Below are 72,089 nucleotides of genomic sequence, written 5' to 3'. Positions count from 1 at the left end.
GTTACCCCATCTATGCGACTGTATCTGAGACTTACCCCCGTTCCTCTGCCATCCATCACATACTGTTGCTGTTGTAAATTCCTCATCGCTTCTTTCTGTCTCTCCAACTGATCCATTCGATCCGATAAGATTCGCAACCAACAGCATTTATTGCAGATATAATCTGCAGTAACCCTTAAACTCTCTTTAAACTCCCACATCTGACAAGAAGCGCATATCACTCTATTAAAGGCCATTTTTGCTCCTTTACAGTCAACAGACCCAGAAAATAACACCGTCTTATTCCTCTACAAAACACTGCCCCAGGTTAAATGAATAGTTATGGCTTATATTTTAATTGTAATCAAGCGACATACCTCAAAAAACATATAATCAAGAAAGAACCCACTCTACTCACTCTTGCAAACGTTCTGTAGGTTACACTGAAAAACAATACACTTATCTGCTTCTGTGCTGTGAACTTCATCCAATCAGTTCCTCCAAGATCAGTTGGGAATTTCACTGTTTGTTAATTTTCCCAGATGCACTCCGATGTCCAGCGATACATGAATTCAAATAGCAAAGGCACAACAAGGTTTCCCATGGGAGACTGATTAGCAAGGTTAGATCTCACAGAATACAGGGAGAACTAGCCATTTGGATACAGAACTGGCTCAAAGGTAGAAGACAGAGGATGCTGGTGGAGGGTTGTTTTTCAGACTGGAGGCCTGTAACCAGTGGGATGGCACAAGGATCGGTGTTGCGTCCTCTACTTATTGTCATTTATATAAATGATTTGGGTGTCAGCATAAGAGGTATAGTTAGTAAGTTTGCAGATGACACCAAAATTGGAGGTGTAGTGGACAGCAAAGAAGGTTACCTTAGATTACAGCAGGATCTTGATCAGATGGGCCAATGGGCTGAGAAGTGGCAGATGGGGGTTTAATTCAGATAAATGCGAGGCGCTGCATTTTGGGAAAGCAAATCTTAGCAGGGCTTATACACTTAATGGTAAGGTGCTAGAGAGTGTTGCTGAACAAAGAGACCTTGGAGTGCAGGTCCATAGCTCCTTGAAAGTGGAGTCGCAGGTAGTTAGGATAATGAAGAAAGCATTTGGTATGCTTTATTTTGGTTAGAGTATTGAGTACAGGAGTTGGGAGGTCATGTTGCAGCTATGAGTACAGGACATTGGTTAGGCCACTGTTGGAATATTGTATGGAATTCTGGCCTCCTACCTATCGGAAAGATGTTGTGAAACTGGAAAGGGTTCAGAAAAGATTTACAAGGATGTTGCCAGGGTTGAAGAATTTGAGCTATGGGGAGAGGCTGAGCAGGCTGGGGCTGTTTTCCCTGGAGCATCAGAGGCTGTGGGGTGACCTTATAGAGGTTTACAAAATTATGATGGGCATCGATAGGATAAATAGATAAAGTATTTTCCCTGGGGCCGGGGAGTCCACAATTCGAGGGTAAAGGTTTAGGGTGAGAGGAGAAAGATATGAAAGAGGCCTAAGGGGCAACTTTTTCATGCAGAGGGTGGTACATGTATGGAATGAGCTGTCAGAGGAAGTGGTAGAGGCTGGTGCAATTCCAACATTTAAAAGGCATTTGGATGGGTCTATGAACAGGAAGAGTTTGGAGGGATATGGGCTGGATGCTGGCAGGTGGGACTAGATTGGGTTGGGATATCTGGTCGGCATGGACGGGTTGGACCAAAGGGTCTGTTTCCATGCTGTATATCTCTATGACTCTATGACTCAATATATATGATTATGCTGTTTGGTACAATCCTTCAAGGAATTCCTGATGAATGGCTTATGCCCAAAACGTCAATTCTCCTGCTCCTCAGATGCTGCCTGACCTGCTGTGCTTTTCCAGCACCACACTCTCGACTCTGATCTCCAGCATCTGCAGTCCTCACTTTCTCTTAGTTGATTTCCCATTGTCTCTTTGTCTTGCTTGCTGGCAGTTTTCTTTGTGGTGAATACCATTTGTTGTTTCTCCATTGTAGCAGCATGAAACAGCTTGCTTAATCTGTTTACATAAATGAGTGTGATGCTGGTGTGATGCCAAGTACGAAGCCTTAAGACTGATAGATCCTATCAAACAGCATTTCCTTTTTACTGTACACAGCGAGCAAAGTACTGACTGGATGCAGCCCATGTTTGTAAAAATCAAAATGTCAATTCTGCATTGGATAAAATTAGCTTCATAATCCTAACTGTACAAATCAAAAGTTGACTACTGATTTAGGATTGTCAGTTGGCTGATAGTGTGATGCACTTACACATACTGGACACTATTTATGTTGATGCACAAGACTTGTTATCTGTCAGAACATGCACACACGTTATACCTGTTTCAACTCAACAAAATAGGTGACAGTCATTCTCATTTATTTCTCATAGCAATACTTTCACCAGGCAGACTCAATCCACCTGGTTTAAAATTTAAGCAAAGCGATCTGTCATCATGTAATTAGTATATTCCCAATAGCAATGCTTCGACCAATCAGGGTCTATTTGCCAACCAATCAGCTCTCTCCTCGCATAGAGTAGAAATTATTTATTTCTTTTACATTGGCATTTCTTGTGAATTGTCCTGGTGAGTGGAGGTCAAAAACTTTGACAAAATGTGTCTTTTTTCCAAAATAATCAAATTCTCTATTAAATGACCATTTTAATTAAAATACTTTTGAAGCATTTTAAGAGCAGCTTTTCAAACAAGAGTGGTTTACTGAAATAAGCGCTTCACTGTATATTCCTAACCAAAATGTCTTCCCTAAATCAGATTTTTTTTTGTTAAAATCGAAGTTATTTTAAATACAGCTTCTCTACATCATATAATTTGAGTCTGAACTTTATGTGCCTTATTTCTGCTTCCATTATCAATGCGGCATAATTTCCACACTGTGAACTTCAGTAGATGAAGAGACATTTGTGATAGTCAAATTGAATTCGGATAATTGGTCTTGGCCACTGCAAATAGGAAAAATAATAAAGTTCACTCATGTGACATTCTGAGTACAATTGTCTGAGTCAAATCTGCATTAAAATTTAGGAGCATTGGAAGAAATGGACTGTAAATTCTGCAGAAAAAGATGAATACAGTACATTGAAATCACTAAATCAAAAGAGCCAACTTGAGAAGACATTTTGAAACAGAGATTAGAGAGCATCCTTGTCTCTAATTTGTCAGTTTATCCAAGGAAAACGTACTGATTATATAAAAGCTGCAATTATATTGTCCCATCTTGTGTTAATTTGAAGTAATGCGGTTTTGCATCAAAGCATAACTCAATTTCTGGCCCTAATTTGACTTCAGAATACATTAGAGACCAAGTGGTACGAATCAGCCTGAATCTCACTGCACTTAGACCTGACTGTAAGTGGAACGTAAAAGTTTGTGCTCTGTGAAGGTATGAGCTGAACTTCATACTTAGTGCATTGTCTTTTTAATGTTATAAGAGAACAAATCCTCTGTCATGTGAGAATCCACACATAGCCAGGTCTCGCTGACATTTTAACTTTAGTTTTCTAGCTATGCTTTGCAGTCCATTGTTATTAGTGTCAGACCTTCATAACAGCAGTTTAATTTTATACTCTAATTTGTTTTTTATCGAGTAAATAGTTGCTATTAATATGATAATCTAATTCACTGTAATTTGTTAGCATTTTCCAAAAAGCTCCTATAGCAAAATATCTTTTTTAAGCTTACTGGATTTTCTCTTTCTCTGCTACCCTTTCTAAGTCTCAGTCTATATCTATGACTGAGACCAAGATCTCTGTCTGGCATTTATTGTCTTCTCCAGACAACCTTTGAGATCAAGTCAGGACACTTTATGGCCAAGGGTCTTGATGTTGTAAAATGTTGTTTTACTACACGCTTGTTTGGTTTCATTGCACATTTACAATCAAAAAGTGCAATATCAACTAACCTAAAATGAGTAATATAGTATGCACTGCTTACTTTTATACTTTGAGTGCCATTTTCAAAGAGTTGGGCATCTGGAATTAGGGACGCAATCTCAGAATAAAATGTAAACCATTTCAGACTGAGAGGAGGAGGAATGTCTTCACACACTGGATGGTGGACCGTTGGAATTCTCTGCCTTAGGGGTCATTGAGATTCCTCATTGGTTATGTTCATGACAGTGATTGGTATATTTCTAGATAGTAAAGGCATCAAGAGATATGGGGGGAATGTGGGAAAATGTGTTGAAGTAGAAGATCAGATAAAATCTCATTGTGTGATTGTTATGGACCATGCCAGACACCCCTCAAAATATTATAAGAAGGTAGCCCAGACCCTGACTTTTTCAGTTGCTTCAGGCAGATGTAAGGTGGATATTCCAGGGGTGATGCAGCTGGTCCAACCACTTGGCTTGAAGCAAAACAGAATTTATTTAAATACCATGGATGGAACACGAACAAAAGAAAACAGAGTTTAGAATAACAACTTGTTTGAAAACCCAACCGACTGCATTGCAACTTAACAATACTGTTCCAATCCTTGCAACATCCCATAAACACACCCCTTGCAAAAGGTAAATTGAAACACAGGTTCTTACAGACTGGAGCGGTTTCAGAAAGAAGTCAGCCATGGATCATTTGCTGAAGAATGGAACCTCTTTTCATAATAGCTTCTTCTCTAGGTCCCCAGCTAAAACTAAACCAAATTAGAGAAAAAATTGAACTGGCCACTCCCTTGCCATTATTCAAAGTAACTATTTCCAGACAAATCAGCACCTCTGCCTTAATAACTCCTCTTGAAAAAAAAGCCAAGCACAACATAACCTTGTTAAAGGGGCAGCATTATCACAGTGGCAAAGCAGACAAGAGGGGCCAAATGGTTTACTCTTGCTCCTTTTTCCTAGCTCATTAAAGATGTTTCCTAGAGCTTGCTGCATACCTTCTGAATCTTCCTGTAATGCTGCGATCCACACGTTAATCTCTGACTGGGTTTAGTATGAGCATTTGCTTGCTGCCAATTTATGACATGGCCGACCAAGGTGATGGTTTGTTCAATCATATTTTGTAATCACGCTGGCAAGGTCAGCGTTTATTGTCCATCCTTTTGTTGTCCTTGAGAAGAGCAAGATGCAACTTCAACTGCTGCATCTTTGATATGTAGGTACCTCCAGATTACCGATAGGGAAGAAGATTTTGACGCAACAATGATGAAGGAATGGCAATACATCTTCAATCTGGGGTGGCAAATGACTTGGAGGGGAGCCTGCAAATGAAGGTTCCCCGTTCAATGGACCTGTTGCTCTTGTTCTTCTAACTGGTAGAAGTCATGGATTTAAAAGGCGCTGTCAAAGGATCCTTGGTTAGTTGAGAAAGTGCATCTTGTAGATGGTACACACTATTAATTTCTTGTCTTCCCTTGTGGTTGAGTGATGCATTTGCCATTGAGACTGTTCTTTACCATTTATGCTCAAGAAAGTATCTCAAAAGAAAATGTGGGCTAAAGTTGATTTAAGTGTCTTAAAAGCATAGTTTGGGTTTTGCAATAAATGACACATTAATGACGTTATCTATGTTTGTTGAAGGAACTTGTAAGGAACACTAATGAAAATTACAGCTACACACATGTTCATTTTGGCCCTGTGTTAAAGTCAACAAAGGATTTTTTGATTAGTACATTATCAAATAAGGAGTTACACTGTGTATGAGTATGTTTATAAACATGAGTAATACTGGAATGTCCTTAACCTAGACAACATCAAACCTAGGGATGCTAGTTTAGGAAATGTTGAGACTAAAACAGAGTAGCAGGAAGGTTTGATGAAAGCTTCTGAACTGTAGTTTGGAGCACAAGTTATAGATCAAAGCTGAAACGTCACTTCTGCGTCTGCTGGATGGAATCACAGCATTTACAGTCTGGAGTCTACTAATAGAAACATGTTTAATTGCACCAACTTTCCAATAAGGCAGTTTAAAGAGTCTTATTTTCCCATGAGTTGATTAACATTATCCTGGAATGATTGCAGGAACCACAGCTGATAGGAATGGGAAACGTGTTTGGAGGAGGAGGTTTTATTGTTGGTGAAGTGTGACAATGGAACTCCCCTAGGAACTGAATTAGATATCTTTTGAGTGCTCATTTTTTCAGTCTCTCTGAACACTGATGAAGATTCATCGAGATTCGAAACCTTAGCTTGCTCTCTCTCTCCATGGATGCTTTCTGACCAGCTGTGATCTACAGCATGTGCTGTTTTCTCTGAAGGCAAACTGAGTTAACCACTGATGAGAGGATGTTTTATTTGAATCATTAATTTGTTTGTTCCACAACATGGAACACAACAATAGCTATGATTAAGTTTGCTCTGCTTAAATGATACAACTTTTCTCTTTGTAATAAAATGAAATAATGAAGATATTATATTACTGCATTTCTAAGGTTATCTTGTTTAATGTGAATCTCAGGCAGCATTTCTAATGAATAATGTAAGTAAACTAAATCAATTTTGACATTTTGAGCCTGCCTTTTCTTGGGCCTTTCTGCCTTAGTGTGCTGTCTGCTGCCATAAGGTTTTGGTCAGCTTTATTTCTTGATTAGGTAAAAACAATGACTGTAGATGCTGGAAACGTCGATTTTACTGCTCCTCGGATGCTGCCTGAACGGCTGTGCTTTTCCAGCACCTCTAATCCAGAATTTATTTCTTGATTGTATGTCAGCTATTGAGATATGACATAGCATTGCTTATTATTTGCATTCTATGACAAAAATCTTACTCATTAGTGTCTTAAATGCAAATAGTCCCATGCACTCATTTTTAACTTCTAATTCATAACATATTTATAGATCTGTTCTATGGAAGATAGTCAAACTATCCTGAAACATGACAATATAACAAAATGGCTATAGAAATACTGGTTCTAAACAGAGTGGCACAAAGAATGGATCAATTTTATCAGCAATAGCTATCCATTTTTGACCTTTAGCCACTTAGACAACATCTCGCCCTTAAAATTACCACTGACCCCAAATTGTTGTACCTCAGTCTAGAGTTATAGAGTTATGCAGCATGGAAACAAATCCTTCGGTCCCACTCATAATTTATATAAATGATTTGGATGTTAACATAGGGGGTACAGTTAGTAAGCTTGCAGATAACACCAAAATTGGATGTCCAATGGACAGTGAATAAGGTTACATCAGAGTACAACAGGATGTTGAGCCAATGGGCCGAAGAGTGGCAGATGGAAGTTAATTAGATAAATGTGAGGTGCTGCGTTTTGGAAAGGCAAATCAGGGCAGGACTTATACACTTAATGTTAAGGTCCTGGGAAGTGAACAAAGAGACCTTGAAGTGAAGGCTCACTGTTACTTGAAAGTGGAATTGCAGGTAGATAGGAAAGTGAAGAAGGCATTTTGTATACTTGACTTTATTAGTCAGTGCATTGAATATAGGAGTTGGGGAGTCATGTTGTGGCTGTACAGGACATTGGTCAGGCCATTTTTAGAATACTGCATGCAATTCTGGTCTCCCTGTTTTTGGAAGGATGTTGTGAAACTTGAAAAGGCTCGGAAAAGATTGACAAGAATGTTACTACTGTTGGAGGATTTGAGCTATAGGAAGAGGCTGAGTGGCTGGGGCTGTTATCCCTGGAGTGTTGGAGGCTGAGGGGTGACCTTATCAAGGTCTATGAAATCATGAGGGGCATGGATAGGCTAAATAGCCAAGGACTTTTTTCCATGGGGTGGTGGCGTTCAAAACTAGAGGACATAAGTTTAGGATGTGGGGGAAAGATTTAGAAGGGACCTAAGGTGCAACTTTTTCATGCAGAGGGTGGATGCATATATGGAATGAGCTGCCAGAGGAAATGGTGGAGGCTGGTACAATTACAACATTTAAAAGGCATTTGGATGGGTATGTGAATAGGAAGGGTTTAGAGTGATACTAGTTGGCATGGATGAGTTGGACCGAGGGGTCTCTTTCCATGCTGAGCGTTTCTGACTCTAACTCATCCATGCCGACCAGCTATCCTAAATAAATCTAGTCCCATTTGCCAGAATTTAGCCCATATCCCTCTAAATCATTCTTATTCATGTGCCCATTCAGATGCATTTTAAATGTTGTAATTGTACCAGCCTACACTACTTTCTCTGGCAGTTTGTTCCATGCACACACCACCCTCTGAATGAGAAATTTGTTCCTTAGGTCCCTTTTAAAACCTTCCCCTCTCACCTTAAACCTATGCCCATCATTTTGGACTCTCCACCCTGGGAGAAAAGATCTTGGCTAGTCACCCTATCCATGCCCCTCACGATTTTATTAACCTCGATAAGATCACACCTCAGCTTTCAATGCTCCAGGAAAAAAAAGCCCCGGACCATTCAGCCTCTCCTTATAGCTTAAACCCTACAATCCCAGTAACATCCTTCTAAATCTTTTCTGAGCTGTTTCAAGCATGACAACATTTTTTTCCTATCACAGGGAGTCCAGAACCAAGTGCAGTATTCTAAAAGTGGCCTAACCAATGTCCTGTACAGCTGCAACATGACCTCCCAACTCCTATACCCAATGCACTGACCAATGAAGGCAATGCACTGACCAAATGCCTTCTTCATCACTCTGTCTGCCTGTGACTCCACTTTCAAGGCACTATGAACCTGAAGCCCTCGGTACTTTTGTTTTCTCGGGCCTGACCATTAACTGTATAAGCCCTACCCTGATTTGCCTCACCAAAAAGGAACACCTCACATTTATCTAAGCTCCATCTGACACTCCTTGGCTCATTGACCCATCTGATCAAGATCCCATTATACGCTGAGGTAAGCTTCTTCGCTGTCCAATACACCACCAAGACTTGTTGAAACCATTCTGTAATTTTGGTAACTGTGCAAGGCAAATCAATAGGCTGACCTGGACAATCAGTGCCCGGACATGTTAAGTTGGACAACATCTATCGTGGCTTGTACATTATTTGTGACCCTCACCTTTAAGTAAGTGTTGTTAGTTAAAAAGATGTTGCAAAAGCCATACTATACTGAAATTATAAACCATTACACAGTTTGTTTTCGGCAGAGAAAAAAATTGAGGAATGAAAAGTAGTGAACAAGTTGAGGTTAAAACTCCACCTCCATTGAGGTGGAACATAAAGGAAAAGTCACTTTGATAACCAGTGGTGTAACCTCATAAAAGATGCGATAATTTCTTGATCAATAAATCACTGGCTGAGGTGAAACAATTACCCACGGCAATGTGGTTGACTTGTGTTTGGGCAGTTAGGGATGGACAATAAATGCTGGCCGAGCCAGCAATTTCCACGTCCTGTGAATGAATTTTAAAAAATATTTCATAGGTAACCAGACAGGAATTTGATACTTGGTTTCTGCTGTTAGTTGATCTCAATAGAGATAATAGTTGAGCTGTGGGACAAAATAAAATCAGGCAGACAGTTCTCCATGACCTATCTGAGGACTCAATGGATGGTGAACTAGAAAATGGTGGCTAGGTCACCTACTCTGGACAAGTATGTGATGGTTGCATAATAGTTGAGAACACCATCTATTGATTGCCACTGGCAGCATTGCTGTCATGCTGCTCTCTGGCTAAAGTTCCTGTTGAAGATAGTGGCACAAATCTGACCACATCCTTATTGAATTACTCAAGCAGGATTTCTCCGAAAACTCCACTAAACTCCCTTATGGATGCAGCAAATCACCCAAACTCCTTCCAAGGACATTCCATGATAGTTTTCCGAATTTTGAAAGAGTGAAATTGAATTGAAAGCATGTCAATTGTAAGTTAGTGGTTGTCAGTTGCAATAACATCAGGGTAGAGGTTTTGGGTGGAGTGGGGAGCGGTGACTCACGCAGCTGACGTTCACTGCACTACCACCTGATGAAGGAGCATCGCTTTGAAAGCTAGTGTGCTTCCAATTAAACCTGTTGGACTATAACCTGGTGTTGTGTGATTTTTAACTTTGTACACCCCAGTCCAACACCGGCATCTCCAAGTCATGGGAATCATTATACAATTGTGTAATGTAGACCTGTGAAGTCCAAATGGGCAGAACATACATCAAATCCATATGGGAGACTGTCTGACATTATTTGCCCAATCTGCAAGACCCCAACCTATGCATGCCCATACCAGTCATCCAACAGCACAGTATGCTACGTGGGCAGCATCAAATGTCATGATGGAGAGGTGCCAGTGATGGACTGGGGTGGACAATGTTAGAAATCACATGACACCAGGTTATAGTCTAACAGATTTATTTGAAATCACAAGCTTTCACCTGACGAAGGGCAGCGCTCCGAAAGCTTGTGGTTTCAAATAAACCTGTTGGACTATAACCTGGTGTCATGTGTGTTCTGTCAGCATCAAAAGTGGCCAGGAGTGGTGTGACCACCAAATCTGGAAGGAGACAGCACAACAAACACACAAAGGAAAGAAACTAGGAGAAAGTTAGGACTACAGATGCTGGCGATCAGAAGCAAGAGTGTGGTGCTGGAAAAGTACAGCAAGTCAGGCAGCATCTGAGGATCAGGAGAATCAATGTTTCAGGCACAAGCTTCACTCCTGAAGAAGATCTTTTTCCCAAAATGTCGATTCTCCTGCTCCTCTGATGCTACCCGACCTGCTGTACTTTTCCAGCGCCACACTTTTTGACTGAGACAAAGGACAGCAATAATTAGAAAAACTTTGGTGAGAAGCCTTGGGAAGAATAGGCTGGAATATCTGATGAGGTCATAGAACATAGAACATTACAGCCTTTCAGTCCACGATGTTGCACTGACCTGTGGAACCAATCTGAAGTCTATCTATCCTACACTATTCCATTTTCATCCATATGCTTATCCAATGACCATTTAAATGCCCTTAAAGTTGGCGAGTCTACTACTGTTGCAGGCAGGGTATTCCATACCCCTACTACTCTCTGGGTAAAGAAACTACCTCTGACATCTGTCATATATCTATCACCCTTCAATTTAAAACTATGTCCCCTCCGTTCTAGCCATCACCATCTGAGGAAAAAGGCTCTCACTGTCAACCCTATCCAACCCTCTGACTATCTTTTATGTCTCAATTAAGTCACCTCTCAACCTTCTTCTCTCTAACAAAAATAGCCTCAAGTCCCTCAGTCTTTCCTCATAAGGCATTCCCTCCATACCAGGTAACATCCTAGTAAATCGCCTCTGAAATCTTTCCAAAGTTTCCATAATCTTCTTGTTATGCCATGACCAGAACTATATGCAACACTCCAAGTGCAGCCGCACCAGAGTTTTGTACAGTTGCATCATGACCTCATGGCTCCGAAACTCAATCCCTCTACCAATAAAAGCTAACACACTGTATGCCTTTTTAACATCCTATCAACTTGGGTGGCAACTTTCAGAGATCTATGTACATGGACACCAAGATTTCTCTGCTCGTTACATTACAAAGAATCTTACCATTAGCTCAGTACTCTTTATTCTTGTCGCTCCTTTCAAAGTGAATCACCTCACACTTTTCCGCATTAAACTCCATTTGCCACCGCTCAGCCCAGCTCTCCAGCTTATCCATGTCCCTTTGTAACCTGCAACATCCTTCAGCAATGTGCACAACTCTACCAACCTTAGTGTCATCTGCAAATTTACTAAACCATCCTTCTCTGCCCTCTTCCAGGCCATTTATAAAAATGACAAACAGCAATGACCCCAGAAAGATCCTTGCGGTACACCACAAGTAACAACCCCAGGATGAATGTTTCCCATCAACCACCACCTTCTGTCTTCTTTCAGTTAGCCAATTTCTGATCCAAACCGTTATATTACCCTCAATCCCATGCCTCCATATTATGTGCAATACCTCACTATTTGTTCCATTATGGTACATTTCCATATAGGTGTTAACCTAATTTTAAATTTACTTACTGACATTTAGTTTTAAGATTATTGTCAGGTAAATTATCTGATTATATGGCTTGAAACATAATAATTTTTATAAGCTTGTGTTTGAAGAATTTGTCAGCCAGATTTTTTTTTAAAAGTCTATGAAAATATATATTGGATCTTTTTGTAACAAGGTATTTCTTGAAAGCAATTGGTTCCAGATAAATGCTGCTCTTGACTGCTTGTACTCAATTCAGGGGAATAAAACTCTGTTTTAACAACTGGGTTTTATCACAGTCCTGTTTCACATACTTGGAGTTGGCCTTAGATTTTCAATTGGGCTATCTTGTTGGAAGAAAGGATTTACTCAATTTGTACCTTCTGTTTCTGAAGTACTTTAATGATGAATCCAGTTTGCAATCTGACTGTCTTAATGAATGGTACCTAGAAGACTTCTCAATTCTATGTTTCCTATGCAACTTGGAACTGCCAAGATCCCAGATACAGCTTTAGTTTGTTGATGCTCATCTACACAAGCTAGAACGTCAGACTGAAAGCTATCTGAACATCTCAAACATTATCCCTTTGGCCCTCAAGAACTGAAACCTATTGGCCAAAAGTGTTGTATTTCTAAAATAAATTTCTGCAGCCAGAAATTCATTTTTCCCCCTTGTCTATTGGGTTGGTCAGAGAGGTAAACATTAATATTTTCATATTACAAATTACGTGTGTTAATTGGTTTTACATTATCATTGAATAAGATTTATTTGATCATAAATCATTAATTCAGTGTTTGTAAAAATAACCTGGTTGATAGATTTATTAAATGTGGGTAGAGTATAGACAACACATGCACTTGGCTATATTGGAAACTGGGTAGAATACTTGCATATACGTTATAACATGTGGAATTTTGAAAATAGCAAAACATGATTCTCTAAAGGTAAACATGCAGGTTGAATCTGTGATTAAGAAAGCAAATGCAATGTTGTCATTTATCTCAAAAGGGTTGGAATATAAAAGCAGCGATGTGCTACTGAGCCTTTATAAAGCTCTGGTTAGGCCCCATTTGGAGTACTGTGTCCAGTTTTGGGCCCCACACCTCAGGAAGGACATACTGGCACTGGACCGTGTCCAGCGGAGATTCACACGGATGATCCCTGGAATGGCAGGTCTAACATACGAGGAACGGCTGAGGATCCTGGGATTGTATTCATTGGAGTTTAGAAGGTTAAGGGGAGATCTAATAGAAACTTATAAGATAATACATGGCTTGGAAAGGGTGGACGCTAAGAAATTATTTCCGTTAGGCGAGGAGACTAGGACCCGTGGGCACAGCCTTAGAATTAGAGGGGGTAAATTCAGAACAGAAATGCAGAGACATTTCTTCAGCCAGAGAGTGGTTGGCCTGTGGAATTCATTGCCGCGGAGTGCAGTGGAGGCTGGGACGCTAAATGTCTTCAAGGCAGAGATTGATAAATTCTTGATGTCACAAGAAATTAAGGGCTATGGGGAGAATGCTGGTAAGTGGAGTTGAAATGCCCATCAGCTATGATTGAATGGCGGAGTGGACTCGATGGGCCAAATGGCCTTACTTCCACTTCTATGTCTTATGGTCTTATCATGCACTCTTCCCATCTTATAATAATGTCATTTAAATTAAACATGACTCCAACCTCACTTTTATGGTTATATGTTTTGTAAAGAAATAGCATTACTCATGTAAAATTATTCAGTTTAGAACTAACATTGAACATGGAACAGCACAGTACAGCTCCTTCAGCCCACAATGTTGTGCTGACCTTTTATCCTACCCTAAGATCAAGCTAACCAACACACCCTTCATTTTACTAACATCCATGTGCCTATCCAAAAGTTGTTTAAATATCCCTAATGTATCTGACTCTTCTACCACGGCTGGCAGTGCACTCCATGCACCCACCACTCTCTGCGTAAAGAACCAACCTCGGACATCTCCCCTAAATCTTATTCCAATCACCTTTAAATTATGTCCCCTTGTGAAAAACATTTCTGCCCTGGGAAAAGGTCTCTGATTATTCACTCTATGCCTCTCATCATCTTGTACACCTTTATCAGGTCACCTCTCACCCTTCTTTGTCCAATGAGAAAAGCCCTAGCTTCCTCAATCTTTTGTCATAAGACATGCCCTCCAGTCCAGGCATCATCCTGGTAAATCTCCTCTGCACCCTCTTTAAAGCTTTCACATCTTTCCTGATCAGAACTGTGATCAGAACTGAACACGATATTCCAAGTGTGGTATAAGCAGAGCTCTATAGAGCGGTAGTATAACCTTGCAGCTCTTAAACTCAAATCCCCGTGTCAAAGCCAACACACCGTATGCTTTCTTAACAACTCTACCAATTTTGATTAGATTAGATTACTTACAGTGTGGAAACAGGCCCTTCGGCCCAACTAGTCCACACCGCCCCGCCGAAGCGCAACCCACCCATACCCCTACATTTACCCCTTACCTAACACTACGGGCAATTTAGCACGGCCAATTCACCTGACCTGCACATCTTTGGACTGTGGGAGGAAACCGGAGCACCCGGAGAAAACCCACGCAGACACGGGGAGAACGTGCAAACTCCACACAATCAGTCGCCTGAGGCGGGAATTGAACCCAGGTCTCTAGCGCTGTGAGGCAGCAGTGCTAACCACTGTGCCACCATGCCGCCCAGTTGGTGGCAACTTTGAGGGATCTATGTATGTGGACCCCAAGATCCCTCCACACTGCCAAGAATCTTGCTTTTAATCCTGTATTCTGCATTCAAATTCAACTTTCTAAAATGAATCATTTCACACTTTTCTAGGTTGACCTCCATTTGCCACTTATCAGCCCAGTTATGCATGTCCCGCTGTAACCTACAACACCCTCCATACCATCCACCACTCCACCAATCTTTGTCATCAGCAAACCTATTAACCTACCTTTCCATTTCCTTCTCCAAATCATTTATAAAAATCACAAAGATCAGAGGTCCCCAGAACAGAGCCCTGCGAAACATCACTGGTCACCGAGCTCTAGGCTGAATACTTTTCATCTACCATCACCCTCTGTCTATTATGGACCAGCTAATTCTGTATCCAGACAGTCAAACTTCCCTGTAACCCATGCCTCCTTACTTTCTGAATGAATCTACCATGGGGAACCTTATTAAACGCCTTGCTAAAATCCATGTACACCATATCCACTGCTCTATTTTCATCAATGTGTTTTGACATATCCTCAAAGAATTCAATAATACTTGTGAGGCATGACCTGCCCCTCACAAAGTGATGCTGACTATCTCCAAACAGACTATGGTTTTCCAAGTAATCATAAATCCTGTCTCTCAGAATTGTCTCCAGTAACTTGCCCACCACAGACGTAAGACTGACTGGTCTAGAATTCCCAGGGTTATCTCTATTCCCTTTCTTGAACAAGAGAATAACATTTGCCACCCTCCAATCATCTGGTACTACTCCAGTGGACAGTGAGGATGCAAAGATCATCGCCAAAGGCGCAGCAATCTTTTCCCTTGCTTCCCGTAGCAACCTTGAGTCTATGCCATCTGGCTCAGGATTGGGTTCAGCAACCTGCTTGCTTGCCATCATATTGTTTAGTCAAGGTTGCAATTGCAACATCATAAAAAGCAGTCTATTACTTAATAGGTCAGAGATTGGCAGAAATGTTTGTTCCAATAATCCCCTGTTGCAGTAGGGACAGAATGAACAAAATGAGGGGACGACTATTCTTTCTCTTAAGTATCAGCAAAGTGGGAACTTTGGGCTGGATTTTACTCACCAATTCGAGGCATGAAACAATGTTTCCAGCTTGGCGGTATTTTCATTCGGCCAGTTCGCAAGTTATGAAAGCCCGAATTGCAAAATACAGACACATCCCTTCTGAAGTTGCCCCCCCCCCCCTCCATTGAGGGGTCCAGGAGAAAATTATTCAGCACACTATTTTTATCTGCAGGTCTACGTGTTTGAAAGTTCCAGAAAGTGCATCTTCTTGGAAAATTGATGGTCACTGGGGAAAGCCTGCTGAGGAATAAAGAATATTCTGAAAGGTATGTTCAAAATGTTTTGCAACTTTGAGGGCAGATTCTTATAGGGGTCTGTGCAACATGCACTATGATAAGATTTGTGGCAGAAATGGATGCGAGGTCCAGTGAGGCTTCTCTCAACATTGACAACATCTTATGTTTTTAATTCTTTTGCCAAACAATGAGATTTCTTTCACTCTCTACAGCTGTGAGTTGCCAATTCAGGGGAATTATAGTTTGTTAAATACCTAGTTAATGGGCCAACATTCCTTAATAATATTCAGCTTTGTACCTTACCAAATGAGTATGGAAATCTATATGCATGTCAGTATATGTGAATGTATATAAATATCGCTGTGGTTCTGTTCGCCGAGCTGGAAGTTTTTGTTGCAAACGTTTCGTCCCCTGTCTAGGTGACATCCTCAGTGCTTGGGAGCCTCCTGTGAAGCGTTTCTGTGGTGTTTCCTCCGGCATTTATAGTGGCCTGTCCCTGCTGCTTCCGGTTCCAGACAACCGGAAGCGGCAAGGACAGGCCACTATAAATGCCGGAGGAAACACCACAGAAGCACTTCACAGGAGGCTCCCAAGCACTGAGGATGTCACCTAGACAGGGGACGAAACGTTTGCAACAAAAACTTCCAGCTCGGCGAACAGAACCACAGCAACGAGCACCCGAGCTACAAATCTTCTCACAAACTTTGAGTATATAAATATCTGCAGACCTTTCATTCACATCGCTGAAGTCTTAGCAACAAGTTTACTTTAGTAGTTTAGTGAATAGATCATTCAGTTTTTTTTGTCATCCCTTCAAAAAACATTGTGCCATTCTGGATGACTGCCTAATTGGCCTGGTGATGGGACCTGAAGTGAAAACAAAAAATTAAAGTGCCTGTTCAGCCTCTTTTCATACATTGTGCTGAAATACAGCCATTGCAAAAGCCCATTTGAAAAATTGATTTTGAAAGTTGAAAATAATCTCTTCACCTGCTCCTCTCTATTGATCGACAGGTACTGTATTTTGAAATGGGAAAAGCACCCTTTTCTGTGCTTTCAGTTTCAGCAATGTAGCAGAAAGCTTCTGTTAAGACAGCTGTAGCTATTATGAATGCTCAGCTGAGTTTTAAAATTTCATAATTGCTTAAGCTCAGAAGGTGTTTATTGATCAAACAATTATTGAATCTTTTAAGAGGCTGTATTAACAGAATGTACTTTTGATTTGGTTTTTTATGTGATCGTCTATTGGTGTTTCAACAAATAACCTTAAAATCATGAATCCAAAGACAGTTACATCATGAATATGCTTCTGTCTCATCAGTTTCCCTGGTGGCTTTTCATGACAAGGATTACCTCAAGTAAGCTATTATTTACTTGGATGAGGGCCTCAGTGTTGAAGATTAAAATCCCCCTCCCTTGAAACAGACAACAAATTGAATTTGGTTATTAAAGTTCAAATTATTTTGACTCACTTACTATGGTTAGACTGGTGAGGTTCACCTGAAGTAGTTTGCCCACAGAGATTTTTCAAAATAATATTTATCCTCACTTTCTCCTGCCCTGTCCAATTTTCTTCACTTTGAGGAAGTAATGGCTCAGTGGTTAGCACCGCTGTCTCACAGTGCCAGGGACCTGGGTTTGATTCCAGCCTTGGGTAACTGTCTGTCTGTGTGGAGTTTGCATGTTCTGCCCGCATCTGCATGGATTTCCTTTGGGTGCTCCAGTTTCTTCCCACAGTCTGATGATGTGCAGGTTAGGTGGATTAGCCTTAGGAAATGCAGGGTTACAGGGATATGGTAGGGGCTGGAGTGTGATGCTTTTCAGAGGGTCGGTGTTGACTTGATAAGCCGAATGGCCTGCTTCCATTCTATTATTTGATGAACAACCTCCCTACCCAAAATACCAACCTATGGCTGGCAGCGTGAAGATCCCTGTACCAGCACAGGAAACTTAGAACATAGAACATAGAACAATACAGCGCAGAACTGGTCCTTCAGCCCTCGATGTTGTGCCGACCTGTGAACTATTCTCAGCTTTTCCCCCTACACAATCCCAAAATCATCCATGTGCTTATCTAAGAATTGTTTAAATCTCCGTAATGTGGCTGAGTTGACTACATTAGCAGGTAAGGCATTCCACGTCCTTACCACTGTCTGCGTAAAGAATCTTGTTGACTTGTCCTTTCCATTTTTTGGGATTGTGGCTTTATGGATTTCATCAGCAACTTCTGTGTGAATTTCCAAACTGATTCCTAGAGTTTGCACCGCTTCTGTTTTCTTGCCTATAATTCCTCCCACGTCTATAGATTCACACAATTATTTAAATGTTTCAGCAATACCCACTTTCTTTACTGTTTCTGTCTATCATTTGACAGTGAAAACCTATCAAAAACTATCCCCTGAAACCTCCCTTCCCTGGCTCCCTTTGTTTCTTACTCTGGGCTGGGTTTTACGGTTTTCAACCATGCAAGGTTTTGACTGGGATTGGGGAGGGCGTGTAAAATACAATGGGTGACCAGCCTCCCTCCTTCCTGCTGTCCTCAGCTCCGATCGCCGTCATGCAGGTAGTCAGACAGGGGGCCAAATAACCAGCCATCCTACCGTTTTGAAATAAAAATCATTACTGAACAATGGATCTTGCTAATAACCAGTTAATCTGAATATTAACCCCCTTCATTAGGTAGTATCATGTGAGAATGGGAAGATCACTTTTTGAGGTAGGAAGGTGGATGTGCCCAATCCTTTCCTACCGTAAAATCCTCATAAAATTCAGGCTTCTGTTTCTGTTATAATGGCTGACCTAAATATTTGATATTGAAGAAGGGCAGGATGCTCACATTTGTGGGCGGCACGGTGGCACAGTGGTTAGCACTGCTGCCTCACAGCGCCTGAGACCCGGGTTCAATTCCCGCCTCAGGCGACTGACTGTGTGGAGTTTGCACATTCTCCCCGTGTCTGCGTGGGTTTCCTCCGGGTGCTCCGGTTTCCTCCCACAGTCCAAAAAGATGTGCAGGGTCAGGTGAATTGGCCATGCTAAATTGCCCGTAGTGTTAGGTAAGGGGTAAATGTAGGGGTATGGGTGGGTTTCGCTTCGGCGGGTCGGTGTGGACTTGTTGGGCCGAAGGGCCTGTTTCCACACTGTAATGTAATGTAATCTAATCTAATCTAAATCTAATAACTACTGTCCATTCTCTCTACAGTTATTGATTGAAATGCTGTGAGTGTCTAGTTCTGTCAATGATAACTGTCTGTCTAAAAGTGAATCATTCGCAGAACAGGTGTTTCGCACCCCTGAACCTAGCTGACCTGTCGAACCAATTTGGACATCAACAACAAAGAAGTGTGACATTGCGGTCCAAATACCTTGCATTTTAAGTTTACTCAGTATTTGATCAAGGCTGCCTTGACCTGATTTATAATTTATAACAAGAACATAAACTACATACTGGATTTGACCTGATGCAGCCTAAATATACCTGTTGATTGTCACTGAGATGTTAACACTGCTTTTTTAAATAGGTCAATGGTACTGTTACAATAGCAGTATGTCACATGTACAATTCAGCTTTTCTCCAAGTCAGTCAGCTTGAACTCATTTTCAGTTTGGGAACTATGCTAGTATGATGCCACATTAAAACATGACACTGTTATGTATTTTGTCTTCATTTCCAAGTTTATCCTTATTTTTAAAAGAGAACTTTTCAGAAGCCCCTATTTTATTTCTGACTCATGAGGCTTAAGCTGCCCAGAGCCTGATTTTACTTCTGGGCAAGTGGCTGGGGTTTGAATGAATCAAAATTGTGCCCTAATAAACACAGAAAATACTCAGCAGGTCAAACAGTTTCCGCTCTGATGAAAGCAGCAACTAACATTTTGAGGGATACAGCAGAGACGCTGCGTGCACTTGGACAGGGATGCAGCTCAGAGAATGGACTAGACTGCATCTCAACTTTAATTGTTTTATGGCTGACACATGCTGAGATACAGTGAAAAGTGGTGTTTTGCATGGAATATTGATCGTATCATACAATGTGCACCAAGGTAGCAAAATAAACTGCAGAACAGAGAAGGTGCAGAGAGAGAAATCAGAATTAGCATTTGAGAGGTCTGATCAAACATCTGATAACAATGGGGAAGAAGCTGTCTTTTTTCCCTTTGCTCCCTTAGCTTTCGTTCATTTTGCACTTAGCTGCATGCTCGCACTATCCATGCCTTACAATGCTGTGCTTGTTAATACATTGGTGCTTCAATCAGAGCCAAAGGCCAGTCTAAAGGGTGTTTTAGTGCAGACACACAGAAAAACTGTTTGTCCATATTACAATGTCTTGGAGGAAGAGATGTCTTGCTACATGGCACGTGGATACAGTAATATGACACTAACAGCTTGTGCCAGCTGTCTCCCTGGCAAACAAACTGCAAGTTCGGTCAAACATGGCAGAAACTGCTGGGGGCCAGTGCTCAGTCATGTCAATAGACATATCGCTGTCTGTCAGGGGGTGCCAGTACTGTCAGTCACAGACAAAGTCTGTAACTAATTCAGGGGCTCCATCACAGTCAGTTGGTTGGTTGGGATGCTCGAAGTTCAGGGGTGTGTCCTAGTGCAGGGATCTGTCCCAGTACAGTTCAGGGGTGTTCAGTGGTCATTCAGTTGTCAGGGTGTTCAGTGGTCAATCAGTGGTCAGGGTGTTCAGTGGTCCGTCCTGTAGTACTAGTTGAAGCAGTCAGAGGAATCACTTACTGTCCATCTGGGAATCGGCCAGTTCCAGCCCCAGCCCCAGCCCCAGCTGATTGTCGGAGTCTGTCACAGGTCAGGGGTGGCTACAGCTCTGAGTGTCCATGAGGAATGTGTTTAGGGCTGAGGATGGTTGAATGATAAGAGGTGTGGGGGAGTTAAGGCTCAGGGGAAAGCAGAGGCATTTGCAGTTATGGAGATAAGGCCAGTGATGGGAGTGTAGAATTTAAAGTTGAACGGTGAGTGGGTAAGGTAGATTCAGTACAGCATCAGAGGTTGTGGGGTTGGAGTTATTTACTGTGACCTCCACAGAGGGAGCAGAGAGGAGGTGTTGGTGGGGCATTGTCATGGTGTAATGCTGTAGTTTGGGGGCAGGGAGCATACGTTGATAATGTTCATTGTGACAGGTCTCCACAAGGTAGAGGAGTTGGTGTGGGAAATGGGTTATTGGGGAAGTGTGAGGTTATAGGGGACATGGAAGTTTCTGGGGGAAGGTGGGAGTTCAGCATTATCTGTGTTCCCTTCTCGAGAGGTGAGAGCACAGCTGGGCATGGATCATAGTTGATGACTAAGTGCATTTGTTAGAAGTTGTAACATTGTAGTGACCATAATATGAAGCTGCCATTTACAAAACTCAGCTACATTGGTTTTACACTCATTGCATCCCCAATATCATTTGCATTCAGTTAGAGAATGCTTAGGGACCAGATGCTGGTCAAAGAAATCAGACACATGCCTTTGATGCTTGCAGATTGAATGTGTGGGCACCTCAGCAATGTCAAAGTTATCAGCAGTCATGATTTGGAAGTCTAGTGCTGGCTGTAGGCAAAAAATGATTAGTACACTTTCCAAGGGTCCTGACTGAGTTGTAGAAGTTTGAGTCCTGTTCTGTCTGTAGATTTCACGATTTTGTGTGCTGAAAAGCTGTGATTGATGTCTGGCTGGTGATCAGAGGGTAGTGTAGTGCTGTGTGCAGTCCAGTCTCATTGACATGTGCTGGTCACTCAGCTGGTGCAGCACCCTCAGCAGGTTCCTGCACACATGAAGGAAGGATGTGGATGAAACTCCTATTATCCACAACCATTATGTCTACTGTGTGGGAATGTGTGTCAGCCCTCACCTGTACAGCTCACCACTATATGACTATTTTGAAAAATATTTTAAATCTCTTTGGATCCTACCGTGCCCAATTTAAGTCCTTTCCACTGAGAGGCTGAGTCCTTGCTGCCGGTGGGATGTTGGTGGCTAAGGTTGTCTATCGGAGAAGGTTAGGGTGGATCCGGAAGAGTGAGAGCAAGCACAGAAGATGAGAAGCAGCCAGCTCGGGGTGGGCTCACAGCTGCAGGGAACCTCAAGCACAGAGTGTTCCTTTCTTGACTCCATTTCCTAGCCATGAATGCAGCAGAGTTGACACAGGCTGCTTATGACCCATGACCCAGTGATGGAATGTGTTAGATACTAGAGCAAGACCTGAGGAGATGCAGGAGTGGGAGACCATCCTCCCCAGGGGTCCGTGATGGTGACAGCAGTTCTGAATGCCTGTGCAACTGGTTCCTTCCAGCAGTGGGTGACCTGTATGGGATCTTGGTGTGTTTCAACCTCCATCAGAATAGTACCCAGTGCCATCTGAGTAAGGTCACACTGGTTCATTTCACTCCCACTTGGTGAGGTTAGTGCTGCAGCCCGGGCAGTAGGACTCAGGAAGATAATTGTGTTTCCCCACTGCAGGGTGCCATCCAACTGCCCACATGTGGCACCGAGAGGGTCAGAATTCAGCAACAGGAAGGGTTCAGGTGATCTCTGATCACTGTTAACCCATCATGGAGCTTGGTGTCCAAGACCCAGGCAGCTGCCACATCCTGGAGCACTGTCATGTACCTGGTATGTTTGAGGGTCCAGGGTCCTTACAAGACTAGGTTCTGGGAAACAAGGCCCACCCACAACCACCTCATGACACCATTGTCCATTCTTCCAAAAGACAAGGAGCTCAGAAACTATTATTTCTATCCATGGCTGAACTAGGGAGCAGGTGATAGGGCTGCTGAAGATGTGCTCCTGCTGTCTGACCTGATCTGGGGTGTCCCTCCAATTATAGTCCAGACAGAGTGTGTCATATCATCCTGGCATGCTGTGTACGCTGTGTCCAAATGGAGCTAGCAATGAGGCAATAGGCTGAAAGGCTGAGGGACTGCAGGAACTGGAGCAGGCTTTTAAACAGGGAAATGAAGATATTGTGAGAAGGAAGCTGAGATTGTCCATGACACAGCTCACCTATGACAGGCACTACCCACAGGCAGCATCTCATTGATAATTGCATCCAGTAGAAGAGAGCTGGATGCAGTGTATAATAGCTGCCTGTTCGATTTGACTGTTATGATTCCAAAATCAGGTTGGCATTGATGGGACAACATCCTTCCTCTGGCTTTGTGTTTGTTTCCTTTTGCATTCTATGAACAAAAGCTCACACTTATGTTTGTACTTGTCTGATTGTTGATGGACAGTGACAAGATGTAGGTCTACAGTAATCAGCAGGGACAGGGTAGCACTAATTTTAGATGATTGTTTAGATGGAATGTGTCCAGGGAGAGGTAAAGTGTGTGGTCCGGTGATTAAACAGTGACAAGGGTGGAATGTCCTGGCCATGTTGGCTATACACTGTGGGCAGTGTGGCTTTGTGGATGCTGTGGCTGGTGAGGACAGATGGCAGGTTTCCAATACTTGTCAAGGCATATGGCAGTCTTCCAAAGATGGTTTTTTTTAGATTAGATTAGATTACTTACAGTACGGAAACAGGCCCTACGGCCCAACAAGTCCACACTGACCCTCCGAAGAACAACCCACCCAGACCCATTCCCCTACATTTACCCCTTCACTTAACACTACGGGCAATTTAGCTTGGCCAATTCACCTAACCTGCACATTTTTGGACTGGGGTGTGGGTATCAAGGATGTCAGTTTTTTGAGGAGTTTCCAGTGAGTGGCCAATTGTTCCAGGAAGGACGTGTGGTAAGATGGGATGCATATCAGGTATAAGAGATGCCACAGGGATAGGAAAGGCAATTAATGTGGTGGGCTGGATCAGATACGTTGGGAGAACTCACTAGGTCTTGAATCAACAATCTTCCAAAAAACTCCACATAACTTGGACAAAGTAGAAAAGAACACAAGATTCATCCCAAAGCAGGCCTGCAGTTCTGGTCTTCTGCACTTATCAAAGCTATTTCTACCTTTCTTTCAGCAAAACTGAGGGAACAGTTTTCATTTAAATCTTAGGGTTTACCATTATCTCACCATTAAATTGATGCCCATAGCATGAAATTTACTAATAAAGTTGTGTAGAACCATTAAATTATAATTCTTCTGTTCTATATTAGCATCAAGTAGTTTGTGTTCTGGATAGCGTGAGCTATCCTCTATTTGGTAATTCTATCCAGCTCATTCAGCCTCATTATCGACAGCAGCAGACAGAGAGAGACAACAAGATTAGAGGGGAACAATGATATGATGACAAAATAACGTGGATTCTGGAAGTCTGAAATAAAGAGAGCAATCATCCAGTGCTAGAGGAAGTGAGATAGGAGGTGAGGAGGCACTTCATTAGGACAGGGTTCAGGTATACCTGACCTGCCACCTTCCTGCCTTCACTGGAATTAATATTTGGATGGGAATGTCCATGGTTGATTCATGGTCAATCCATTGGCTCCTTGGACTCCAGAATTGTTTTGCTGGCAACAGCAGCCTTCCCGGATGGCATGGTAACTGCCAGGCCCTGAATGATCTCAAGCCCTTTTTAGGAGGGACTTCCTGCCGCAGGGATCTGATTCTCGGCAAAGGTCCACAAGCACCCTCACAACTTCCTGACTGGCAGAGGATCTGAAGAATTACTCACTGGCTTCGCAGCTGCTTTGTAAGTTTCCACACTGTTTCTGGAATACTCCCTCGAAACATTAAAGAATTCAAAGAATTGGTTGAGATAGCTGGAACCTTTCTTGTTGGGGTACCAAGAAGATGAGTATGTAATTTTAATATTTGAGCTTTACCAGTTGAGGACTGAAATCAGGAGGCACATTTTCACACAATCTATAACTGAAATTGTACAAATGCTCTGTCTGAAGGCAGGTCCTTGGCTCAATATCCATGGATACGGCATTCAGAGCTATCTGTCTTGGCAGTTTCTACAAGTGGTTGCATCCCTTATCCTTACACTCTCAGGCCAAGGCAAAGAAGCAGGTCTCATGTCTACCTCAACCAGAACAGGAATTAAATCTGCACTGTTTTTATTTGAAACAACATGTCAGTCATCTACCCCTCTACAGATATTATTGGTACATATTAATAGACAGGAACAATGTTTGTTTCTTTCACTTCACTCTCCAGTCATTTCACTGCCTGTTTTTAGAGAGCTTTTTTAAAATATAGAATTCCGACAGTGTGGAAACAGGCCCTTCAGCCCAACAAGTCCACATTGCCCCTCCGAAGAGTAACCCACCCAGACCCATTCCCCTACCCTATATTTGCCACTGAGTAATGCACCTAACCTACACATCCCTGAATGCTATGGGCAATTTAGCATGGCCAAGTCACCTAACCAGTTCATCTTTGGATTGTGGGAGGAAACCAGAGTACCTGGAGGAAACCCACGCAGACACGGGGAGAATGTGGAAACTCCACACAGACAGTGGCCCAAGACTGGGATTGAACCCAGATCCCTGGTACTGTGAGGCACCAGTGCTAACCACTGAGCCACCGTGCCATCCCAAACTATATATATTTTTAAATATTTGTATGAAATTATCATGATTCTGGACCACTGAAATGGGAACATAGTAACATACAACTTAACACAAAAACAAGGAGGAGGAATAGGCCAACTGGCCCTTTGAACCATAAAGAACAACAATAGGTCATTGAGACCCCACAGCTTTTTTCTGCCATTAAATTAGGTTACAATTGATCAGTGTGCAATTCTATTTTCTGCCCTTGCATCCTATCATTTGATAACCTTATGAACAGAAAATCTATCAGCCTCAGTATTGAAAGCTCCAATTACTCCAGTATTCAGAGACCTTTGAGGAAGAAATCCATGAATTTCCACTATCCTTTGCATGAAAACATACTTACTTATTTAGTTCTTGAATGGTTGAATTCTCACTGTAAAATTATCCTCTTCTGTTCTTCATTGCCCCACTAGAGTTTTAACTCCCTTATAACATCCTTTTAAAACTTCAAACAGTTCAGCTAGATTCCCCTATCAATCTCTTGTACTAAAGTGGATGTCAGAAGCTGCAAAGAAGCAAAGATATTTAAGTGTCAAGATGCTATTGAATTAATTTTCTTTTGATTTGATTTATTATCATCAGATGTATCAAGATACTATTTTGCTAGTTATGCAGACAAATGATGCCTTACATAAGTACACCAGGGTAATAGAACAGAATGCAGAATATAATGTTACGGCTAATTGTCAAGATGGTGGTGGTGGGATCAGTAGCTTATTACTCCTGAGCTCGGGGATCGGCTGCTCATGGCTTATGCAATAAATGCTGCCACATCCACACAGTGTTATGGTTGGCTTTCTAGCTCGGTAATGTTTTTTGTTTTGTTCACCCTGGGGCCTCCTCCCTTGGGAGGCCTGGGTCCCCATGTATCCCCATCCCTGCTCCATCTTGACTGGTACATTGGAAGATGAGCCAGGGTGACCATCCCCAGCTCAGAGGTGGCTGCGGAAGTGATGGCGGCAGGAAAGGAGCACATTGCCAGGATCCTGGGGACGATGTCGAACAGCAGCGACTGGAGGCGCAGAGAAGATGAAGTCTATGGGGAGGGAAAGATGAACTGTTTCAGATTTAGTAATATCAATTTAATATTAATTTATTCACCACTTTACCATTTATACAAGCTATTTGGTAATTTATTCTATTATCCAAGATGGCATCGGAATGTGGCGAGAAAGAAAAGGTGCAGAGAGAGACTTCGGTTTTCATATATGAGAGGTCCGTTTATAGGTTTGATAACAGCAGGGAAGAAGCAGTTCTAGAATCTGTTGGTAAGTGTTTTCAAACTTTTGTATATTTTTCCTGAAGGAAGAGGGTGGAAGAGAGTATAACCAGGGTGGGATGGAGGGGTCTTTGGTTATGTTGACTGTTTCCTGAGGCAGTGGGAAGTGTAGATGGATGAAGGCTGGTTTTTGTGATGGACTGGTCTGCATTCACAACTCGCTGTAATTTCTTGTGGTGTGGGGTAGAGCAGCTTCCATACCATGCTGTGATGTATCCGGATGGGATGATTTCTGTAGCTTATCCATAAAAATTGGTAAGGGTCATTGTGGATATGCCAAAAATTCCTTTGCCTTCTGAGGAAGTAGAGACATTGGTGTGCTTTCTTGACAGTAGCGTTGATGTGGATGGACCAGGACAGATTGTTGGAGAAACATGAAGCTCTCAACTACCACCACCTCAGCTCCATTGATATAGCCAGGGGCATGGCCTCAACTACACTACCTGAAGTCAATGACCAGTTCCTTGGTTTTGCTGATATTGAGGGCGAGATTGTTGTCTTTTAACCATGTCACTAAGCTGGCTATCTCTTTCCCATATTCTATCTTGTCCTTGTTTGAGATCTGACACACTACAGGTGTGCCATCAGCAAATTTGTAAATGGAGTCTGAGCTGTATATAGAAAGTTTAGTAAGGGGCTGAGTATGCAACCTAGTGGGGCACTAGTGCTAAGGATTAATGTGGGGGAGGTGTTGTCACCTATTCTTACTGATTGTGGTCTGTGGGTCAAAAAGTGAAGGATCCAGTTGCAGAGGGGGGAAGCCAAGTCCTAGGTCTCAGAGTTTGGTTGGAATTATGGTGTAGAAGGTAGAGCTAAAGTCAATAAATAGGAATCTGATATAGGTGTCCTTGTTATCCAGATGTTCCAGGGATGAATGTAGGCCAGGGTAGATGGTGTCTGCTGTGGGATGGAAATGTATTGCTGGAAAAGCGCAGCAGGTCAGGCAGCATCTAGGGAACAGGAGAATCGACGTTTTGGGCATTAGCCCTTCTGCTGTGGACCTATTGTGACGGTAGGAGGACTGTAATGGATTAAGCCAATTTGGGAGGCTGGAGTTGATGTGTGCTATTACTAACCTCTGGAAGCACCTCATATTGATGGATGTCGGAGCCACTGGGTAGTAGTCATTAAGGCATGCTGCCTGGTTTTTCGTTGGCATGAGGGTGATGGTGGTCTTCTTGAGGCAGGTGGGAACCTTACACTGGAGTAAGGAAAGGTTAATGATGTCTGCAAATACACCTGTCAGCTGCTCCATGCAGGATCTGAGTGCACGGGTAGGGACTCCATCCAGGCCAGTCAATTTCCATGGGTTCACCCTTAAAAAGGCCAATCTGACATCTACGGTGGTGATTGTGGGTAGAGAGGGCACCTGAGCCTGTCGGGGCAGATGACATCATTTCACTGATCCTCTGTTCAAATCAAGTGCATTGAGCTCATTGGGGAGGGATAGATTGTTGTCTGTGATTCTACTCCATTTCATTTCAGCAGCCCATTAATCATGCAGGCCTTGTTCACAGCCTGACTTAAATTTGTATGGTTGGCCTTGGACTCTAGTGTAGTCTGCTTTTTTCTCTTGGTATCCCCAGTGGGGATTTCCTGTAGTGGTTAGTGTCACCTGATTTGAATGCCTCATACCTAGACTTCAGTTGGGAGTCCATCTCCTTCTTCATCTATGATTTCCAATTGGGGAACACTCAGATTAACTTCTTTGCCATGCAGTCCTCTATTAGTGGTATAAAGTTTTTTACCTACCATCATCTGATATCTTGGACATTTTGTGACAAAATGATTTTAAAAAGGAGAAAACACTGACTTAAATTGTAAGCAGTGATCACTTAATAAGGTTGAGCCTCATGAAACCATTAATACACATGAATTACTCTGAGCTATTATTAACATATCAACAAAAACAATCACTCACGTCTAAATTTGCGTATGATTAACACATTCCTACCAGTTTCACATATTGCATTGAAAGGCTTACAGGGGGGATTATTGAGCTTGGACAAACAAGCCAGACACAGTAAAACACAAATAAATTGTATTTCATGACTTTGCTTTTAGACAGGGCAGAGAGGTTTTTTTAAACAATAAAATTTTTAACTGCAAATCTGCAAGACTCGATTTTATTCTCTGCTTCTTCAGAAAACAAAGATGAGTGATAAAACAAATTGGAAATACATCCATTCAATGCAAACTCAAAATATTTACAAATTTTGTTATTATAGAAGATGAAGGACATCAATTAATCAATTGTGATTGCAAGTTAAATCAATTGCCTAAACGACTCTAAAGTTTTTTTTAACTGCATACTTTTGATCCTCCTTTTTGTATGCAACACCTCTTTTTTTGAATGTGTTACCTGTGTTTGTATATATGTGCTGACTTCACATTTTAGTGTTTTTCTCTTGGAATAGTAGGCAACAAAATTCCTCATCCTTTCACTTAAGAAAACATAAGTGGTTCTTAATTTTGAATGAGCAAATGGAATTTTAATTGAAGTGTAACATGCTGTGTGCCAAAAAAGAATTTTTTTTTTGTGGCCAATCAAACATGAGTTCAAAAGATGGGAGCCAATTCACCCCTCCAGACCTGGTCATAAAAATACAGTAATCATTAAAAGGGAGTACACAGATGTAAGACTAATCAAAGTGAAAATGTAATTTTGAATTTCTTTCTCAAGGGGTTGGAATTCAAACTTGATGAAGTGGAGCCTCAGTTAGTAAAATCCCATCTGGAGACTGCATTCTGAAGTTTTGGGCATCAAACATTCGGAAGTATATCTTAGCTTTGGAAAGCCAAGAGCATTGCAACAGTTTAAAGGATAAATTTTGAAGAATAACTAAAGTTGCATACACTGGTTTGTATTTCTCTGGGATTCTAAGATTGAGGGAGGGTTAATTCTAGTTACAAAATGATCAGATGTTTCAACAGGCTGGATGCAAAGCAACTATTTCCCTTGCTGGGAAACCAGAAGAATAGAACATTGATTTCAAATTAGAGCTGGACCATGTGGAAATGAAGTTAGGAAATATCTTTCAAACTCAAAAAGTATTGGAATTCTGGAATTTCCTTCCCCAAAAGACAAGCTTATGTGGAATACTCAAGAGGGAGGTGGATAGTTTAGCATTCAGTAAGGGCATCAAAGCAATTTGGAACAACAGTGGGTAAATTAAGTTGAAATATATGATGTAATTGAATAATAATGAACTGAAATCTCTGTTTCTGTCCTTATGTACTTGTGTCAATAGCAAATGAGACTATCTATCCACCTATCTATCTATCTAGATTCAATGGTCTGAGACTCTGTGGAGTTAGGAATATATACTGACGCTGGAGTTGCTATATTTCATTCAGTGTGCAGTGAGAACCCACGAACTCTGCAACTATTTCACGACTGGCTCAGTCTCCAATGGTATTAACAAGCTCAGTGGTAAATGCCCAAATGAATCGCAGGAATACTCAAACAGAACAAATAAACTTGCTGGAAAGCTTTTCTGAGATGCATTAAAGATACAAATTCTTTCCTGAATTTTATTTGTAAAATTAAAAATACCAGGTAGTTACACATTAATAATGTGAGAATATGGCAGAGATTCATTCTTGTAATGTGAAGAGATTAATCTGGATCTCCTTTGGTAAAAAACACTTTGAGTGGTAGTGTCTAGTGATGTTGATAATAGACAAGAATGATCAAATTTGCATCATTCCAATGAGAAAAGTAATGGGGTAGTGCCAAGGGATTGGAATGGAACCATGCTTCCCCTGTGAGTGGAAAAGGAAACCTACGATTTTCATATTACTGATGTAAGGAAGAGTCCACCCCATGGATTTGGTGCCAGGATTTCAGCGTAGTTTTGCTGCAGTCAGCACCAGACGTCCAGATTCTGCCTGTTCCTTCAGAATTGAAAGGGACATCCCCAGGTCTCCAGCACTTTGCAGGCAGGATGCATTCTGTGCTTTTATACTGCCACCACACGCAACTGAATAATCATCACTAGGAAATCTCCAGAGAGGACCGATCTTAACAAAAACACAGGCTCAGTGTGTACTTTGTAAAGTAGGAAGCTATTGGCTGGCGCTATTGTTTGAAATGTAGATATAGAATGAATGGTTTCATGCTATCTTACTGACAGCTGCACTCTTTGCTCAGTGATGGACAAGTTGGAGAACATCCTGCTGGGATGAGAGAACATTAGAAAAATTTCCATCTCAGATTTTATTTTAAGCATGCCAACACTGCGGATTACTTTGTAACATTTGACAACAAGAAGTTTCACAAATACGTCAACAGCAAAGGACTGGATATCCTTCCCTTTTACTACGATTCCAAAAGATGGATACACTTCCCAGCAGGAATAAGATGCAACAGATACCAGCATGGCAAGCTATTTATTCAATAATAAAAGATATTCACAAAAGATATTTTATGCTCTGGCTGTCTTGAGAGTGAGTTTTGACAAGATTTGTAGCTCAGGTTGAGGTTTTGGGTGTAGGTTTGTCGCTGAGCTGGAAGGTTCATTTCCAGACATTTCATCACCCTGCTAGGTAACATCTTCAGTGGGCCTCAGGCGAAGCATTGCTGATAATTCCTGCTTTCTATTTATATGTTTGGGTTTCTTTTGGTTGGAGACACCATTTCCTGTGGTGAAGTCACTTCCTGTTCCTTTTCTCAGGGGGTTGGTAGATGTCTTGAGAGCGGTAATGATATCCTCTTTTCTTCCTAGGTTTGGATGAAATGCTGAACACCTGGGGAAGAATGTTAATTTTCCCAAAGCAGATGGGTTTGGATTGGATGAATTGAAGTTGAAAGAAAATCTTAAATGTCATTAACTAACTCACTCATTTCCAAAGTCAATGGAATGGGCAGCAAGCAAACCTGTTCCCAGGAGGCATTTTGGCTCTTTATATTTTATAGCAAAGCTGGGAATCTCCCGTGTAAACTGTTCAGTAGATTTAATCCTGGGCATCCTGGTTTTGCAGATCTAGGATAAATCAGTCACTAAATGGAAGAAAGGACAGCCTCTCTGAAAATTATATGGCATGGCTTGAGGGCCAAGAGGAGCAGGGGAAAGTCCTCCTATCCAGGCTGCTAAGTGACATACTTTAGTCTCATTGCCAAGCCTTTCCTCCCCCAGAGCATCATTGAGTCAAATGCCCAGAATCTGCCTGCTCCTTCCCTCCCAGCACCATCACATGCCACCTCCTGTACTCTATTATAGCATTGTGCTGCCTAGTCCACAGAAACAGGCCATTTAACTAAGACTCCACATGAGCAAGCAGTTTTCAGTACTTTTAACCAACCTGTCCAGGGATGGCATGATACACCTCTTGAGCGGGTGGGATTCAAACCTGGGTTTAGAGGTAGGGACATTATCATTGTACCACAAGACCCATTACAAGTAGTCTTAATAACATTTAACATCTTGTTCCATAACCCCTCATCCTGAACAAAATAGAACATAGAACACTAGAGCACAGGAACAGGCCCTTCATCTGTCTGCACATGGTCCATATCCCACTACTCACTGCTTGTCTGTCCTGTGTCAGTCTAAAGCCTCTAAAACATTGCTAACATATCTGCTTCTACCACCTCCCCGACAGCATTTTCTAGGCACCTATCACTCTCTGCATGAAAAAAATCCTTTCCTCACACATTTCCATTAAAGTTACCTCTCTCACCATAAACTTATGCCCCCTAGTATTTGTCGTTCCCACGCTGAGAAAAAGACTCCTACTATCCACCCTATCCATGCTCCTCACAATTTTATATACTTCTATCAGATTACCTTTCAGCCTCCAATGCTCTAGTGAAAACAATCCAAGTTTCTCCTTATATCTAACATACTCCAATCTGGGCAAAATCTGGGTAAACCTCTATGACATCCTCTCCAAAGTTCCACATCCTCTCTGTACAAGATGGCAGCCAGACATGCACAGAATACTCCAAATATGGCCAATTAAATTTGTTTACAACTGCAACATGACCTGCCAACTTTTATACTCAATACCCTGACCAGTGAAGGCAAGCATGCCATACACCTTCATTACCACCTTATCCAGTTGTATTGTCACTTTAAGGGGTTACAGACTTGCACCACAAGATCCCTCTGTACACCAGCGCTCCTAAGAGTCCTGCCATTTACTACACACTTTCCTCTTGCATTTAACTTCCCAAAGTTATTCTTGTCCGGATTACACTCTGTTAAGACACGGAAGTTGAAGCCCTCTGCTAATTAAAACCAAACACCCAGAAAAACTTATCTCACCTCACCTCACCTCATAATCTGCTAAAAGTGTAATTGAGTGAAAGAGAACTCCTAACTTCCACTATTTAAAGAAAAATAACAATTTATTTTCCTAACACTCATAGTGAACACTAAACAGAAACTATTAATAAATCCAAGCCCCCTTTTTCTTAACTAATTAATTTCTGACCCCAACTCTATAAAAATGCTGCTCAAATAACAATTATTAAACATTACACTAACTTCATTTCAAGTCAATACAGTCTCCTATGCTGTCTTACTTTCAGGCTTCCAAATCCATTACTTCCTTCTGTCCTTTCAATTCTGCTGTCTTCTTCCTGAGTCCTCTGCTTTCTTTTAATGCTTTTACAGGAAAAGGTACCTTTTGATAAATAGTGCCTTCTGGGTCTTTTTTGAAAGCAAGGAGTTTATTTTTTCGGATGGCAGAGGCTCTGACCAATTTTCAAAATGCCCTCGTATTTTATCTCCCCCAACATCATATGTTCTGATTGGTCCGATGTTGTCAATACAATAAATTCAAACTCAATTGGGTTTTGGTATCCTGGACATAATTTAAATTAATTGGTTCGATTAGAACTGCTGTCAAAATAGCAACCAAAACTCAGGTATCCATTTAACAACCAATTGTCTCATGTATCTATTTTGGAACAGCCAGTCTCTTAGCTGTTCCGTATACTGGCAGCTGTGCGTGTGCTTTAAATTCAGAAAAACACTTCCTATTTTAAAGTGGCCATACTTTCTTTTGACTTTGTAACAACTCCATTGACTCTTGATGCTGTGGCGACCTTTTATCCAACTCTAAGATCAAACCAACCTACACACCCTTCATTTTACTAACATCTATATGCCTATCCAAGAGTCGCTTAAATATCTCTAATGTATCTGACTCTACAACCACTGCTGGCAGTGCATTCCACACACCCACCACTTTCTGTGAAAAGCACATGCCTCTGACATCACCTAAACCTTACTCGAATCACCTTAAAATTGTGCCCCCTTGTGATAGACATTTCTGCCCTGGGAAAAAGTCTCTGACTATTCACTCTATGCCTCTCATCATCTTGTACACCTTTATCAAGTCACCTCTCACCCTTTTTTGCTCCATGAGAAAAGCCCTAGCTTTCTCAACCTTTGTCATAAGACATCCCTTCCAGTCCAGGCAGCATCCTGGTAAATCTCCTCTGCATCCTCTTTAAAGCTTCCAAATCTTTCCTATAATGAGGTGATCTGAACTGGACTCAATATTCCAAGTGCGGTATAAGCATAGCTCTATAGAGCTGCAGCATAACCTCACAGCTCTTAAACTCAATCCCCCGTGTCAAAGCCAACACACCATACACCTTCTTAACAACCCGACCAACTTGGGTGGCAGGTTTGAGGGATCTATGGATGTGGACTCCAAGATCCCTCTGTTCCTCCACATTGCCAAGAACCTTGCTTTTAACCCTGTATTCTGCATTCAAATTCGACCTTCCAAAATGAATCATTTCACACTTTTCTAGGTTGAACTCCATTTGCCACTTATCAGCCCAGTTCTGCATCCTGTCAATGTCCCACTGCAACCTGCAACAGCCCTCCGCACCATCCACCACTCTACCAACCTTTGTCATTGGCAAACCTACTAACCCACCCTTCCACTTCCTCATCCAAATCATTTATAAAAATCACAAAGAGCAGAGGTCCCAGAACAGATCCCTGCAGAACATCACTGGTCACCAAGCTCCAAGCTGAATACTTTCCATCGACCACCACTCTCTGTCTTCTATGGGCCAGCCAATACTATATCCAGACAGTCAGATTTCCCTGTATTCTATGCCTGCTTATTTTCTGAATGAGCCTACCATGGGGAACCTTATCAAGTGCCTTGCTAAAATCCATGTACACCATATCCACTGCCCTACTTTCATCAATGTGTTTTGTCACATCCTCAAAGAATTCAGTAAGACTTGTAAGGCATGAACGGCCCCTCACAAAACCATGCTGACTATCTCTAAACAAACTATGATTTTTTAAGAAATCACCAATCCTGTCTCTCAGAGGTAATTCATACACCAGAGACGTAAGACTAACTGTAATTCCCAGGAATATCCCTAATCCCTTTCTTGAACAAGGGAATAACATTTGCCACCCTCCAATCATCTGGCAGTACTTCAGTGAACAGTGAGGATGAAAAGATCATCGCCAAAGGTGCATCAATCTCTTCCTCCCTCTTTCCCGTAGTAGCCTTGGGTATATCCCGTCTGGCCCACTGGAATTATCTATCCTTATGTTTTTCAAAATTTTCAGCACATCCTCCTTCTTAACATCAACCTGTTCGAGCATATCAGCCTGTTTCACTCTATCCTCATAAACAACAAGGTCCCTCTCACTAGTAAATACTGAAGCAAAGTATTCATTAAGGACCTCCCCTACCTCCTCCGATTCCAGGCACACGTTCCCTCCACTATCCCTGATCAGCCCTACCCTCACTCTGACCATTCTCAGTTCCTCACATAAGTGTAGAATGCCTTAGGGTTTTCCTTAATCCTATCCACGAAAGCTTTCCATGCCCCCTTCTATGCTCTTAAGTCCATTCCTCACCTCCTTCTTTTCTACCTTGTAACCCTCTCCAGACCTGTCTGATCCTTGCCTTTTCAACCTTAAGTAAACTTCCTTCTTCCTCTTTACTAGATCTTCCACATCTCTTTTCACTCAATGTTCCTTCACCCTACCATCCCTTCCTTGTCTCAGTGGGCAAACATATCTAGCAGGAGAAAGTGAGGTCTGCAGATGCTGGAGATCAGAGCTGAAAATGTGTTGCTGGAAAAGCGCAGCAGGTCAGGCAGCATCCAGGGAACAGGAGAATCGACGTTTCAGGCATAAGCCTTTCTTCAGAAGGGCTTATGCCCGAAACGTCGATTCTCCTGTTCCCTGGATGCTGCCTGACCTGCTGCGCTTTTCCAGTAACACATTTTCAGCAAACATATCTAGCACTCATGTTGCGACTGTACAGGACATTGGTTAAGCCACTTTTGGAATATTGTGTTCAATTCTGGTCTCCTTCCGATCAGAAGGATGTTGAAAGGGTTCAGAAAAGATTTACAAGGATGTTGCCACGGTTGGAGGATTTGAGCTACAGGGAGAGGTTGAATAGACTGGAGCTTTTTTCCCCTGGAACGTCAGAGGCTGAGAGGTGACCTTATAGAGGTTTATAACATCATGAGGGGCATGGATAGGATAAATAGGCCAGATATTTTCCCTGGGTTGCGGGAATCCAGAACTAGAGGGCATATGTTTAGGGTGAGCAGAGAATGATATAAAAGGGACCTATGGGGCAACGTTTTTATGCAGAATGTGTGTGTGGAATAAGCTGCCTGATGAAGGGGTGGAAACTGGTACAATTACAGTATTTAAAAGGCGTCTGGATGGGTATATGAATAGGAAAGTTTAGAGGGTTATGGGGCATGTGCTGGCAAATTAGACTAGATTAGGTTAGGATATCTGGTTGGCATGGAAGAGTTAGTACATCTATGACTCTGTCATCAAGTGCTCCCGAAACAACCTCCACTTTTCTGTCGTGCAATTTCCTGAGAACATCTGTTCCCAATTTAGGTGCCTCAATTCCTGCCTAATTCCTCTCTCAATTAAATACTTTCCCATACCATCTGCTCCTATCTCTCTCCATGACTATAGTAAAGGTCAGAGAGTTGTGGTCGCTATCACTGAAATGCTCTCCCACTGAGAGATCTGACATCTGATCTGCTTTGTTGCCAAGCGCCAAATCCAGTATGGCCTACCCTCAAGTCGGCCTATCTACATATTTTGTCAAGAATCCTTCCTGGGCACAGCTGACAAAAACTGCTAATGATGGTTTGTGATTACAAAGTGGAACCAGTTAATGCATTCTTGTGATGATATACTTTGACCTTTGTTTCTTGACTCTTTATCCAGTTTAGCATAAATGGGTTAACATATAATTTTACTCCACCCTGTCCAGAGGGAAACTGAGGGGATTGCTTGCAATTCTAATTGAATACCCTACTTGTCTTGAAATCCGTGAAGAGTAATACTGGACAGGGTGTATTACCAGGGTTCCAATCGAACCCAATGACCTCAGATAACATTACCCTCAATGCCTCAAGGATTCCACACAAACACAGCTATGGTGAAGTTCTTTACAGCCAATGCAGCTGGGAAAAATCACAAGTTGACTAACTGCAAGGTTCTGATCCTTGCCAATCAAGGGATAAAGGATTGTCACTGACATGCAAGAATGTTAAAGTAGAGTTGAGGTTAAGAACAGATCAGCCTTATGAAAGGCCGTGGGACCCACAGTGGTTCATTGTTTGCATGTTCCACAGTATCATGCTGTTCAGTGATGTTTCACTCGGAGCTGGTGTACGTGGTCACTGCTTTTCTTCCCTCTGACACTGCGTGCTTGGCCAGCTCCCCAGGCAGCAGCAGGCACACCATGGTCTGGATCTCCCGGGAGCTGCTGGTGCTGTGCTTTATGTAATAGGCCAGATGGGACACCACTCTGTGATGCAGTTGAAGATATCGCTGACAAGCGAGTTCATAATGCTCATGGCCTTGGAGGAGATGCTGGTGTCTTCATCACTTTGTTGATGCAGATGGAGCAACTTCCTTTCCTGGACTTTCTCCTCTTCTTGTTGTGTCCAAAGGTCCACCTTTTCCAATGAAAATATTCCCCAGCAACCATTTTGAGGCTTCTGTTCATGTATGGGGATTGTCAATAATTAGCCTGGAGTAAATAAATAAATACTCCAAAAGGAACATTGCACCTTTTCCACTTTAAAATTGCCGGAGTGGTAATTGCTCAGACCTTTTGAGTACAGGAGTTGGGATGTCATATTGAGGTTGCATAGGGTATTGTTGAGGACGCTTCTGGAGCACAGTGACCAGTTCTGGTCTCTCTGTTGTAGGAAGGATATTATTAAGCTGGAGCAAGTTCAGAAATGACTTACCAGGAGTTTGCTGAGAATGGACGGCTTAAGTTATAAGGAGACGCTGGATAGACTGGACTTCTTTCACTGGAGTGTAGGAGGTTGAAGGGTGACCTTATAGAGGTTCATAAAATTATGAGGGTGGAGGTGAGGTAAATGGCAGGTCTGGAGGATTTCAAGATGAGGGGGCATATTTTTAAGGTGTGAAGAGAAAGATTTAAAAAAGGCATGGGGGCAATTTTTTACACAGACAGTGGTTTGTGTGTGGAAAGAACTTCCTGAGGAAGTGGGGGATGTGGGTACAACATTGAAAATGCATTTAGATAAGTACATGAATAAGAAATGTTTGGAGGGATAAGGGCCAAAAGGAGGCAGGTGGGACTAGTTTACTTTGGGATTATGGTCGGCATGGACCGGTTGGACTGAAGGGTCTGTTTCTGTGCTGTATGACTCCATGCGTGGATGTAAAGCTTTGCCAGGAATAGAATCCAGTTTCTATGAATAGCAGCTGGGCCAGTCAGCAGCTCTCACTTTGAGACATACCATTGTTCCTTCGGGCACTGTGTTACAGAGAGCCATGGCTCACTTGTCACCTGCCAGGGACTGAAGGTCAGGGCTGTGAGATATCACGCACCCACTTCCACCTTTGCTACATGCCAATTCTGTACATGGAGTGAAACACAACACTTTGCGCATGTACACAAAAGAGTTACAACAGCCTAATTTAAATTCTCTTCAGGGTTGTGATCTGACTCAGCTTGCACCTCCCAGGGTTGCTGATATTATCCACTTCTCTGAATTCAGACAGCGTCTAGAATATTCCCCATTTATCAGAGGTCATTGTGAATGCTCCTCTTTTTAAGCCCTGTGTAACCTGATTATTACTTAACTTCCTGATAAAGTCAAATACTGTTAAATATCATAAAGTACTGAGCCCATCAGAACTCTTTTTGCGCAAAGTGAACTGTTCTCAAAACAGAGTTCTCAAATGCAGCTTCTTTGGCAGCGAAAAGCAAACATTTGCAAGTTAGAGACTTTTTACAGAGTCACAGAGGCGTACAACACGGAAACAGACGCTTTGGTTCAACTCGTCCATGCCGACCATATATCCTAGCCTAATCTAGTCCCATTTGCCAGCATTTGGCCCATATCTCTCTAAACCCTTCCTATTCATATACCCATCCAAATGCCTTTAAAATGCTGTCATTGTACGAACCTCCACCACTTCCTCTGGCAACTCATTCCATACATGCACCATGCTTTGCGTGAAAAAATTGCCCCTTATGTCCATTTTAAATCTTTCCCTTCTCACCCTAAACCTAATCCCTCGCATTCCCCCAACCTGGGGAAAAGACTTTGTCTATTTACCCTATCCATGCCCCTCATGATTTTATAAACCTCTATGAGGTCACCCCTCAGCCTTCAACACTCCAGGGAAAATGCCCCAGCCTATTCAGCCTCTCCCTATAGCTCAAATCCTCCAACCGTAGCAACATCCTTGTAAATCTTTTTTGAATCTTTTCAAATGTCACAACATCCTTCCAAGAAGAGAGAGACCAGACTTGTACACTATATTCCAAAAGTGGCCTAACCAATGTCCTGTACAGCCGCAACATGACCTCCCAACTCCTATACTCAATCCTCTGACCAATAAAGGAAAGCATTTCAAATGCCTTCTTCACTATCCTGTCTACCTGCGATTCAACTTTCAAGGAGCTATCAACCTGCACTCCAAGGTCTCTTTGTTCAGCAACACTCCCCAGGACCTTACCATTAAGTGTAGAAGTGCTGATTTGCTTTTCCAAAATGCAGTAACTTGCATTTGTCTAAATTAAACATTACCTGCGATCCTTCGCTCATTGGACCATCTGATCAAGATCCCATTGTACTCTGAGGTAACATTCTTTGTTGTCCATTGCAGTACAAATTTTGGTGTCATCCAAATGTTCACATCCAAATCATTTACATAAATGACAAAAGGCAGTGGACCCAGCACCGATCCTTGTGGCACTCCACTGGTCACAGGCCTCCAGTCTGAAAACAACCCTCCACCACCACCCTCTGTCTTCTATCTTCGAGCCAGTTTTGTATCCAAATGACTAGTTCTCCCTGTATTCCATGTGATCTAACCTTGCTAACCAGTCTCCCATGGGGAACCTTGTTGAACGCCTTACTGAAGTCCATATAAATTACCACATACATATAAGTCCATCACTCTGCCCTCATCAATTCTTTTCGTTACTTCTTCAAAAACTCAGTCAAGTTTGTGAGACATGATTTCCCACCCACAAAGTCATGTTGACCATCTCTAATCATTCCTTGCCTTTCCAAATACATGTAAATCCTGTCCCTCAGGATTCCCTCCAACAACTTGCCCACCACTGATGTCTGGTTAACCAGTCTAAAATTCCCTAGCTTTTCCTTGCCACCTCTCTAAATAGTGGCACCACGTTAGCCAACCTCCACTCTTCCAGCACTTCACCCGTGGCTATCAATGAAACAAATATCTCAGCAAGGGGCACAGCAACTACTTCCCTAACTTCCCACAGAGTTCTAGGGTACACCTGATCAGGTCCTGGGGATTTATCCAACTTTATGCATTTTAAGACATCCAGCACCACCTCCTCTGTAATATGGACATTTTTTCAAGATGTCACCCTCTAATAGGTGGCATGGTGGCTCAGTGGTTAGCATTGCTGCCTCACAGCACCAGGGTCCCAGGTTCGATTCCAGTCTTGGGCAACTGTCTGTGTGGTGTTTGCACATTCTCCCCGTGTCTGTGTGGGTTTCCTCTGGGTGCTCTGGTTTCCTCCCACAGTCCAAAGATGTGCAGGCCAGATGAATTGGCCATGCTAAATTGCCCATAGTGTTAGGTGCATTAGTCAGAGGGTTGGTGTGGACTTGTTGGGCCGAAGGGCCTGTTTCCACACTGTGGGGAATCTAGTCTATTTCCCTACATTCTATATCTTCCCTTTCCACAGTTAATACTGTTGCAAAATACTCATTTAGTATCTCCCCCACCTCCTGCGGCTGCACACAGAGGCCACCTTGCTGATCTTTGAGGGGCCCTATTCTCTCCCTAGTCACCCTTTTGTCTGTGTATTAATAGAATCCCTTTGGATTTTCTTAACCCTTTTTCCAATGCTATCTCATGTCCCCTTTTTGCCCTCCTGATTTGCGTCTTAAGTGTACTCCTTATGGTTTTATACTCTTTGAGGGATTCACTCGATATGTCTATATCTCACATATGCTTACTTCTTATTCTTAACCAAAACATCAATTTCTCTAGTCATCCAGCATTCTCTACTCCTCCCAGCCTTGCCCTTCTCCCAAACATGAGCATACGGTCTCTGGACTCTCGTTATCTCATTCCTGAAGGGTTCCCATTTTCCAGCCACCCTTTTATCAGTGAACATCTGCCCCAATCAGCTTTTTGAAAGTGCTGTTGTTTTGTTTTTTTTCCCAGAAAGTTCCAAAAGCCTCTCCAAGATGGACTGTAATACACGTAAAGGTGAATTTCCCTATAACTTTGATACCATGGAAAAGCTCCACAAATAGTTAAAGTTGCTATAAGGTTTCAGCATCAGCAGGTAGAATAATCCCCTCAGAATTTCAGCATTGAACACCACATGGCATGGTACTGAGCCTGACAGATGAGGTAGAGCTTGGTGCAAACCTTATACCAGCGGCACGGTGGCTCAGTGGTTAGCACTGCAGCCTCACAATGCCGTGGACCCGGGTTCGATTCCTGCTTTGGGTGACTGTCTGTGTGGAGTTTGCACACTCCTCCGGGTACTCCGGTTTCTTCCCACAGTCTAAAGATGTGCAGGTCAGGTGGATTGACCATGCTAAATTACCCATAGTATTAGGTGCATTAGTTAGAGGGAAGTGGGTTACTCTTCGGAGGGTTGGTGTGGACTTGTTGGGCCGAAGGGCCTGTTTCCACGCTATAGGGAATCTAATCTAAATTTGACAGGGAGGGGGACTAAAAGTGCTACAAAGTGGTTGGGTGTAAGAGCTGGTAGTGAAGCCTGCCAGAGTCAAATAGTCCATCAGCTCTAACAGATCTGTAAGATAAATGGCACTGGCATTTGCTGAAGGAAATCAATCTGAAACAAGCCTGCACTGATCCTATTAGCACGGCAGGGGTTTCAAACATGAAACAACATACATGACATTTCAACACCAAGCATTTCTCTGGAGTTTATTCTTACGATTGTTTGAATATAAGTGTGAATCCCAATTAGTTAATGGTAATAAGAGGTGTCTCTTGGGATTAATTTGCACCTTGTTTAGATTGAGAATTAGCCTTAATTGAGGTTTAGTAGATCATTTGCATTGGTGGAGTTTCTTACAAATGGAATTGGGAACTCTGCATGTAATGTTTCAGTACATTTTGTTTTGATGTAAGACCCTGTAGGCAGTGAGCAGAAGGATGCTGCAGGATTCACTTGACGGTTAATAACTTCTGTTCTTGCAATTACATTATCTTGAAATCAGCTCAAGCATGAAATGCAATCCCAAATTGGCTCCCTGTTCAGCATAAGCAAGCTAGTGCTGCATTCACTTAAGATAGTCATACATATAAAAACAGGAGCACAATCTTTGCAAATCAAAAAGATCTATAGTCTGCATTGTGACCATTTCTTGGTAATGTCTGAGGTGATTCAAGACTGAGAGGTATGACCTGATTTGAGAAAAGGTAGAAAATTGTGTTCTTTCAAAAAGTAAAAGATGCAATTTATTTAAATACTTTGTGACAGAAAATACAGCTGCCTGAGAAAATGGAAGATAAAGCCTTCGGAAATGCTTTGAGGAGTGCTCTTTCAGGCATAGAAAAATTAAGAGGAGTAAAAACATCTGGAAAGGTGGCAATGTATTTTGGGCTCAATTCAACCTGTCAGATTCTGAATTCCTCAGGCTGTAGTAGAGTGATTCTGGCAGCAGTGTTCTGTGGGGGGTGGGATTGATGTGCGAGCGACTTGGCAGCCTGAGTTATTCTAACCTTCGCTGACTTTCTGCAGCGCCTCACACTATCAGCAACAGGCTGCTTCATATCTGTAAGAGCTAATGGGAAAGGACAGGTTGCCCTGTGAGCAATTTGTTTCGAGAGTTGCAAACATTCAGGAATTCTGCTACAGACACAGCATGGAAATTCTTCATATTAACAGCTTGAATACTCAAAGGTGTCAACAAGTAGTTACTGTTCATTTTGGTAGGACTTCTTTTGATTTGAAGGAACATTTGCCGATAGAATTTTGAAGCTTAATTTTTAGTAAGTATTTGGTCATCTTTTATTTTAGTGACTATTTTCAGAATAATTGAACATACAGCATGGGTCATTTGAGTGGAACAATCCAGCTGGCTACCTCCCCTGCTTTCTTCCTGCAATTGTTTCTTCAGGTATTTATCAAATTCTCTTTTGCAGGCTATATTAAATCTGTTCCAGCAGTCTTTCAGGCTGAGTACCGTATATACTTCTGTATAGGTTGAAGTTTTTAGTCTATTTTTAAAAGGTTCAATTTAGAGGGTTGACTAATACACGGGTACTAGTTGTGAGGGGCTGAAATTCATGCTGCAGTCCGAAATACTGTATTATTAGCAAAAGTCAATTTGATCGCACAACTAATCCCAGATAAAGAAGAAAAACACAATGAATTATGCTAAAGGTAATTACCAGATAATAGCAAGAAATCAGTTCAAAAATTTAACACGTCAAAGATTAGTTGAAATCCTGCAAAATCGCACTGTTCAGCATCATCATGTCATGATATAATGGCACATTTAAAATGAAATATTTATTATATTCTGAATGTGTAAGCATCTTGAACTTACCTGCCAAATTCTTCCGTTTCTCTCCCATTCACTCTCATATGTTATGAACCTCAGCAAGACTAACACATTTGTCAAAGAATTAAAAATATACCAGTCTGCAACTAATATGTCTCACTTTTATTCAGATATAATGGCGCAATTAAAATGATTAACTTTTTAATGGTATTAGCTTTTGGATGTATTATGAACAAAGTACGATAAGTACCGATAGACTTAGTCCTTCAAAGTTTGGGTGAAGATTTGTAGCTCGGGTGCTCGTTGTGGTTCTGTTCGCCGAGCTGGAAATTTATGTTGCAAACGTTTCGTCCTCTGTCTAGGTGACATCCTCAGTGCTTGGGAGCCTCCTGTGAAGCGCTTCTGTGGTGTTTCCTACGGCATTTATAGTGGCCTGTCCCTGCCGCTTCCGGTTGTCAGTTCCAGCTGTCCGCTGTAGTGGCCGGTATATTGGGTCCAGGTATCTGTGTTTGTTGATGGAGTTTGTGGATGAGTGCCATGCTTCTAGGAATTCCCTGGCTGTTCTTTGTTTCGCTTGCCCTATAATGGTAGTGTTGCCCCAGTCAAATTCATGTTGCTTGTTGTCTGCGTGTGTGGCTACTAAGGATAGCTGGTCGTGGCGTTTCATGGCTAGTTGATGTTCATGGATGCGGATCGTTAGCTGTCTTCCTGTTTGTCCTATATAGTGTTTTGTGCAGTCCTTGTATGGGATTTTGTACACTAACATGAATTCGACTGGGACAACACTACCATTATAGGGCAAGCCAAACAAAGAACAGCCAGGGAATTCCTAGAAGCATGGCACTCATCCACAAACTCCATCAACAAACACATCGACCTGGACCCAATATACCGGCCACTACAGCGGACAGCTGAAACTGACAACCGGAAGCGGCAGGGACAGGCCACTATAAATGCCGTAGGAAACACCACAGAAGCGCTTCACAGGAGGCTCCCAAGCACTGAGGATGTCACCTAGACAGGGGACGAAACGTTTGCAACAAAAACTTCCAGCTCGGCGAACAGAACCACAACAACAGACTTAGTCCTGGTCTGAACAAATGACTGAATCAAAACGTGCTGTAGTAAACCAAGTGGGCTAAGTAGAGTTATGAATGAGTGAATGGAGACACAATATAGTAAACAAAGAGCTATGAGTGGAGTTACCAGTATGAATGAATGAGTGCAGTTTTGTTTCAGTGGGTTAATGGGAACATGCAGTTTCCTTTGTAAGAGATTTATAATGCAACATAATAGAGTTGACTTATGCAAGAGATATGTAGAAAATACAAGATTTTTTGGCCAAATTAAGGAGTCAACTTATACATGAAATTGACATACACATGAGTATATACGGTATTTCAAAGCTTCACTAGTAATTATATTTTTCCTTCTGTCACATCTGGTTTTTCGGCTACTTACCATGAATCAGTGCTGTTGGGTTAGATATTTCTTCATTAGTCTGTTTAGAGATGTTATGACACACTTTTGGAGCAGGTGCGACTTGAAGTCAGGTCTTCTGGCTCAGAGTTACGGACATTACCACTGTACCACAAAGGTCCGGAAGGTCTGTTTGATCAAAATGTTTCTGATTAATCCATTCAGAGATATTAAACACACCAGTGTAGCAGATGGGACTTGGACCCAATCCCCCTAGTCCAGAGGAAGGAACACTATTACTGTGTTACAAGAGTCCTCATGTGCTGTGTGGTTATTGACATCTCGCTCACTGTAAAATGTTTTTTTAAAATTTATGAACCAAGCTCTTTGTGATTTTAAACATTGCTATTCGATCTCTCTTACTCTCCCCTCCTCTAAGGAGCACAGCCTCAGCTGCCATCTATACAACTGCAATCCCTCATGTCAGAGTCTCAAATGCCTTCAGAAAGCTTCTTCAATTCTTCAGGGTGGATGTGGGCACAAGTGCCAGGCTACCATTACGGAAGGAGGAAACCAGTGTGTTTTTTAGATTAGATTACTTACAGTGTAGAAACAGGCCCTTCGGCCCAACAAATCCATACCGACCCTCCGAAGAGCAACCCATCCAGACCCATTCCCCTACATTTACCCCTTCACCTAACACTACGGTCAATTACGCATGGCCAATTCATCTAACCTGCACATTTTTGGACTGTGGGATACTCGTGGCTTTGTGCTAACAGGTAGGAGGAGTGAGGAAAGAGGATTGTCGAGAAGGGATGAAGTTGGACTTTGGAGGCATTGTTGACCTGCACTCACCTAACCATTAACCCCACCCCCATTCCCACCCTCACTACCATGGACTGCCAACATGGCCCCGTCTGAGCCTCATCCTGCAATGTGGGCAGACGTGTCTGCCACCATAAGATACCAGCAAGGCCACCAGCTTTTCCCTAAGTGGGTACAGAACAACCTCGGTTATCAAAAAGTCAATTATCCAAATTTCGGATTATCCGAACAAGATCTCAAGATACCGTAAAAACATTATCTGTTATCTGAACAATCAGTTATCCGAAAAATCAGTTATCTGAACAAAATACTGCCCACCCATCTCGTTTGGATAATCAAGGTTGTTTTGTATTTACTTGATGAGAATGAGTGAGCTGTCAGCTGTGGGTAATTTGTGCTGGTCTGACAGTATCACATGGAGCTGGAGACATGCTGGGAGTCAGCCTACCTCTGAGGTATTGTTTCTCCACTCCTACTCTCAAATCTGTGACTTAATTGTCAAAGCTCAGGATTCCATTGGGTAATCGTCTCCCTTCGTTTTGCATCCTTCTGCCCCTTGCTTCGACCACTATCCCTGATACTTACAGCTGAGCAGGTAGATGTTGACATCTCATCCTCAGTTCCCCCTATGATTGGTCACTTGCAGAAACCAGCCAGGTGCATTGCAGGATAATATTCTTTCCAAGTCAGATGTACCTCCGCCTCAGTGCATCCCAGATCTGAGCTAAACAGACAACAATGTGACCTGAGTCAGTCCCAGCATCTGCAGTGTCCCTTGTTCAAATGGATTGACCAGTGATTAAACTCTGAGAAACCAAGAAACAAAAAGGGATTATATTTATGTAACACTTTCCATGGCCTTAAAGTGCCTCATTGTGCTTTAATAACAAAGAAGTTTCTTTTTGTTTCAAAAATAAACTTTATTCATAGAAAATATACATACACAGTTACAAAAGCAGTTCTGTTCTGTGCAGTAGCATATGAAGGAAATAAACAAACATTAGAGTTTGACTGTATCCAACAAACAAACCAAAGGCATTTCTTACTTGTGCAGGATTATATTTATATATAGTTGAGGCAGTGGGAGGGTCCAATAACAGAATAGACTCCCATTTACCTCTAGCAGAAAGACCTCAATGGTGGTCTTTCCCCATTGCGCCATGGTGACAGCTGCCCCAGGCTTTAGTGCGTCCCTCAGCACGTAGTCCTGGATCCTGAAATGTGCCAGCCTGCCACACTCGGTCAAGGTCAGCTCCTTGCTCTGGAAGACCAACAAGGTTTGGGCAGACCAAAGAGTATCTTTCACTGAGTTGATGGTCTTCCAGGCACAGTCAATGTTTATCTTGGTGTGTGACGTAGGCACAGAGCCCAGCATCACTGACCTGCTTGGGAGGAACCTTGACGTAAACCAATGCATCCTTCCCCAGACTTCCTTTGTTAAGACAGGAGATATGTGTCAGCCTCACTCCCCCGCACCACCCCAGCCACTTCATGGGCAGCATGCGGTGGCGCAGACAGACCGCAGGCATATCAGAAGGATCTCACAGGAAGTGCCCTTCTCATCACCAGCCAAGCGATGCCTTAGTTTAAAACCAAAGTCATACTTTTTTTAAAAAAGTTTAACCCCTACAATAGCATAGCGTTATGTGTGCAGTCAATTTGTACATGTTTACCAGATGATCCGTTTTTTTGAAGTAATAGTGATTTAGGGATAAGTGTTGATCTGGACATCAGTGAGAGCTTCCCTAGTCATCTGTGGCATGGATCTTCTGTGTTGAATTGAGAGAACACATAGAGTTTCAGTTTAATTTGAAATAACATGGTACAATTGGTATTGCAGTGGTGTGAACCACAGGCCATTGATTGTGTTACTTCTGATATCTGTTTTTAGTCCTCCTCCCCCTCTGTCACTTTATTGTGCTTCCTCTTTCCGAAGCTCCCGACAGACTACCAATTCCCCCTGCTTGAAGCATCTGCTGCTTACCTGTTTACAGGTGGATAACAGGCAAGTGGCTAGAAGGTGGTCATACCTACTGGCTGCACTTTACATGGTATCTCTCCTCAAAGTCAGAGCCAAGATAGAAAACTGACCTTGCAGGTACTTGCAAGGGATGTGTAATCTGCAACTTTACATTTTTCCTGCATTCATTAATCTATTTAACCATTGGTTTACAAAAGATTGATAAAAATAATAAAAGCCTACAGCAAAGCAATTTACAGTCACACCAGGTTTCTGCTGGGCAATTTCTTTAATTATCCTTATCTCTACTGTGAAGAATTAAGTTTATTAGCATCAAATCCTGAAATAGAAAGAAGTAATTGAGATGTGGCGAAGGTTCCTACGACATTAGGCTGCTCCCTTTGAAGTTCTGAGTGGGTGCAGTTGGTATTACACTTAGAACAGATTCGGGCCCAGCATTGTACCTTCTGAGAAAGGAAGATCAATTTTAATCCATGAAACATAATAATACTTTTGGCGACCAATTTTGGAATAATACTTAAATTAGTCTTCTAATAATGGAATCCTGTTCTAAAACAATGGGCCATAATCCATCCATAATAGTTTAGAAGCAATAATGACATACTGCGGAGGGTTACTACTTGCTGCTTTGGTTTTTTAAATTCATTTACAGGATAGGGATGTCACTGGCCAGGCCAGCATTTATTGCCAAGTTGCCCAGAGGACAGTTAAGAATCAACCACGTTGCTGTGGGTCTGGAGTCACATATAGGCCAGACCAGGTGAGGATGACAGTTTCCCTTCCCTGAAGGATGTGAGTGAGCCAGGTGTTGAACAGTCATCAGCAGTTTCATAATCATCATTTGGCCCTTAATTCCTGGTTTTTATGGATTTCAAATTCCACCATCTGCCATAGCAGGATTCGAACCCAGAACCCCAGAACCTTATCTGGGTCGGTAGATTAATAATCTAGTGATAATGCCATTAGGACATCATCACCTGCCCTTTTTGATCAGCTCTGAACTGCCAGTAAATGAGACTAGGGCCATTATTGCTAGAAACTGGCATGGCCTTCATTTCCTAATCGACGTCAATGAAATTGCACAGTGGCTCAGGGGTTAGCACAACTGTCTCGCAGCATCAAGGACGTGGGTTCAATTCAAACCTCGGGTGACTGTCTGTGTGGAATTTGCACATTCTCCCCGTGGCTGCGTGAGTTTCCTTCAGGTGCTCCGATTTCCTCCGACAGTCCGCCAGTTAGGTGGATTGGCTGTGCTAAATTGCCCATTGTGTCCAGGTATGTGTCCAGGTATGTGTGAGTTTACCATGAGAAATGTGGGTAGAGGGGTTGGGTGGGATGCTCTTTGGAGGGTTGGTGTGGACTCAATGAGCCGTATGGTCTGTTTCCACACTGCAGGGATTCTCAGAGCCAACCAGATGCAGGGCCGGAAAGAAGTAACAGTGGAACTGATGCCTGATTTAGATTGGTCTGACCTGTCTTGTATACTTCTAAGTGGAGTTCCAATTTGACCAATTACTGCTTTTTATTTCCTGTTTTTCCCCAATGAGGAGTCAGTTCCATGCTGGCACCTCCTTCATACCTACATGGTTGCGTGCTGAAGTAACATCCTTTGGACCTGAGATGGTTCTCCTTCAGCCCCTTAGCATCAGAGCAGTGTGGCTGCAGTGTGCTGTATGTGATGCACATTGATGGTAGCAATCCTGAATTCCGCCAAATGCACCACCTTGAAGAGCAAGGATCATGGGTACAAGCATGGAAATACTGGCATGTAAACATTCTACTGCAGGTCACACAACTCCTGACATGGAGATGTATTTCTGTTCCTTCATGCAGTGGATTGAAATCCTGGAACTCCCTTAACAACAGCATTGTCAGAATATGCCTTCACTTATTCAAATGGACAGTTCCAGAAGAAGTGCCACCAGCCCAGCTTTGGAATGTTTGCTACTCAGCCTCCTGGGCAGTGTTCTAATGTGTAATGTGTGTCTTCGGAGGGGAATCACTGTCGGAAATGAGGTCGCAATTTGAACACTAAAAACAGCAATTGAGGAAGTGATCAGATGATCTGGCTTTGGTGGTGTCAGTAGTGGATAAGTACTGACCATGGCTTCCTCTGCAAAGTAATCTCATACGATACATTACAAATAACAAATGGGGTCATGGCCTAATGTGTCATCTGAAAGAAGACATTTTCTAATATTATAGAACTGGTGGGGCCAGGCCTCCTGCTTTTCCAGAAGTTGCTACCTTTCCTTCTAAGGAAAGGCGCCTCTTCTCATTTCTTGTGACTAGACATGTTGGAGGGCATGGGGGTAAGGACAGATTGTAAAGTCGAGGATTCCTGGTTCACTGGCTAAGTCAAACTCATCTTACCCCTCAGCTAATCAAAATACTGTAGCTTTCAGAAGGCTGAATGTGGACCTCATCGGAGAATGTGGAATTATTTGGACCCGTAAAGATTTGTAATAACTGAGGCCAATATCCCTTTACCAGGTCACCCTTTATTTATCCATGAACAGTCCTTGACTCAATACTGTCTCTTCAGAGTCAGCTCTGAGTGTCAGCATCTCTGCCACTCCTTTTCGGTTTGCTGTCTAATGTTGCTTGTGTCTTCACGCCTGCCTTTGAAGTTTGGACTGCTCTTTCTGTCAGGCCATTGAACAATAGATGGTATGGACTGCCCTTTTATTTCAAATGTCATTCAATTTTAGAAAATACTCAAATTCCCTGCTGGCAAACACTGGCCTGTCATCTGTGACCAACACTTCCGGGACTCTGTGTGTTGAAAAAGATGTACACAGCTTGTCATCCCCATGTTTGACGAATGAACTCTATGCACATCCAACCACTTTGAGTGGCATCTACAATGACCAAGAAGATTGAACCCATGAAAGGACCTGCATAGTTGATGTGCAGAGTTTATCCAGCCATTCCAATGGTTATTGGGGAGCTGCTCGTGGTGATTTTGTGTTGGTTGGCACTCTGGGCACTGCCCTACCAATGTAGCTATGTCTGCATCCAGGCCTGGCCACCAGACATAACGTCTTGCCAACTTCTTCATTTTTGGAGATCCCTGGATGACCCTGGTGGAGTTCAGCCAGTACTTGATGGTAACCTTTGCTCAGGACAATCACTCTTGCTCGCCATAATAATGTGCTGTCCTCTACTGTGATCTGATCGCTCCGTGCCTGAAAAAGTTTCTATTTTGGTTGTGACGGCCCTTTGCTTTCCTTCAGCCCCTTCCGGTATTTCAGTTTTGCCAGGAGTGCATATTTCTGTGTTCAAAGTGTGATATCATTAGCTGTGACCTGGGGGTGTGTCCAGAAAATTTAATACAATTACAGTCTCTTCCAGTGGGGAAACCACCGGTGGTCTATCTGATAATGGGAGGTGGCACAATGCATCCGAATTCATGACTCAGCCTCCTGGACTGTGTTCTAACATGTATTTATGAGCACTTAGTATTAGAGCCCACCACTGAATGCAGCCTGCAGATATAGGTGGCTCTGCCTTGTTCTCTTTAAGCAGACCAAGTAGGGGTTTATAGTCCATTATTATCAGAAATGTTCATCCATAAAGGTATTGGTGAAACCTCCTGACTCCAAATATGACCACCAATCCTTCTTTTTCTACCTGGGAGTATTTACACTCTGCATTAGCCAAAGCCCTGAATGCATACACTATTGGGTGTTCTTCTCTATTGGGCCACCTATAAGCTAATACCACCCTGATGCCACATGTGGAGGCATTACAGGTCTATACTAGATCTCACTTGGCACCACAGTTTGCCAACACCTTAGAGGATGATAGCTGTTTCTTCATTTCACTGAAAGCTATGGCTTGCCTAAGTAAGAGCGTCCAAGGTTGACCCTTTTTTCAGAGTTAATACAAAGATGCCGGGATGGAGGTCATGTTAGGTATGAACTTTCTGTAATAATTTACCAGCTCGAGAAATGACTCCATCTCCTGGATAGACGTGGGAGCCGGGGCACCTTTGAACAATCTTGCTTTATCTTCCAACGAGTGTAACCCAGTCTTGTCAACTGTGTAACCCAAGTAGGACACTTGTGGAACATGGAACACACATTTTTCCCTTCTTATATATGCCTGCCTTGGAAAAATGCCTTAGGACTATGTCCATGTTCTTCAAGTGTTCCTCATTAGATTTCCCTATTATTAGAATATCATCCAGGTAAATGGTGACCTGGGTAGACCTTGTAGAATGTTCTCCATACTCCACTGAAAAATTGAGCAGGCTGATGATACCCCAAATGGCATTTTCGCATATTGGTACAAACCCTAATGTGGTTAATGTCCATGATGAAAAGAATGTTAGAATAATGTAACACTACTAGGCAGAAAAATGTAATAATGTGAGATCTACAGTCTTGTGAATGAACAACTTAAGGCTTTGTTTAACATAAATATATAAAAGAGGATGCGAAGAGAGGGATCTCCTATCTTGAGGCCTAGTGCCAGGCTCTAGTTCCATGTGGTGTCACTATGACACAGTTCCTTTTTCACATGCTCAGTAGATATAGTTGGAGTAAAATTCCTTTTAATCTACAAGAAGAAGAGTAAAACCATGGCTTAGCATTTCTACTGTGCAGTAGACATTGTAATATCATGACTCCTATCTTTATAACTTCTGCCTTAATGTCATGTGGAATTGCAATGGGGCTATCAAAAAGGGATTAAGTTTCTTGGGCCTAATATTCTCTTCAGGTTCAAAAATTGTGTTTTACTTGCTCCAGTCATCAAAACCGTTCTTGCAATTGTAAGAAGAGTAAAATGGGACAAAAGGAATGATTTCTTTAGGACAGATGTGAGGGAAGCTGGAGTTGGGAAGTAAAGGGACTGTGTGCAATTAAGCTGCAACAGGAAAGCCAGACCTCAATCATGGAGGAAGAGTCAATGAGAAGCTATTCACTGAGGTCCCTTTGAGCTCCCATTGAGTCACCTCAGTGATACAGTGGGCAATAATTTCCATTCAAATCAGCCAATGAGTGAGTGGGTCTTCCATCAAGTAACAGAGCAGCAGCCCTGGGCATGTTTGCTACAATAGGAATTAAATTTACCTCGATAAGTATTGATAATATCACTATAATTGTATATTAAAATGGTGTGAAATTGTCAGTAGTTAAAGTGAATATTCACAATGGTGAGGCCTGTGGGAGTGGAGTGTTAAACATTGTGTTTGTAATAGATAAGCCAGGCTGTATATTGTAAAAGTGTTCATGTTTGCATTCTTAAGAAGCTAAATGAAATATGCAAACAAAATCTAACGATCATAAATCATTGTTATATTATGTCTGATACAATTGCCAAGTCGCTATGTTTTATGATCTGGTTCCTAATGCTTTAGTTATATTGCTTACATTTTAAATAATTTTATTTGTATGTCTGCATCTAATCTATTTCAGGCAAGTTCTGCATTTGTTATCTAGTTGTATCAAACAAGTTACCTTGCTTCCGAGTTTCAAAGATAAATCTTGTGGTTTTGAGTTAGAAAAAAGATCTTCCTCTAACTAATCTCATTTCGACAGATGAACTATGGTTGACATGTCATCATTCACAGTATTGCAACAACAAGATTAGAAGGCTATACATTATACAAGTGTGCGAGAGTTTCTGCCTCATTGTGCTGCCTGTGTGTGCTCTCTGCTGAGTCCATTGGTATAAAGACCAAGTCAAATGTATATGAATTCATAGAGACAGAATACTCTGTGTGTGAGCATGTATTGCTTCCTTGGAATGATGCTGACACTTAATTATGGAAAGAACCTACACTTTGAACATGTGGATGCTGTTGGGCTACAGCTACTACACACTTATGGCTGACCAGGAAGCTCTCCTACACTTACTGCCTGCTATAGACATGTTGACAGATTAATATTCAACCTGGTTCATTATTATTTTACTCACTCGTGTGGTGTGGACATCACTGGGTGGTCAATACTTTACTGCCTGTCGCTAGTTGCCCTTGAGAAGGTGGTGGTGAGTTGATTTCTTGAACTGCTGTTGCAGTTTCTTGTGCATTTCTTGTACGGTAGGTAGACCCACAATGTCATTAGGGAGGGAGTTCCAAGATTTTTCTAGTGAAATTTTAAGTCTACCTATTGTACAAATGACACATCTATATTTACGTTTGTACAATGGCGCTGCAACATTTAATTCAGGCACAATGTGAAAACAGGAGATTATTTAAACTTCAAACAAAAACAAAATACTGGAAATATTCCAGAGAGTGATTTATAGAGAGAAACAATGAATTATTGTTTCAAATATTGAACCTTCCATAGAGTTAGCATATACTGCAAACAGGCAGTAGGGGAAAAGATAAACAGAAAATAAATTTCGCCTAAACTAAATTCGAGGAGCTAATTGGAACATTTTGGTGTTTTCTAAATGCTGACACAAATGAGACAGAAGACTTCTGGAAGTAAGTCAGAGGAATCTGGTTTGTATGGCTGGAAACTTAGATCAATGTGTTTCTCATCTGGAGTGGGCTTCCTGTTTTTAAAGGAAGTCACAATCCCAGGAGTAACCTTTGTTCTTGTAGAATAGCAATTGTACTTCGGTGCGCATAGATTCAAAGAGTCACAATGCAAATTCATTACAAATATCAACTCCTGATCCCCAGCCCCTGATCGTGATCTGATTTACTTATGGCTGATGCAACCCTATTCTGTACAGATGCTGGTCTGCACAGCATAGCTGTTGGCTGTAACAGACTCACAGAATAGTCTTGCAGGCATATCTCACACAATGCCAAGATCTGTGTTCTGAAACAGTAGTATTTCCAATATAATTCCTGACCTTTTTTATTTATAAAGTAATGTTTCCTGTGGAGAAAATTGGTTTGAAAAAATATCAATCTTTGGATAGTTTTGGATTCCAGGTTCCCTTTCTTGTATTCAATGTTTAAAAAGTTTTGGATACCAAGTGCTAAAAGGATTCTGAGGCAAAAACTAGGCTGTTCATTGTCAGCGACTGACACTGGCAAGCGAGAAAGGTTTACTTTACGCGATAGAAAAGTACCAGAAATTAGAGGATCATCATTCGCAATTTGTTCACCTCAGGATTAAGAGAAACCGCTGCAAAGTCTGGGCAATGAACCAGTTTGAGTTGAAAGGCTCAATGGTTCAAAATCTTTCTACTAAACTGAACTAAGTCTGCGCCTTTGTCGGCTGAAGTTGACTTTGGCCCCAAGTTCAGAAGGGTTGGGTGATGTCGGGTGTCCTGTAAATAGCGACTGTTCTGTTCTGGCTATAATTGGCATAAAGAGAGCATGACAGAAAGCGTGAATCAATCCTTGATCATATGTTGTCACCAAAATAAAAACTTGAGTTCCATTTAAGCCTTGGTCATGTGACCATTGCATGACAGAAGCAAAGCAAAGTGACAGTGCAAACGCCAGCTATATGGTTCAGGAGTGATTGGCTGAATCTGTCACTTTTTTTTCTTTTGACTTATAGAGACTGGTTTGTTCTGAGCAACAACTGTGCAATTTTATGATAGAAATTCTGGCTGTGATCAACTGTCTGTTCAAATAGATCCTGGAATGTTTTCACAGAATTGTAGAATTGCTGTTTGTGACTCTCATTTGAGAGAGATGCAAGCACAGAGGTGCTATTGTTGTACAGATCTGACATGCAGTGAATCCAGAATTCAATAATTGTAGGTTTACACAGGATGAGAATATGCTGCAGCTGCAGTTCAAGAAATGGTCCACGTCCAATTTCTGAAGGGAAAGTAGGGAGAGGCAATAAATAAACTGACATCTATCTATATTCCGATCCCTTATAGGATGAATATGGGGAAAGCACAAAACATCAGTGACAACACAGGAGCAGGAATAGGCCATTCAGCCCCTCCATCCTGTTCTGGCTTTCAATGAGATCATGACTGTTCTTTGGCCTAACTCCATATACCTGCTTTTGACTCATATCCCTTAATACATTTGCTTAACAAACATTAATCTAACTCAGATTTAAAACTAACAACTGATTTAGCGTCCATTGCCATTTGTGGAAGAGAGTTCAAACCATCTACCACCCTTTGTGTGTAGAGATGCTTCCTACCAACTTTCCTGAATGGTTTGGCTCTAATTCTTGGGCTATGCCACCTAGTTGTAGAATCTCCAACTCATAGAAATTGTTTATCTCTATCTACCCTGTCTTGTTAATATCTTGAAGACTTTGATCAGATTAATCATTTCTAACCTTCTAAAGTTAAGAGAAAACAGGCCCAATTTGTATAACTCTCCTAATTCAACTTCAAAATTCCAGGGATCATTGTTGTAAACCTATGTTTATACTCCCTTTTAAGGTGTGGTGTCCAAACCTGTGCACAATACAAGTGTTTTAATTGCATTTTCAATTTGTGATTGAAATGTTGGAAAAGAGCAGTCAAAGGAGGGGGAAGCATTATAAGACCATAGACCATAAACGTATGGGCAGAATTAGGCCATTTGGCCCATTGGGTCTGCTCTGCCATTTGATAGTGGCTGATTTGTTTCTCAAACACATTGTCCTGCTCTCTCCATGCGACCCTTGATTCTCTTTTTTATCAAGATCCTATCTACCTCTATCTTAAACTTACTCAATGACTTGGCTTCCACAGCCCTCTCTGGCAATGAGTTCCACAGATTCACTACCCCTTGGCTGAAGAAATTCCTCCTTACTTCATCCCTTCACCCTGAGGCTGTGCCCTTGGATATTAGTCTCTCTTACTCGTGGAAACATCTTCTCCATGTCCACTCTATCCAGGACTCAGTATTCTGTAAGTTACAATCAGATTCTCCTCATCCTTTTAAACTCCATCCACCCAGTGACCTCAACCACACCTCATGTAACAAGCCCTTCATCCCCAGGACCATTCTTGTAAACCTCCTTTGAACCACCTCCAAGGTCAGCACATCCAGAACCAGAAGGCATAGGTTTAGGGTGAGAGGGGAAAGATATAAAAGAGACCTAAGGGGCAACTTTTTCACGCAGAGGGTGGTACGTGTATGGAATGAGCTGCCAGAGGATGTGGTGGAGGCTGGTACAATTGCAACATTTAAGAGGCATTTGGATGGGTATATGAATAGGAAGGGTTTGGAGGGATATGGGCCGGGTGCTGGCAGGTGGGACTAGATTGGGTTGAGATACCTGGTCGGCATGGACGGGTTGGGCCAAAGGGTCTGTTTCCATGCTGTACATCTCTATGACTCTATGACTCTATCCTTCCTTAGATAGGTGGCCCAAAACTGCTCATAATATTCTAAATGCAGTGTGATCAGAGTCTTATACAGCCTCAGAAGTGCATCTCTGCTCTTGTATTCTAGCCTTCTTGAAATGTAAACTAACATTGCCTTCCTAACTGCCAGCTAAGCGTACGTGTTAATCTCAAGAGAATTTTGAACTAGCACTCCCAAATCCCTTTGTGCTTCAGATTTCTGAAGCCTTTCCTTATTTAAAAAATAGTCTATGCCTCTGCTCTTCCTACCAAAATGTACAAACTCACACTTTGCCACATTGTATTCCATTTGCCATTTCTTTGCCTACTCGCCTAGCCTGTCCAGGTCCTTCTGCAGTCTCCCTGTTTCCTTAACACTAGATTAGATTAGATTACTTTACAGTGTGGAAACAGGCCCTTCGGCCCAACAAGTCCACACCGCCCCGCCGAAGCGCAAACCACCCATACCCCTACCCCTACATTTACCCCTTACCTAACACTATGGGCAATTTAGCATGGCCAATTCACCTGACCTGCACATCTTTGGCCTGTGGGAGGAAACCGGAGCACCCGGAGGAAACCCACGCAGACACGGGGAGAATGTGCAAACTCCACACAGTCAGTCGCCTGAGGCGGGAATTGAACCCGGGTCTCTGGCGCTGTGAGGCAGCAGTGCTAACCACTGTGCCACCGTGCCGCCCACCTGCTCCTTTACCTATCTTTGTGTCATTTGCAAACTTAGTATCAATGCCTTCTGTTCCTTTGTCCAAATTGTTTATGTATATTGTGAATAGTTGACCTTTGTAGAACACCACTACTCACTGGTTGCCAACATGAAAAAGACACCCTTATCCTTACTCCCTGCCTTCTGCCAGTCATCTATACCAGCACCTTGCCCTTAACACCATGGGTTATTATTTTATTTAGCAGCTCCTGTGTGACACCTTGTCAAAGGCCTTCTGAAAATCCAAATAGATCACATTCACTAGCTCTCCTTTCTCTGACTTGCTGATTACCTCCTCATTCTAATGGATTTGTCAGGCATGACCTTGCCTTGATGAAGCTGTGCTGACTCAGCTCTATTTTACCATGCACTTCCAATTACTCCGCAGTCTCTTTCTTAATAATGGATTCTAACAGCCTACTAATGACCAATGACTAGGAGAGAGTGAGGACTGCAAATGCTGGAGATCAGAGTCGAGAGTGTGGTACTGGAAAAGCACAGCCGGTCAGACAGCATCCGAGGAGCAGGAGAATCAACATTTCAAGCATAAGCCCTTCATCAGGAATTCCTGATGTCTTATTCCCGAAACATTGACTCTCCTGCTCCTTTGTTCCTGCCTGACCGTGCTTTTCCAGCATCACACTTTTCAACTACCAATGACTAATGTCAGGCTAATTGGCCTCTAATTACCTGTCTTCTGCATCCTTCTCTTCTCAAACAGAGTGGGGGGATGGGGGTGGTTACTTTAGCTATTTTCGAGTCCTCTGGACTCTCACTGACTCCAGTGATGCCTGAAAGATCATGTTGAGTGCCTCCACAATCTCCTCAGCTATCCATCCAGTCCATCCAGTCCAGGTGATTTATCTACCTTCAGACCTTTCAGCTACCCCAGCACCTTCCTTTTAGTGTTGGCCACTACACTCACTTCTGCCCCATGACTCTGTGTGGTCTGAACAAACCCTTGTTCTTTAGTCTAAACACTATGCAATAAGAGCAACACACCAATTGTTTTCCTGATTGCTAGTTGTATTTATAAGCTAAATTTCTGTGTTCCTTGCATGAGTATATTCAAGTCTCTCTATCTTTGACATTTATAAGTTTCACACCTTTAAAAGAAGTTCTGTTTTCTATTTTTACAGCTGAAGTGAATAACCTTTCACTTCCTCATGTTATACTTCATCTGCCACCTTGTTTTCCAATCACTTTAACCTGGTTATGTCTCTTTGCAGCCTCACAGCTTGCATTCCTATATGGCTTTGTACTGTCAGCAAACCGAGATACCTTATTCTCAGTCTCTGCGTCTCAGGCATTAATATAGATTGTAAATAGCTGAAGCTCTAGCAGCGATGCCTGCAGCATTCCACTAGTCACAGTCTGCCAATTTGAGATGACTCATTTTCTTTGTGACAGTTGTTGAGAGTGTGTTGCTGGAAAAGCACAGAAGGTCAGACAGCATTCGAGGAGCAGGAAAATCAAGGTTTCAGGCCTGATGGAGGGATTTTGCCCAAAACGTTGATTCTCCTGCTCCTCGGATGCTGCCTGATCTGATGTGCTTTTCCAGCAACACACTCTCAATTCTAATCTCCAGCATCTGCAGACCTCACTGTCTCCTTCTTCATGACAGTTGCCAGGCCAATTAGCATATATTTCCCAGTTTACTTTTTCCTACTTTTACTGAATAGTGGAGTTACTTTTATTTACTTCCAAACCACTAAGACCTTTTGAGAATGTTGGGAATTTTGAAAAAGTATCACTAGGACATGAACTATTTTTGCAGTTGCTGTTTTTAAAACTCCAAGATTAGATTAGATTACTTACAGTGTGGAAACAGGCCCTTCGGCCCAACAAGTCCACACCGACCCGCCGAAGCGCAACCCACCCATACCCCTACATTTGCCCCTTTAACCTAACACTACGGGCAATTTAGCATGGCCAATTCACCTGACCCGCACATCTTTGTGACTGTGGGAGGAAACCCACGCAGACACGGGGAGAATGTGCAAACTCCACACAGTCAGTCGCCTGAGTCGGGAATTGAACCCGGGTCTCTGGCGCTGTGAGGCAGCAGTGCTAACCACTGTGCCACCGTGCCGCCCACAAAGATGTAGGCCAATAATTCCCGGGGGGGTTGGCATATTTTAATCACTTATGTTTCTCCAATAATTTTTGTCCACTGATATTAATTACAACAATTTTCTCAGTCCATTAGCCTTTGGTATGCCCTCTATCTCTGGATTCCAATTTATGAAGGCGGATGCAAAATGTTTGCTCAATGTCTCTGCCATTGATAATTTCTTATATTTGAGTCTCTAAGGGAACAATATTTACTTTAGCTACTTGCCTCCTTTTTATGCACTTGTGGAAGTTATTATAAATATTATTTATTTATGCTGGTTAGCATATGACCATTTTTTCTGTAATGATGCCAGCTGAAGTGGCTACTGGTCAAATCAGATCTGAGAATGAAATTTGGGTTTATTAACCATATTTTGATCCTTCTATTTATTTTAACTTGGTGATTTTTCACTGAAATGTAAACACACATGTCTGCAGATTTGGTTTTAACAATAAACCAGATATATATAAAGCCAATAAGCTTTCCAAATATAACACAGTTTGAAAACACAGGGCAAAACCAAATCCTAGTGATGCCATCAATTTACAGCTACTGAAAAACTGCACAAATGTTCCTTCCCTATCAAATCTGTCAGTTTAACATAACTGTTTTTTGTCCAGTTCTAGTCTTGTGAGCTGTGAAGCATTTTATTTGAGTCATAGCTAAAGAGTCATAGAGGGCTCCAGCACAGTAAAAGACCCTTCAGCCCATCAAAATTAATTTGACTAAAAATAACCACCTAACTCTTCTAACCCCATTTTACAGAATCTGGCCTATGGCCTTGAAAGCCTTGGCATTAGAATTGTACATCTAGAGACATTCAATGTTATGAGGGTTTCTGTCTCTACCTGCCATTCCCGAAATGTCGATTCTCCTACTCTCCGGATGCTGCCTGACCTACTGTGAATTTCCAGCACCACACTCCGCAGCCTTACAGGTGCTGAGTTCCAGATACCCACCACCTTCTGGGTGAATTTTTTTTCCAAATATCCTCTCTAAACCTCCCGTTCTTATTTTAAATTCATGTCATCTGGTTGCTGAACCCTCCACCAAAGGGAAAAGTCTGCTCCTGTGTTATGGACCTGACCAAATCCCCTCAAAATACATTATGAGAATAACCTGGACCTTAGCTTTTTCTTATTTTAATGGCAAGTGCCAGCCATTGCATTCCAGATGCAGTTTGATTGGTCAAACTACCAGTTTTGAAGCAAAGCACACTTTATTCATACACTATAATTAATGCACAACAAAAGAAAGAAGAAATTGGAATAAGTTAGCTCTATTGGAAAATTTAACAGAATAATAGATTATTTAACCACTAAACAGTAACTGTTCCAAGGCTGTAGCATCTCACAACTACATCCCTGGCAAAGACAAAGTCAGTAAAATTGATTATCTCAGAGGTAGTTCTCTAGTCCAGGAGGAAAAACACCAAGAGAAAGCTCTGAGAGAGAGAGAGTATCAGGGAGAGATGTACTGCCACTTCCAAACCCGGCTTCAAGACCCCAGCAACTGCTACTGTGAAACTACAACTAAGAATCCTGGTTCTGTGGGAGTTGACCCCACCCATTCAGGCTGCTTCTATTGTTCCAACTTTTAAAAAGAACATGGCCTCATAAATTGTTTACTTTATTGGCTCTGAGTAGATTGCTTGGCACCTCTGTCTCAAACTTGTTTCACAAAAAACAATCCAGGACAAATATACTTCTTAAAGGCATCATATCTTCACACCTATCTACCCTGTCTATGCCGCTCATAATTTTATATGTTTCAGTTATGTCTCCCCTGAGTTTCTTCTGCTCCAAGGAAAACAACTCAAGTCAATCTCTCCTCATAAATAAAACTCTCCAGATCAGGCAACGTCCTGAGAAATCTCCTCTGCACCCTCTCCAGTGCAATTACTTCCCTCCTATTTCAGAGATTCATCTTTCTCTGGTAAAACAAAATGCTATATTCTAACTTAGTTCTTCTCTTGATTGTTTTAAATTGATTGATTCTGGTTTGTGACCAACTGTCAAACTGCATTAATCTATCAGTTATTATTTTATAGATTGCCATCAGTTTGTTTCAAAGGTTGTGCCTTTTTAAGGTAAATCAATCTTACGCTTACAGCTTACCTGACAATTCAGACTCTTTGAACTGGGAGTAGTCCTTATACTTCAGCTTTCGATTCTTAGTCAAAGATGATTACATCGCACATTGTTTGAAGGGATTGAAATTGAGTGAAGTACTATGAAATGATCTCACAAAGGGCGGATGTTGAAATGAAATATATGGTTCTGTTAGTGTGAAATGAACCTCTGTTTGTTTTGACTACAGCTTCTCTGTGTTGTTTTTTGAACCTTAATTGACCTCTTCATAATGACACACAGATCCTTTATGCAATAACTATGTAAATGATAAGTATATTCTCTGGTGGTACTACCAACATGCATCATACTGCATTCATTCAGGCTAAGACCCACTTGTTTCATTAATCAGAGGATATAATTTTGAGATGTTTTGTTCAAAATCAAAACAAGACAATGTGGCTGCGAGATAGAAGTGACCAGAGGTTGGAACTCTAAATATAAAGTCGTTGAAAATGTTAATAAAGTTTCTTACTTTGTGATTTTTTGAATGGCAATAACCCCTAAAGCAAGATCAACTCATCATGAACTCAGCAATGATTTGCTTTTTCAAAGCAGGTTGCCATTCTATTGCTTGGTTGAATGAACTTCTTCAAACATTCTTTCATGGCATGTGGGCATTGCTGGCAAAGGCCAAAGTTTGTGACCCATTCTTACTTGCCCTGGAACTGAACGGCTTGCTCAATCACTCAGAGAGCAGTTACGAGTGAATGGCATTGATGTTGGACTGGGGATACTTTCATAGTTCGGGAATATAAAACTAATCTTAGTGATGGTGATCATGTGAAAAAGAAAATCTGTTTAGTTCACTAGTGTCCTTTAGGGAAGGAAATCTATTGTCCTTACCTGGTCTGGTCTGGGCACACAGCAATTTGGTTTACTTTTGACTGCTCTCTGAAGCGGGAGATTAACGTCGAAAAGGGTGGCGCTGGAAAAGCAAAGCAGCTCAGGCAGCATCTGAGGAGCAGGGGAATCAGTGTTTCAGGCATAAGCTTTTCATCAGGAATGTGGTTTCCGCCAAAGGGCTTATGCCCAAAACGATGACTGTCCTGCTCCTCGGGTGCTGCCTGGTCTGCTGTGCTTTTCCAGCACCACACTATCCGACTCTGATCTCCAGCATCTGCAGTCCTCGCTTTCTGCCCTCAGAATTGGCCTGAGTAAGCCATTCAGTTCAACGACAATTAGGGATGGGCTATAAATACAGGCGTAGCCAGCAACACACACATTGCATAAAATCAAATAAATTGGAAACCAAACATCACAAAATTATATTCTCAACCTAATATACAAAAGCTTAAGCACACGCACCAACAGATTCAAGAACAACTTAGACTAGTTAAAACTCACACAACACCAGGTTATAGTCCAACAGGTTTAATTGGAAGCACACTAGCGTTCGGAGCGACGCTCCTTCATCAGGTGGTAGTGGAGGGCTCAATCCTAACACACAGAATTTATAGCAAAAATTTACAGTGTGATGTAACTGAAATTATACATTGAAAAATTGATTGTCTGTTAAGCCTTTCATCTGTTTGAATACCATGATAATTTCACTTCTTTCATGTGTAAATCACAAAACCTTTTTTAAAAAAGTAGCATTCTCAGGTTAGCTGTTAACAATGGTGATAGTTAGACAATATGTTGAAGGTGTAAGCCCCCTGTGTTCTCTGTCTATGCCATGATGTTTAGATTGGTTCTAATCTAAAAAGTGAGATAACGGAGTTTTACATGAATTCATGCAGTTTTTGAGCAAAGTATAATGTAACCCTGCAAGTACAAATTCACCCCACAAAATATATGTGTGCATGTGGGTCTTTGTCTGTGTGTGTGTGTGTGTGTGTCTGTCTGTCTGGGTTGGGGGTTGTGAGTGTGAGAAAGTGTATATGTGTGTGTGTGTGTGTAGTGAGTGCAGAGTGTCTTAAATCTGTGAGGGGGTGCATGGGTGAGTGTGGGAGTGTGTGTGTCTGTAAGGGTATGTGTGGGTGTCTGTGTGCGCATCTGTGTATATGTGTGTCCATGTGTATGTGTGTATAGGAGTGCATGTGTGTGTGTGGAGTATCTGTGTGTGTGTATAGTGCAATGGTGGTAACCTGTAATGTGACATGAACCCAAGGTCCCGGTTGAGGCCCTCCTTATGGGTACTGAACCTAGCTATCAACCTCTGCTCGACCACTTTTCGCTGCTGCCTGTCCCGAAATCCGCCTTGGAGGATGGTCACCCAAAGGTCCGAGGTCGAATGTACTGGACCACTGAAGTGTTCCCCAACTGGGAGGGAACCCTCCTGTCTGTTGATTGTTGTGCAGTGCCTATTCATCCATTGTCGTAGCCTTTGCTCGGTTTCCCCAATGTACCATGCCTCAGGGCATCCTTGCCTGCAACGTATAGGATAGACAATGTTGGCTGAGTCACATGAGTACCTGCCATGTACAAGGTGTCACATTACAGGTGACCACCATTGCACTATACACACGCACAGATACTCCACTCACACACACTCACACACACACAGGTACTCCTATACACACACACATACGGACACACATATACACATATACACATCCACTTTCTCACACTCACAACCTGTAACCCAGGCAGACACACACACACAGACAGACAAAGACTCACATGCACACATATATTTTGTGGGGTGAATTTGTACTTGCAGGGTTACATTATACTTTCCTTAAAAACTGCATGAATTCATGTAAAACTCCGTTATCTCACTTTTTAGATTAGACTCAATCTAAACATTTTGGCATAGACAGAGAACACAAGGGGCCAACACCTTCAACATATTGTCTAGCTATCACCATTGTTAACAGCTAACTTGAGAATGCTACTTTTTTAAAAAAAGGTTTTGTGATTTACACATGAAAGAAGTGAATCTGTCATGGTGTTCTAACAGATGAAAGGCTTAACAGACAATCAATTTTTCAATGTATAATTTCAGTTACATCACACTGTAAATTTTTGCTATAAATTCTGTGTTTAGGATTGAGCCCTCCACTACCACCTGATGAAGGAACGTCACTCCGAAAGCTAGTGTGCTTCCAATTAAACCTGTTGGACTATAACCTGGTGTTGTGTGATTTTTAACTTTGTACACCCCAGTCCAACACCGGCATCTCCAAATCATAACTTAGATTAGATTAGATTAGATTCCCTACGGTGTGGAAACAGGCTCTTCGGCCCAACAAGTCCACATCGAACCTCCGAAGAGCAACCCACCCAGTCCCATTCTCATACATTCCCCCCTGACTAATGCATCTAACACTATGGGCAATTTAGCATGGCCAATTCACCTAACCTGCACATCTTGGGAGGTAACCAGAGCACCAGGAGGAAACCCATGCAGACATGGGGAGAATCTGCAAACTCCACACAGACAGTTGCCCAAGGCTGGAATCAAACCTGGGTCCCTGGTGCTGTGAGGCAGCAGCGCTAACCACTGAGCCACCGTGTCATCCAGCTGTTATTAGACTTCGGAATCAACCTCTCAAACTTCAAATATAACGTTGATCTCACTCTTTGTGAATCTTCTATGCAGCTGTAACATTGTATTTCATGCTCTGTTCTATACCTTTATGCACTTTCTATGATATGATCTGCCTGTACTGCATGCAGAACAGAACCTTTCACTGTACTGAGGTACATGTGACAATAATAAATCAAATCAAATTTTAAAAAGTGAGAAAAAGAAAATTGCCTTTAGCATAGATCTATGCAGAATGATGAACCAATATAATGAATATTCACCCTTTCCCAATGCCTTTTTAAATCTGGTAACAAGGCAAGGAAATCGCTTAACATGCAAAAATAATGATGTCAGCAAACAAGTAGCAGCCAATCACATTGAAATATTCCCACATTGAAAATCAGGAAGTTAAAGAATTCCATACTCTTTGTTTTGAATTTAAATCCACAGACAGTACAATAAATGGTTAGAATTGAATTGAAATGGACATTAAATTAAAGATTAAAGATTAAAACCATAAAATGTGAAATGCATGCCATAGAGAAATTAAACATTTCACAATATGAAATAGCCTTCTGTAACAATGCAGGATTTGTGAAGTCGGAATGCCAGTAAAAACTCGGTTTTGTCACAATCCACAAGTTGCAATTTTTCAAGGGTTTTTACAATGAGATTGATAGTATTATTAAAGGAAGTGTCTATAGAGAGAGTAGAGGCATTGATTGAAATATTTCAGAACTTGAGAGGGTTTCAGCAGATTGGAAAACAGCAAATGTGATACCTCTGTTCAAGCTTGGAGGGAAGACAGAAAGCAGTAAGTTACAAACTAGTTATTATAACATCTGTTGTTGGAAAGCTGCTTGAGTCTGTTATTAAGAAAGAAAGACCAGGACATTTAGAAAGGGTAGCACATACAAACAGAATCAACATGGTTTTGTGATGGGGAAATCATTGTTGGACAAATTCACTAGAGTTCCTTGAAGATTGAAGAAAGGGGAATGATAGATGTAATGCATTTAGAATTCCCAAAGCATTCATTAAGGTGCCGCATTAAATATTATTGTGCAAAATAGGAGCTTATGCCATTGGGGCTAATGTAATACCATGGATTGAGGGTTGGTTAATACATATAGGCATATTGTGATGAGGAGATAGTAATCTGCAAGGGCATGTAGATAGGTTGAGTGAGTGTGCAAAAACTTGGCAAGTGTAGTTTAACGTAGCTCAGTTGTACAATTAGACAGGAAGAATCAAAATCTGACTATTATTTAAATGGAGAGAGACTCAAAAGAATGCAGCTCAGCAGTTTGGTTGTTCTAATGTATGAAACATGAAATGCTAACCTACAGATGTAACAAGTAATTAAGAATCCAAATTGAATTTTCATTGCTAGGGAGTTGGAGTTTAAAATGCATATAACAGAATCTTTTAAAAGAGTTTAGCTCTTTTGAAAACACTTTAAAATGCTTCAACAAAGTTTTATGACTACTGTCCAGGGAGTTGGTGAGGCTGTACTTGGAGGAGAAAGTGAGGTCTGCAGACGCTGGAGATCAAAGCTGAAACTTTATTGCTGGAACAGCACAGCAGGTCAGGCAGCATCCAGGGAAAAGGAGATTCGACGTTTCGGGCACATGCCCTTCCTCAGGAATGAGCAGAGAGTGTTCAGCAGGAGAAGATAAAAGGTAGGGAGGAGGGACTTGGAGGAGGGGCGTTGGAAATGTGATAGGTGGAAAGAGGTCAAGGTGAGGGTGATAGGTCGGAGTAGGGTGGAGGCGGAGAGGTCAAGAAGAAGACTGCAGGTCAGGAAGGCGGTGCCGGGCTGGAGGGATTCGGCTGAGACAAGTTGGGGGGAGAGGGGATGAAGAAACTGGTGAAGTCCAAGTTCATCCCCTGTGGTTGGAGGGTTCCCAGTCGGAAGATAAGACGCTCCTCCTCCGACCGTCGCGTTGTTGTGGTTTGGCGGTGGATGAGTCCAATGACCTGCATATCCTCGGTGGAGTGGGAGGGGGAGTTGAAATGCTGTGCTACAGGGTGATTGGGTTGGTTCGTCCGGGTGGCCCAGAGGTGCTCTCTGAATCGCTCTGCAAGTAGGCGGCCTGTCTCCCCAATATAGAGGAGGCCACACCGGCTGCAGCGGATGCAGTAGATAATGTGGGTGGAGGTGCAGGTGAATCTGTGGAGGATATGGAAGTTTCCTTTGGGGCCTTGGAGAGAAGTGAGGGGGGAGGTGTGGGCGCAAGTGTTGCACCTCCTGCGGTTGCAAGGGAAGGTGCCGGGAGTGGAGGTTGGGTTGGTGGAGGGTATGGATCTGACAAGGGAGTCGCGGAGGGAGTGGTCTCTACGGAAAGCTGATAAAGGAGGGGAGGGAAATATATCCTTGGTGGTGGGGTTCGTTTGGAGGTGGCGGAAGTGATGGCGGATGATGCGTTGTACATGGAGATTGGTGGGGTGGTAGGTGAGGACCAGTGGGGTTCTGTCCTGGTGGCGGTTGGAGGGGCGAGGCTCAAGGGCGGAGGAGCGGGAAGTGGAGGAGATGCGGTGGAGGGCATCGTCGATCACGTCGGGGGGGAAATTGCGGTCCTTGAAGAAGGAGGCCATCTGTGTTGTGCGTATTTTGAACTGGTCCTCCTGGGAGCAGATGCGGCGGAGACGAAGGAGTACTTGGAGTATTCTGTACAATTTTGATCCCTCTGTCTAGAAAAGGATGTACTGACCCTGGAGGCTGTTAGATAGAGAATCACTAGGCTGAAATTCTGGGATGAAGAGGTTGACTTATGAAGAACAGCTGAACAGGTTAGGTCTTTCTTCATGAGAGTTTCAAAGAATGAGAGATGGTCAAATTGATACATACAAGATTCTGAGGTTGCTTCACATTGCAGATGTAGAAAAGATGTTTCCACTAGTGGGGGAGTCTTGAACTAGAGGATATAGTTACAGAATAAGGGGACATTCACTTAAAACTGGGAGTTAAAGGCATTTTTTCTCTCAGATCCTGCTAAACTGTTTCTATCCAAGTACCTGTCCAAATGACTTTTAAATGTTGTAATTGTACTCGCCTCTATTACTTTCTCTGGCAGTTTGATCTATATACACACCACCTTCAGTGTGAAAATGTTACCTCTTAGGTCCTTTTTAAATCTTTCCCCTCTCGCCTTAAACCTATTCTCTCGAGGTTTGGACTCCCCTACCCCGGGGAAGAGACTTTTGGCTATTCACCTTATCAATGCCCCTCTTGATTTTATAACCCTCTATAAGGTCACCCCTCAGTCTATGACGCTCCAGGGAAATGAGTCTGCGTCTATTCCGGAGCAGCTTCAGGATTCTGCGGAGACTTCTGACTCAGTGTTCCAGCCTCCCGGCATGGTGCGCTGCTTCTTTGGTGGTGGCTTGCTTGGTTTTCTGCAGCCATACTGTCTTTTCCTGAAACCAGGAGCCATGAAATGAAATAAGGTGGACTTCGTCTTAATTTTATTAAATTGTTTTTCATTTCCATGCCTTCTGTTAATGGTATAGATACTGAAGCATGGTGACTTAAACCCTTTTCACTACTTTTGTTGTAAAAAATACAAATGACAATAAATGACTATCCTCTCTATAATCTTTCCATATTCTCTCGATTGTAACCATTAAAATTAAATTCCTCGGAAAGAAACGGATGAGGGAAAGTGTTGATTTACAGCCAGGCAAGCTTGCATCGCTATGTGATCCTGACTGACTGCCTATTAATTATTTTCACAGCTCAGAAGTATTGTGATCCTGGAAATACTCCTCAGTTTAGCATTATAAGTGCCTGTGTTTCAGACAGTAATCAGACAGAGACAATATCCTTCACTTTGGCCCCTCCTTGATGGTCGACCAACTGAATAAGCTGTTGTGATGACTAAAACAGACAATGACTCAAATGTGGTGATCTGTGTGCTAAACAACAAACACATATCTGTTCAATTCCATGCTTGGAGAATCCTACTCTCTTTGCCTGCTTGTATGAGCTTTCTGTGATCTCAGGGTGTCACAATGCGATGACAGCCTGCAGTACTTTAGAAATGTGGTCACTGCTGTAATGATACTTGTATTGGATACATTTCAAAACTTGTGATGATTAAAAAAAATTTAAGACGGGACATTTTATTTTCAGTAGAATATTCCAGAATATTATCTCATTGTAACAAAAGTCAGAGTTCATTCTTGGCAATGTTGAACTGCCTGTAAAAAATAAACTAAATCAAAGCCTAATAACAAAACCAAAATATTAGCCTACAGTCTTCAAATCCTCTCAAAGTTGCTGAAGTTTTTATCTGGAAAACGTTCTGAACATGACAGGTAGTAGATTTTGTAAAAAAGCCAGCGAACTAAAACTCTGGAGGAAAAGTTGACTTACTGGGTGATTAACAACATGAGTTCAACTTAGTTGCCATTGGTTGCTATTGTATACCTGAATATTGTCCAATGAAATCTCTCGATATTGAGCAGTGGCATTATTGTCATGGGGCCTGACTGATTGCTGGCTGAACTGTTATTTTCCCCTTGGAATGCTATCCTCTGGTCAGCGGTAACATTTCAGCACTTCATTTCATAGAGTTATACAGTCCTGAGGAGACCTTTCGGACCATTAAGTCTGGACCAGCAAAAATTAGATTTCCGACAGTGTGGAAACAGGCCACTTGGCTCAACAAGTCCACACCAACCCTCCAAAGAGTAACATACCCAGACCCATTTTCTTCTATGGGCAATTTAGCACGGGGTCTGAGTGGGTTACTCTTCAGAGGGTCGATGGGGACTTGTTGGGCCGAAGGGCCTGTTTCCACGCTGTAGGGAATCTAATCTAATCTTCACCTGTACCTGTGTTTTTGTTTTGCCGCTGTTTACCTATTATTTACTTACTGATGCTACTTAACTCTGTGATCTGCCTGTATTTCTCACAAGACAAAGTTTTTCACTGTTCCTCAATACACATGACATAAGACGTGAGGAGGTATTGGAGATTTTTGGCAGATTCAATTCAATCAGGATCCCCCTCAAACTTCTCTGCTCCAAGGAAAACAACCTGAGCTTATCCAGCCTCCCTCCACCACTGAAATGCTCCATCCCAGGCCACATCCTGATGAATCTCCCCTACACCCCCTCCAGTGCAATCATATCCTTCATATAGTGATCAGAAATACACACAGTTCTCCAGCTGGGACTGAACCAAAATTCTGTACAGCTCCAACATAACTTCCTCCCCCGTATAATCTATACCACAACTGATAACGGCGTGTCCCGTGTATCTTCTTAATCCTATTAACCTGTCCTGTCACCTGCAGGGATTTGTGGATTAACATCCCGCTAATTTCTCTGTTCCTCTGAGCTTCCTTGTGTCTTGCCATGGATTGAGTACTCTCTTGGCTTGCTCCTTCTTCACATTTATCAGGGCTAAAGTGCATCTGTCACTGATCTGTTTATCTGACCAATCTGTTTGTATCTTCCTGTAACCTAACACTCTACTCCTCACTGTAAACCACCTGGAAAATCTTTGTGTCATCTGCAAACTGACTTATTATCCCTCCCACATTCTCATCTGTGTCATTTATGAATATCACAAACAAGCAGGGACCCAGTCACACAAACTGCCTTCTATCACCACCGTTTATCTCCTAGCACTGAGCCAATTTTGGATTCATCTTGCCAGGTTACTCTGGATCCCATGAGTCTTCACCTTCTTCATCAGTCTCCCATGTGGGATCTTGCCATATGTCTTGCTAACATCCATATAAAGTACAGCAAAATTTGTTCTAACTGGCAATCTCAATAAAATCGGCAAAATAATCCCGGAAATATCGGATATTTAATGCAATGTAATCGCGATCTAACGTAATGTCTGAGTAGTCAGTTGGGGTGCAAGAGAGAAGGCTGTCTGTGAGTACGTTTTATTTAAGGCAAAGTTGCATTATGATTTAAGTAATTTGTGCTGTAAATAAAGTGTAACAGTGATGTGTATATCCCTGCATTACATTTCTACGACTTCATGGGTATTTTTACATTGATTATGTGGACCGCTTGATCATCTAGAATATTTGATCAACTGGCAAACTCCTGGTCCCAAAAGTGCAGGTTAATAAACATTTTGTTGTACATCAACTGTGTTATTCTCATCCAAAAACATGGACACCTCCTTGAAAAACTCCACCAGATTTGTTAGACATGGCCTCCCTCTGACAAAGCCATGCTGAGTATCCCTGATTAAACTTTGCCTCTTTAACTGAATATTCATTTTCTCCTTCACTACTTTCTCCAATATTTTCCCTTCCCACTGACGTTAGAACTACCTCTACCTTGTTGCAAAGTGAAACCAGGTCAGCTATCCTCCATTTCTCTGGCACCTCCTCATTATCCAGGGATGCTTTAAACATTGGGTCAGGGCTCCTGTAATTTCTTCCTTTATCTCCCACAGCAGCCTGGGATACAACACATCTGGACCTGGGGACTTGTTCACTTTTAAATCTGTCAAAAACCTCCAATACCTCCTCACGTCTTATGTTAATCTGCTCAAGAACTTCACAGTCTATCTT

At 42.1% G+C, this 72,089-nt stretch overlaps 1 long non-coding RNA gene across 2 annotated transcripts; it reads right to left on the bottom strand.

Moving 5' to 3' along the window:
- Nucleotides 1–25,934: 25,934 nt before the first annotated feature.
- Nucleotides 25,935–62,165, bottom strand: LOC122539679 (uncharacterized). Of its 2 annotated transcripts, none has more exons than XR_006309148.2 (4): nucleotides 62,055–62,165; nucleotides 46,480–46,700; nucleotides 45,109–45,255; nucleotides 25,935–26,402 (listed from the first exon to the last, which is right to left on the bottom strand). It is a non-coding gene; the product is annotated as an uncharacterized LOC122539679 (long non-coding RNA). The 2 variants fall into 2 exon arrangements; XR_006309149.2 differs by having other exon boundaries at nucleotides 46,480–46,618.
- Nucleotides 62,166–72,089: the final 9,924 nt, after the last annotated feature.

Source organism: Chiloscyllium plagiosum, unplaced genomic scaffold (assembly GCF_037043375.1).
Source record: "Chiloscyllium plagiosum isolate Xiang-an unplaced genomic scaffold, Cpla_swu_hap1 HiC_scaffold_32, whole genome shotgun sequence".
NCBI classification, from domain to species: Eukaryota; Metazoa; Chordata; class Chondrichthyes; order Orectolobiformes; family Hemiscylliidae; genus Chiloscyllium; species Chiloscyllium plagiosum.
Note: the sequence above shows the minus strand (reverse complement) of the source record. Positions and strands in the feature narration are given on the sequence as shown.